The 71,031-nt window shown below is 50.6% G+C and overlaps 2 protein-coding genes across 2 annotated transcripts; one reads left to right on the top strand and one right to left on the bottom strand.

Annotated features, from left to right (window-relative positions):
• Window positions 1–1,826: 1,826 nt before the first annotated feature.
• Window positions 1,827–5,200, bottom strand: LOC134434114 (olfactory receptor 14A16-like; the record flags this gene model as incomplete). The annotated part of the gene is made up of 2 exons (XM_063182807.1): window positions 1,827–1,841; window positions 4,466–5,200. Coding segments are annotated over 2 exons (750 nt in total), but the record flags the coding sequence as incomplete, so codon positions are not given.
• Window positions 5,201–25,013: 19,813 nt separating this feature from the next.
• LOC134434113 (olfactory receptor 14J1-like) lies at window positions 25,014–66,119 on the top strand (the record flags this gene model as incomplete). Its single annotated transcript, XM_063182806.1, has 3 exons — window positions 25,014–25,475; window positions 65,734–65,829; window positions 66,105–66,119. Coding segments are annotated over 3 exons (573 nt in total), but the record flags the coding sequence as incomplete, so codon positions are not given.
• Between the last annotated feature and the right edge of the window lie 4,912 nt (window positions 66,120–71,031).

The raw sequence follows: 71,031 nt of genomic DNA, 5'->3' as shown, positions 1-71,031 counted from the left end.
ATAGAAATGTGGTTCTGTGATAGATATAAACACAATTAAGTTCTTGTATCAGGATGCTCGTTCTGTAGTGGGGACAAAATAGCTCAAACAATTCCTGATTTGCAAAGCTGTCAGTGGTGGATGGAGAAGGGAAGTCAGGCTGCTCTTGGTGGTGAGGAAAAGCTGAAAGCAGCCTGACTCATTTCATCTCCTCCTGTCCTGGCTGATCTCCCCTCTTTCCCCTTCCACCCATTGGCTTTTGTCTCCCCCCAGCCCCCAATGAAGAGCCTGGCTCTGTGTTCTCCATCCCCTCCTGGCTGGCACTGCCAGGCTGGCATGAGGAGCCCCTCAGCCTTCCCTGCTCTGGGCTGGACAAGCCCAGCTGCCTCAGCCTCTGCTCACAGCCCAAGGGCTCCAGCCCCACCTTGGAGGCCCTTCCCAGACCCTGCTCCAGCTGCCAGACATCTTTCCTGCCATGGGGAACCCCACCCAGGCCACTGTAACTGGATAACCCACGTCCTTGGTGTCCTGGTCACACAGCCCTGGCCCCTTGTCCCCATGTCAGGCTCTGGGGTGGATCCTGTGGAACATCCTTTGGTGGAGGCTGTGGCTCCAGGTGGGCCGGGGGGATCCCGGGGGACAGGGACCCTGCTGGGCATGAACAGCATTGGACTTGTTGGGAGAAACTGTGAGGGGGAGCTGGAGCGGAGTGACCAACCCAGTGACCTGACACAGCCCTGCTGGGATGTCACACAGCCCCTCTGGGATGTCACAGCCCATTCTCTAATGCCCCACAGATGGTCTGTGACGGAACAGCCTATCTGTGATGTCACAGCAGGCTGTGTAATGTCACAGAGGCAGTCTATGATGTCCTAGCCTACTCTGTGACCTCATGTTACCAGATGATATATTGTCTCCACCAGGTGAGCTGACACCTGGAGCTTGTTCTCCACAACCCCAGGCCTGTGGAAACCACACAATGCCCATTGTGGTAGAAGGGGAAGTGGAAGTCCAGCAGCCTCAGTGTCCTGCCAGCTCAGCCAGGCCCACTGGAACATTGGGGTCCACGACCACCTGGGACCACCAGAGAGACCCCCAAGGTCTGGAAGAACACATGGATAAAGGGGAGGGGAAATATGTTATTCATTTTGGGGAAATTATTATCATCTGTATGTCTAGTCTAGGACAATCAATGAATATGTGTGCAAAATACAGAATAGAAACAGAAACTTTCCTGTACTCAGCATGTACAGCTTTGGGAGGAGCAATCCCCCATGCATTCAGCTGAATGAAGAATGCTGCTTCTTAATGCTACATTGGTGTTAAGGAGTTTTCTGTTTTACAGAATTTTTGGTAACACTCCCACTGCCAAGGAAAGCTCTGTCTGCTGCTGTTCACAAACAGAGAAGGGCTGGTGGCAGATGTGGGGCTCGGAGGCTGCCTGGGGCACAGTGACCATGAAATAATAAAGTGTTCAATGTTCAGTGAAAGAAGGAGGGGCAGCAGCAAAACTTCTACACTGGAATTAGGAAGGGCAGACTTTGATCTATTTAGGATGCAGATGTGTGGAGTACTAAATCTGGTACTGATCCTTTTAGGGGACACAGGCCTTAAAAACCAAGGGATCCAGGAAGGATGGACACATTTCAAGAAAGTAATCTTAAGGGGGAAGGAGCAGCCTGTCCCAGTGTGGCAAAAGATGAGCTAGTGGGGTAAATGACTGGCCTGGCAGGGCATGGAGTTTTTGTAGGAACTCAGGGAAAAAGGGCCAGCAACTCAGGAAGTGTTTAAGGATATTGTTAGGTTATGCAGGAAGAAAAGTTGAGAGGTGAAAGCTCAATTAGAACTTAACCTGGTGATTTCTGTAAGAACAAAAAATGTTTTTATAAAAAGTTTATAGCAAAAGGAGGGAGAAGGAGAACCACAACCCTTTATTGATTGCAGTTGAGAACAGAGTAACTGAAGATAAGTAAAAGACTAAGCTACTTAATATCTTGTGTTAATTTTCAATATTAGGACAGGCTGTCCTCAGAACAAGTGTTCTCCTGAGCTGGTAGATGGGCACAGGGAGCAGAACAGCCCCCTGTAATCCAGGAGGAAGCAGCTGGTGACCTACTGAGCTACTCAGATGCTCACAGGTGTGTGGGATCAGATGGGATCCATCCCAGGGGGATGAGGGAGCTGGTGGATGAGCTCCCCAAGTTGCTCTCCATCATTTACCATCAGTGCTGGCTCAGCAGGGAGGTCCCAGAGGACTGGAGGTGCCAGTGTGAGCCCATCCCCAAGAAGGGCTGGAAGGAGGATCTGGGGAACTCCAGGCCTGTCAGCCTGACCTGGGTGCCAAGCAAGGTTATGGAACAGATCACCCTGAGTACCATCACAGGGCACCCACAGGATGGCCCAGGGATCAGAGCCAGTCAGTGTGGATTAAGGGGTGGCAGGTCCTGCCTGACCAACCTGATCTCCTTTTATGACCGGGTGACCCACCTATGGATGCAGGAAAGGCTCTGGATGTTGTGTGCCTGGACTTCAAAGCCTTTAAAACCATGTGCCACAGAATTGCCTGGAAAAACTGCAGCCCATGGCTTGGACATGTTCACCCTTCCCAGGGTAAAGAGCTGGCTGGAGGCTGGGCCCAGAGAGTGGTGGGGATGGTGCTGCACCCAGCTGGTGTCCAGGCACTGGTGGTGTCCCCCGGGGATCTGTGCTGGGCCCAGTCCTGTTTAATATCTTCACTGATGATCTGGCTGAGGGGATCGAGTCCACCATTCACAAATTGCAGATGGCACCAAGCTGGGTGTGAGTGCGGATCTGCTGGAGGGCAGGACAAGAAGACACAGCCTTAAGCTGCACCAGGCGAGGCTCAGGCTAGACTATAAGAAGAAGTTCTTCACAGAAAGGGTGAGTGGGCGTTGGAATGGGCTGGCCAGGGGGGAGGTGACCCAGTCACTGTCCCTCTCCAGTGGCACTTAGTGGCATGGTCTGGGTGGCAAGGCAATATTAGGCCAATGGTTGGGCTTGATGATCCCAAAGGTCTTTTCCAGCCTATTTGATTCTGGCATTCTGTGCACTCTGGGGCCATTGTGACACTGCAGGGCCTCATGGAACTGAGAGGACCATGGTGACACTGTGCAGCCCCATAGAACCAGGGGTCCATTGTGGTGCTCTGGAGCCAAATAGAGCCAGGGAGTGCACTGTGACACTCTGCGTCCTCGTGGAACCACAGAGGCCATTGTGACATTGCAGGGCCTTGTCTAACCAAGGGGTTACACCATTTTGGCACTGCAAAACCAAGGATACCTTTGGGAGACTCCAGGGCCCAGTGGAACCAAGGGGCCGTTCTGACACTACGTGGCCTCATGGTACAAAGGGGACATTGTGACACTGCAGGATGCTGTGTAACGAAGGGGCCATGGTGACATGATGGGGCCTCCAGGAATCTGGAAGAACGTTGTGACACTGTGTGGCCTTGTGGAAACAAAGAGTCCATTGTGACACTGAGGGGACTTGTGGAGCCACAGAGACCTTGGTGACAGTGTGGGACCTCATGTAACCATGGGGCCATTGGGACACTCTGGGGCCTCATGGAACCAAGGGCCCACTGTGGAACTGCAGCACCAATGAGAACATTGTGACACTGTGAAGCCCCACGGAACCAAGGAGTCCATTGTCAAATATTGGGGCCCTATGGAACCCAGGAGACCCGTGTGACAGTGCAGGGCCTGGTGTACCAAGGAGGCCATTGTGACAATGAGAGGCCTCATGAACCAAGGACATCTTTGCAGATGACATCAAGGTGGGTGTGAGTGTTCATTCTTTGGGAGCATAGGAGGGCTCTGCACAGGGACCTGGACAGGTGGATCTAGGGGGTGAATCCAACAAGGTGAGGTTTAACAAGACCAAGTGCCGGGTCCTGCACTTTGGCCACAACAACCCCTGCAGCACTACAGGCTGGGGACAGAGTGACTGGACAGCAGCCAGGCAGAAAGGGACCTGCAGGGAGTGACGGACAGCAGGCTGGGCATGAGGCAGAATTATGCCCAGGTGGGCAAGAAGGCCAATGGCTCCTGGGCTGGATCAGGAATGGTGTGGCCAGCAGGAGCAGAGCTGCTGTGCCAGCACTGATCTGCCCCCAGCTCTGCACACAGGCATTGCTGCTGCAGCTCCAGAGAAGGGAACACAAGGGCATCTCTGGAAAAAAACTTGGCTGGGAGATTCTTTAGTTCCTTTAAAGCCAAAAGAATGTGGCCCCTCATTGACACAGTCTCTGGCCACAGGGAAGTTGGAGAGAAACAAAATAAGCAAAGGCAAAAACAATGACATTCCTTTGTGGACAATATGAAAAACTAATACAAAGGGAAAAAACAACAAACCACAACCAAAGCAACAAGAAATATGAAAGATGTCTTTTAGTAGAAGTGATTGGCAGAAACTGGCCAGCAGTTTAATGTTCCAGAAAGCATCCAGTGATCAGTCTCCACACTGCAGCCTTGAGCTCGTTGTTCCTCAGGCTGTAGATGAGGGGGTTCAGGAATGGAGGCACCACCGAGTACAGAACTGTCACTGCCACATCTAGGGATGGGGAGGACATTGAGTGGGGCTTCAGGTAAGCAAATTCTGCAGTGCTGAGGAACAGGGAGACCACAGCCAGGTGAGGGAGGCAGGTGGAAAAGGCTTTGTACCGTCCCTGCTCAGAGGGGATCCTCAGCACAGCCCTGAAGATCTGTACATAGGAGAAAACAATGAACAGGAAACAGCCAAAACATAAACAGACACTAACTGCAATGAGCCCAAATTCCCTGAGATAGGATTTGTAGCAGGAAAGTTTCAGGATCTGTGGGATTTCACAGAAGAACTGGCCCAGGACATTGCCATGGCACAGGGGCAGGGAAAATGTATTGGCTGTGTGCATGAGAGCATTGAGAAAGGCACTGGCCCAGGCAGCTGCTGCCATGTGGGCACAAGCTCTGCTGTCCAGGAGGGTCCCGTAGTGCAGGGGTTTGCAGATGGACACGTAGCGGTCATAGTACATGATGGTCAGGAGGGAAAGCTCTGCTGAAATGAAGAACAGAAAGATAAACACCTGTGCAGCACATCCTGAGTAGGAGATGTCCCTGGTGTGCCAGAGGGAATTGTGCATGGCTTTGGGGACAGTAGTGCAGATCATGCCCAGGTCGCTGAGGGCCAGGTTGAGCAGGAAGAAGAACATGGGTGTGTGCAGGTGGTGGCCGCAGGCTACAGCGCTGATGATGAGGCCGTTGCCCAGGAGGGCAACCAGGGAGATGCCCAGCAAGAGGCAGAAGTGCAGGAGCTGCAGCTGCGGCGTGTCTGCCAATGCCAGCAGGAGGAAGTGCCTGATGGAGCTGCTGTTGGACATTTGCTGTCTCCAGACATTGGAACCTTTTCAAGAAGGAATTACAGTGATAATTGAGGGGAGATTTCTCACAGAAAAGGCAAAGCCCTTTCTCATAGATCCTTTCCTGCCACTAAACAACTACCCCTGTCTATGTCTCAGAGATCTTCCTTCAACTCTGTTGCTGAAGCCCTGATTGCTGCTGGCCAATGTTGTGTGAGGAGCTGGACCTTGGTCTGCAGGACACCTGGGAGTCAGCCCTGACCCCCAGTCAGTGCAGGGGCACATTAAGGGCAGGGGCCAGTCCTGGTTTTGGGATTTGTATAAAGAATGTTGTGTCAAGGCAGTGGAGCTGCCTGCATGAAGGGATGGGGCTTGCAGGAAGCAGAATAAGAGATTCTGCTGCACCTGGGGAGAACAGGGAGTCTAGGGAGTCAGGCAGATTGTCTGAGGCTTAGTGCAGACTGAGGGAAGCTGCTCTGTCCCTCTCTCCTGTTCCAGCTGCCCTGCACTTTCACCTTTCTGAAATCCACTCCTGCATTAGCCTGGGCAGCCAGGAGACACTGCTGAGAGCAGAGGGATCTCTGGCGCACAATGTGGCTCCTGCCTTTCCCAGAGTCAGGAAAGTGGGCTCTTTGCCAGCCTCCCAGGCTGCCCTGCCCAGAGCTCCCCGAGCACAGGGAGCTGGGACACCCCATTGCTGTGCTCAGCCTGCACAGGAGGAGCCCAAGGGCTGGGCCTGGCCCTGCAGCTGGAACTGCCATTGCAGAGAGCCCCTCAGCAATGGCAGCAGCACCTGGCCAAGGCAAGGAGAGAGAGAGAGCCAGGCCTGAGGAAAAGCCTTTCCCTGGCCAGCCCTGCCCAGCCCCTGCCAGGCAGCAGCAGGGCAGGACAGTGGCCCTCAGGCCCTGGTCAGCAGGGAATGGGCACATGGCCGCAGAGATGCCCTTCATCTCTGGGGCTGCTCTGCAGGCCCAGGAGGGACTGAGGGCCCCGCGCCCCCGGGCTGAGGGCGGTGCTGGCTGCGAGGGGACACAAGAGCTGTGCTGCTCAGGGCAGTGTGTGCCCTGCACGGCAGGCCCAGAAGGTGCCACATCTGCCCTGCAGCAGGGCTGCCCTCAGCACTGCCTCCCTCCCTGCCTGCCCACGGCTCTGCTACTGGAGCTGTCCCAGCCCCAGCTGCTCCTGTGGCCCCGGGCTCCTTCCCTGCCAGAGCTTCCAGAGCCCAGCCCAGCCCCTGGGCCAGCCCTGCCCTGCAGCTGCTGGGCCCTGCAGGGATTAAAGATCAGCTCCCCCAGCCTGGGCACCATGGAAAGCTGATGCTGAATCGATCTGGGGGCTGGGCAGGTGCAGGCACTTGCTGAGGTGCCAAGGAATCCTCAGGGTGATGATTTAAGAGTCGCAGCCTCTGCTCCCAGCCCTGTGAACAGCTGAGTTTCCATTGCCCCCAAGCTGAGCCAGGGAAAAGTGGAAGCAGAGATTCAGGAAAGCAGAGACCCAAGTAGGAAACTCCTGCCCTGAATGAGTTCATGACAAGTCCTCTCAGAAATGAGCAGGGCATGAGCTGGAGCTCTGAGCAGCCCTGGCTGCAGCCCCAGCTTCACCCCCTGCAGCCGTCCCTGGCAGCAGGAGCCATCCTACCCTGTCCCTCTGATGGTGCCCAGGGCAGCCCTGCTCTGCAGGACATCCTCCTTCTCCTCCTTCTACTCCTCCTGTGCCACAGAGAAACTCAAAGAGTCCTCCTGACACATCCCCCAGGCTGTGGGGTGTGCTGGCTTCAGGAGATCCCTCCAGGAGCACAGGGGACATTGCCCTGCACCCACACGCTCACCATGCACAGGGCTGTGAAGATCTTTCCCCAAGTGAAATCTCAGCTCAATGTCTTCCCAATCCGATGGCTTTCAGCCTGTCTCTGCCTGGCTCCTGTCCCCTCAGTGCCTGCAGGCAGAGCCCTCAGCCCTGCTGGGCTGGGAGAGGAGCTGGTCCTGGGAAGAGCTGTTCCTTTAAAGCTCAGCAGCACAGACACAGCACAAGGACCTTAATGAGCCTCTTGGGGCTTGGGTGTTTTTTACATCAGGCTCAGTCTCTGAGAGAGCGTTCAAAAAACTTCTCAAGAATTCAAAGTTAAATTGAAACACTGAACTTAAAAAAAGTTTTAATGGGTTCTGTGGAGAGACACGACTGGGAAAGTGTCCCCAGGTTCCACTTAGAGCAGAACACTGGAGGCATTGGCAGTGGTAACAGCTGGGGACAAACAAGGCAAAGGTGTCTCTGGTGCTGAGCACACCTGGATGTGTTTTAGGGATGCAAAGGGTCCAGGCCTGAGCCCCAGCCCCTGGCCAGGCAGATCCTGTCCCTCCCTCCTTGCTCAGGGCTCTTCCCAGAATGGGCACTGGCATGTGGGGCTGTGCAATGGCAAGGGTGAGCATGGGGTGGCCCCTGCCAGGCTGCTGAGCAGGGACAAGGAGGCAATGAGGCCCCAGGCCTGCAAGGATCACTTGTCTCCTGCTCCTGCCTCAGGCCCAGGCCCAGCAGCCACGGCCAAAGTGCTGCCCAAGTTGGCTCTGGCAGGGCTGTCTTGCAGCTGCTGCCCATCCCTGTGCCCTGGGCAGCCCAGGCTGTCCCACGGTGTCCCTGCCCTGCGCCTCTGTCCCTGCAGGCTGTCGGCATCCCCCGGCTGCCCCACTTGGCTGGGCCCTTCCTTTGCTGACAGCTCTGCCTCCTGCCTGCCCACACAAAGCCTGGGGCTGACCCAGGCTCTTTCTGGGGGATGTGTTGCACCACAGCCCTGCCCTGGGAGGGAAATTCTCATCTCCTCATGTCCAGTCTTGGTCTCCCCTTCTTCATTTGTGGTATAATTTCTCTATCTGGCTGTTTCCCATTATAGAGAAAAAGCTCCACCTTTTCCTAATCCACCCTTCCAGCCCTTCCAAGACACTGCTGTTCTCTCCTCAGTCTCTTCACAGGTGAGCCCTGGCACATCAGCCTCCATACATGAGTTATGTTCTTGAGGCCTGTGTTATGGTTTGGGCCTGGCAAAGCCAGAGCCCCCATGAGTACACCTTCTCCCTGGTGTCTGCTGTGAGATGTGACCAGGAATAAGCAAAGCAGGCTCCAACTTAAACATAAAGAAAAGTTTATTAACTAAGCTACACACAAACAATAACTAAACTACACACAAAAGAAGAGAAAAAAAAAAGAAAACACGAGGAAAATGAAAACCTCACAAAAAAACACTCTCCCCCTCCTCCCCCTAAATTCCCAATACAATACATCCTCCAAAATCACCAGTTCTGGGTCCAACACCACCCTTTAGATTGCTCAAACTTTCAGCTCCTCAAGAGGAGAGGGAGTCCTTCCATGTGTCGTGGTGGCCTTTTCCGTCCTTGTTCCGGTGCTCTCACCACTGAACAGGGATCAGGACTGCTTCCAGGGTTGTCTTTTTAAGGATGCTTTGTCCAGTTCCAGAAAAGCACAGTATCTCACCTTCACACCTTTGGGACATCTATCCCCCCCATATTTTATATACACCCTGGGGCCGAGGGGTACCCACACTGAATCTTCTTTGGCACTGGGACATTTCTCCCCCTGGACTCAGTCTCTGTATCACACGGAAACATGGCTCTGTCCATGGCTACACAAAAGAGTCCAGCATAAAATGCCACTCCATCTTTTCCATTCCTTCAACATCTCTCACTCTCTCTCTCTGGTCCAGACCTCCATCACTCGTTCATTTCCTTCGTCCTCCTCCACTCTTATCACTCGTCTAGGAAGGGTTAATGTACTGTAAGGTTTTCATGGTCCAAACAACGTGATTAAAAGTGTGCCGAAATGGAGAAACGCGACCCACCCCAAAGCCTTGACCACAAGGGTCGCTGATATCCCAACCGGCCATGCGGAAGCCTTTCAGATAGGCCATTCAGCTGGGTCGGACTCAGACCCAATCCTTCGTATGTTAGAAGTTACCTTCCTATCCCTGAACAAATCCAACCCTAACCTAACCGAATCCTGTTGGCTTTGTTATGATGTCGAACCTCCCTTTTACGAAGGAGTCGCTCTAAACACTCCCTTCAGTTACTCCACAGCAGACGCACCCAACCAATGTAGGTGGGACACCCCTCGCAAAGGAATCACCCTGAGTCAAGTGACAGGCCAGGGCAGATGCTTTGGCAATGCAACCCTAGCTAGGCGGAAAGGCAACGTCTGCACCGAAGTTGTCAAACCCAATGGGAAAAACAATAAGTGGGTAGTCCTATCCGCATCTGGGATGTGGGTTTGCCAGCGATCTGGAGTGAGTCCATGTGTGTTCCTTGCCAAATTCAATGACTCTAACGACTTTTGTGTCCAAGTTCTGATTGTTCCTATGGTCCTGTACAACGCAGATGAAGAAATGTATCGCCATTTCGAGGAACCCAGTCGGCTCCACAAAATAGAAATAGTAACAGGTATAACTATCTCAATGCTGCTGGGCCTAGGAGCAGCCGGAACGGCCACAGGAGTCTCAGCCTTGGCAACCCAGCACCAAGGACTGTCACAGCTGCAGGCAACAATTGACGAGGACCTGCAGAGGATCGAGAAATCCATCTCCTTTCTAGAGAAGTCAGTCTCCTCGCTCTCAGAAGTGGTCTTGCAGAACAGGCGAGGACTAGACCTCCTGTTCATGCAGCAAGGGGGGCCTGTGGGCCACCTTGAAGGAGGAGTGCTGCTTCTATGCAGACCTCATGGGAGTCGTGAGAGACTCCATGGCAGAACTCCGGAACAGACTGGCTCAGAGACAGAAAGACAGGGAAGCCCAACAGGGTTGGTTCGAGTCCTGGTTCAATCGATCACCATGGCTAACCACCCTAATTTCTACCCTAATAGGTCCATTGGCAGTGCTACTTTTAGCTGTCACCTTCGGACCATGCCTGCTGAACAAGCTAGTCTCATTCATTCAGACCCGCCTAGAACGGGCCAACATCATGTTCATACGCCGGCAACAACTGCTGTGAATTCGACCAGGGAACACTGCCAGTCACAAGATTTTCTACCCAGGTTTACCAAACCCCTTTCTTTGTGAACAACCCCATGCCTCATCTCAGTACCTATGTATATGACTACTTAGTTCATTTGTGAAAAAGGGTGGGGGAGATGTAGTAGATAGGGTCAGGGGCTCGGAAAATCTCGCGATGTCACGGAAAGCAGCAGGATTCCTCTCCCCCTAACGCCTAGTGATAAGGGATCACCCAAGAATGTTGTCCCCCCTAACATTAGTAACTTTCTACTCCTCACTAACCAATTACAGTAAGGTAAGACCCCCTGACGTAGAGAAAAAACTTTCCCAGTATAAAACCCGACGAGGCGGGACAATAAAGGTCTTGAACTGTCCACCATACTGGTGTCTACATGTGTTCTTGGCCCAAGTGACCCTGGAGAGTTTGGGTCGCCGTGCCGTTTCCTCAGAACCAGGTCGCCTCTCCTTGCATCAGAAGGCAACAGGATCCACACCAGGGAATGCCCTACAAGTATGGGGAATGTGAGAAGAGCTTCAGTCGTAGGTCCCAGCTGATCATCAACCAAATAATCCACACTGGGGAGAGGCCCTATGAGTGTCCCAAGTGTCAGAAGAGGTTTCAGACCAGCTCCAATCTCCTCGGCCACCAGTGGATTCACACTGAGGAGAGGCCCTTCTGCTGCCCTGACTGTGGGAAGGGCTTCAAGCACAACTCCATCCCCGTCACCCACCGGCACATCCACACTGGGGAGAGGCCCTACGAGTGTCCCCAGTGTGGGAAGAGTTTCTTTGGCAGCTCTGACTTGACCAGACACCAATGAAGGCACCGGTAAGGGAAGTCCTGCAAGTGCTCCAACTGCTGAAGAGCTTTGTGCACCACTCTAGCTTCATCCCCCATGGGAGGATCCACATTGGTCAGAGCCCTGGTGACCCACATTTCCTGTGATCCATGTTGGGAGGACACCTGGCTGGTTATCCTTTTGGTTTGGCCCTAATTTTCTACTGATATTTCTTTATCACTTAAAAACACCTGAAATATGACAAAAAAGAAAGTAATTGATCAAGGATATCTAAAATCCTACTATTTAACAGGTGTTTGAGGAATATTCTGGAAGATTTGTGTGTTCTTGGGGGATTTCAGGAAGTATTCTCCATATCCTTGCACTCCAGAATTCAAGATAAATTGGTCTGTCACCTCAAAATTATTCAATCCCACTGAAAACACCTCAATTTTACCCCAAAATGGCTCAATTCATGTCAAATTGTTCCCACCTCAGAAAAACTCAGTCCCATGCTATATCTAGTTGATTCCACAATCTCCAGGGTGAGAAGGTGTTGGAAGGAGATTGGGAGAAGTGAGATCGAAATTTGAGGGTGTGGGATTGGGATTGTGTAGGTCTGGGTGTGTGTGATCTATTTTGATAGTAAATGAAACTTTCGGAACTATCGATTTCTGTCCCATTCATTTTCCATCAGTTCCAGTTCTGTTTTCAGAGTGCCATCTTCTCAGCTGATTGTATTGGTGTCCTCCTTTCTCTCCTGCCTCACTTTGCCTGCTCTGTTTCTCTCTCAGTGTCTCCCTTAACCCAGGGCAACTCCCATCAAAGATCCTGCCCTGATTTACTTCCCAATCCATGAGCTACAACAACCATGGGTGAAGTTATGAAGGCTGGCAGTGAAATGTCATTGTAGGATCTTGCTGCACTTGGCCTTTGGCTCCTTCTTAAGAACTTTGCCTTTGAGGGCAGGAACATCTTTTCCTGCCTGGGAACTGGAATTCCAGCCCCTGGGAGTGTGTGCCATGGATCCCAGAGGGGCATTCCCGAGTCTCCCAGGGTGCTGCTCCTGCCATGCCTCCCAAGGAGCTGTGCAGGGCCAGGGGACAAGGTCCAGCAGCTCTGTTGCTTCTGCAGTGCCACAACAGTCCCTGGTTCCATGAGTGTCCATACTGCAAACAGAGGTTCCTTGGTTCCCATGATGCCCTGCTGTGTCACCATGGATATTTAGTGCCATGAAGTTCTTCAGTGTCACAATGGCCTCCCTCTCTCCATGAGCTTCCGCAGTGCCACAATGGCTTCCTTGGATGGGCAGCGTCACCATAGACCATTGGCTCCATGCAGCCCCACTAGGACACCATGGACTCCTTGGTTCCATGAGGTTCTGGGAGTGTCTCCATGGTCTCCTTGGATCCACAGTGTCACAATGGTCCACTGGATCCACATGGCCCTGATGTGTCACCATGGGCCCTTGGTTCCATGGGACCCCAGGGTCACAATTGACTCCTTACTTCCATGTCACCCTCTTAGGGTCAAAATGGTCCCTTCATTCCATGAGGAATACAGAAGTTTTGTAGAAACATTGAGCAAATCCTGCTTAATAAAACTGGGAACATCTGTTTGCATTCAAGAGAGATGTTAATGGTGACGGTGGCACCAGCAGCCTCCATCTGCAACAGAGATCCAGGGAAAGGACAGGGACAGAGAATTCAGCTGCAAGACTCAGAGAATTCTGCTCCCAGAGATCATTTCTGCTCACACTGTCCCTTGGAGAAAGGTGACACCAATCCTGGCAGCCTGGACTGAGCAGGTGGCTCCCGAGTTGGGTTTGTTGTTCAGAAAATCTGCTCAGGCTTTTCCATTTTTTCTGGTTTGAAAGCAAAACCAGTGAGAGACTCCAAGTCAGAATTACAATTTATTAGGAAAAGAAAAAAAAAAAAAACAAACCAAAATGTATTCAATAATACAAAAGAAAAAACATTGACAAAGTCAGAATACAACTTGACACCCTGTTGGTCAGGGTGTTGTTAACAGTCCAGTTGGAATGGTGGCTGCAGTCCTCCTGGAGTGGCAGATGTGGTTATGTTGAAGCAGTGATCCTGTAGTAGGGTGTAGTCTTCCTCTGAAGATCCAATGGAAATGGCAGCTGTTCCCTGGGAAATCCAGTGGAAAGGCAGCTTGTTCGGTCCCAAAGCCCAGATTATATCCTGGTGGGGATGCTTAACTCCTCCCCACTGGGCGGAGCATCTCACAATGAGATAAAATCATTCTATAAGTCATGGGGTGGGTCAAGAAATGGCTCCCAGAGGGAGTTATCTCTGAGTCACATGGCAAGGCATTGATTGGCCCATTTACAGGAGATAAGGAAAAAACAATGCCCTTCCTGCTTTCAAAAGCTCTTGAGGATTGGAATAGAATACATCTTTACATTGTAACCTAGGACGTCTATCACTGATGGAAGGGTGGGATGGAATAACTTCATATTTGAGGTCATTTTGAGCTCTGCTGGGGGTTTCCCGAGGTCTGGTAGTGCTGTTGGCTTCAGGAACAGTTTGGGCAATGGCTCTGGGACTGAGGGCTGGGTGAAAAATGAGAACAGTTGTAAGTCTTGTATTTACAGTCTTTTGCTATATGTCCAGTTTTCTCGCAGTTATAACAGTTTCCACTGCCTTTATTACATTTTGTATTGCGGAGAAGCACATTTGCTGCAACCAGCGCTTCCATTGCACCCTGGCCTGTGGCCTTTGCTAGGCTGGAGTCACGGTCTGAGACCGCTTGGCAAATGCAAGCATCAACCATCTGAGTGATGGTCGGCTCATGGACAAGGCGGAGGTTGTCCAGAACCTTTCTGCACTCAATAATGGCATTACAGAAAGCTAATTTGCTAATAAGATAATCCCAGACCTTTTGATCATCTACATGTTTTTCCAGCACTTTATTTAGGTGATCGACAAACTTGATGTAGCTCTCATCCGGGCCCTGGCAAATGTCAGTGAAGTCAATGTGGTATGTAGAAGTGTCAGGTGGAGGAGGGTAGACCATGCAGCACCTTTGAGATCTTCCAGTATTGACCGGGGGAGGACTTCAGCCTGATATTGCAGTCTAGTATAGTCTCCTTCCCTGGTAACACAGTCTGTTGTGAGGTGTTGTCACCGTTCTTCCTCAACATAACCTTTTGGCAATTCATTAAATTTATTTATCCAAAGTTGTTTCGACAAAATAAACTCAGCAGGTGACAATATAATTTTTATACACTCTATTAAATTTTATGGTACCAACGTGTGGGCAGTAAATGGTGCATCCAGCAAATTCTTAAAATAGGGAGAACTCCTCCCATCGTCCTTTGCAGCATTAACTAAGTCCTTAATTTCCCTATGGAGGTAGAGAATCCAAGATTCAGATGGCACTTGTGCAGTATAAGCAGGGGCCAAAACCTAAATGGGAATCCATAGGGAATAGATTTGGGTTTTGGCCCCCGCTTATACTGCCCAGGTGCCACCTGAATCTTGGATACCACCTCCCAGTCCCCCTCCTTTGCAGCTTTGCTCCGCATCCTCTTCCAAGAATCCTTGGGCTCATCCTCACTCTCAGATAAGCTATCACTCTCTTCCTCTGCAGAGGAAGCAGGTCTGCTGGGAGGGGTGTAGGGCATTCAGCCAACTGGCAACACACTGTGTTGAAGGCCTTTGGTAGCCCAAATGGCTTCCTTCCAGTTGGCCCCATGTCCAGTTCTAGGGTCGGAACTCAACATCAAGGTGGGGCCTGTCACAGGGGAGGTACGTGGAGCAAAGGCAGGAAATGGGGATGAAGGCCAAAGGGAATCTGAAATGGTGGTCTCTCTAACAGGAGCATTGCCATCTTGTGATTTATAGGAAGGGGGATTAGGATCAGGAGATGAAGGAATGTGGGTAAGGGAATATCTCAGGGCAGCATGGCCACTACCACCCTGAGGAGAGGACAGAAAAGGAGGGGAGATGACCGATTGCAGATGGCTTGTCTGTGCCAAAGGGCGGGCTCCATCTCCCATCCTGTTCTCGGGGAACATGGTTCGGGAACGTGGTGGGAGGATTGAATAAGCCAGGACAATGGGTTGGAACCACAAACTCCTTACATGATCCCATAAATTGAATGAAACAACAGATACAATTTCCCAACTTTTAAAACCCTTTGTGTTTGTAAAATATAAAGCTTTTTCCCAACAGCATCCCAAAACAGTAACTGATAGATAGAATCAACAGAGATATCAGGAAACTCCTCAAATAACCATGAACAATACCTTTTAAACTCCCCTCAGAAAATGAACTTCCCTCTAAATTTAAAACTCTCCAATACTTAACAAAAACATCCTTTGCAGCTTGGAACTGATTATTTTCCATAGCTGCACGCAATGAAAGAGGAAATGCCCATCCACAGGAACAGAAAATCAAAAGCCCAAACCCCTGGGAGCTCTCTGCCCCTCAGTCACTCACTCTCAGTCTCACAGGCACAATCTTCAGCCAAAGTGGGGCCTGTGGGGCTGTCAGCAAAGCTGGTCCCACAGATGTTGAGGGGATTGTTGACTTCTTTTTCAGTGAGAATCAATAAAACGCAAGTCTCATTTCAGCGTTGTGGTTGACCTGAAGGGGTACAGCTTCCAGTGACATCTGGCTGGCAGGATCACTGCTGGAGATGCTACCGGGGACCTTAACAAATCATGTCCCTGTTTGGGTGCCATGTGTAGCATCACTGCTCTGCTGAGGCCCTTGTAGCATCCAGCACTCATGAGCCCAAAGCTCACTGCTACCTTAGAAAGCTGACAGAACAGGCAGGATGGGTTTTCATATGATCTCCTGCAAACTGGGTTTATTGGTACAGGAACAGGGTACACAGCTGAACAGGGTCCAGGGATGAAGACAGGGTGTAGGCTGAGGGAACAGGGCCTTATATGGGGTAGTGAGCTGAGAGTCAGAGTCCAATGGATATGGGGGAAAATGGTGCAGAGGAGGGGTCAGAGCTCAGGTCAGCCAATAGGAAACAAGGGTGGAGGAATGCAGCAAACTAGGGCCAGTGGAGGGACAGAGGTAGAACATTCTAGGGCTAAACAAACGTGGGCAATAGGAGTTGAACTAGGATAATTAGGCCAATGGGCCAATGGGGTAACATAACGTGACATGAATCATGTGTCTGCAAAGATCAATGGGAGAAGAAAGCATCTCACCCTAACCTGAAAGCCTATTCCTCTTATCTGGAACCAGTCCTCCATGTCTAGGGGACTGAGACTCTGATGGCAGGGCTCTGGGCCTCCACACATCCTCACAGCTGGCCCAGGGCAGGTCTGGAGTGGTCTTGGTGGCAGCTTGGGCTTGGCACACACTTGAGGAGGGTGTCTGTTTTCAACAGGGAGCTTATTGCTAAAATAAAAGAAGAAAAACCCCACTTTGGCTGAGTGCAGCAAGTTCTCCAAGATGAGCTGACCCCAGGTGAGTGAGGAGAGACAGGATGGAGTTTGGAAATGTGGAGCAAGGCTCTCCACACTGAGTCAGATCTCAAGACACAGCTTCTCAGAGCAGGCCAGACCTCCTTAGGAAAGCCCCTGGGTCTGTCAGTCACAGAATGCTGCTATCATTTCTTCTCTAAAGAGAACCATACACCCTTAAAACAGGAATATGGATTTATTGGAAGCTATTTGAAATATTTCTCTGTAACAATAGAAAAAGAACTTCCTAGTGAGCTGCACTACAGTAGAGGGAAATCAAAGCAAAACCATGGTTTGTCAGCATGTACTTGATCATAATGAGCCCCATGGTGCATTTGGACCTGAGCCCTGAAACCTCAGGGCCTGAGAGGAGATTGCACAAACCTTTCCAGGAGTGAAAGACGGACAAAAAACCCAAAGTGTCTTGAGGCATGAATGTGTCCCTCTGAGGTCCATCCCCAACACAGGCTCCTCATGACTCCTTGGAGGAGAGTATTGGAGGCCAGGATGGCATGAAATTCTCTCAGAGACTCAATGTAGAAAGGAAAATCCAAAGTACCTTAAAAACCTTGAGTATCTCAAAGTATTAATGAGCACTACTGAGTGTCAGTACAAAGCTCTCAAGGGACTCATTAAAGCAGATAATTGGGTCCATGATTGTACAAAGCTCTCACAGAGCCTGTATCAAAAGGGAAACACCAAATACCTTGAAATAACTAAAGCACCCTGAAGTATTAATGAGCCCCAATGAGTGTTGTTACTGACAAAGTCTCTCCAGGGACTAATTACAGCAGTAAGTGGAGGTCATGATTGCAGAAACCTCCCAGAGACTCCAAGTTAAAAGCCAAATCAAAGTCCTTTGAAAAACCTGCACAGAGGCTCCTGGCACAGAGACAGCTCCTGGCAAGGGCAGCGCTGCAGAGAGACAGCACTGCCCAGGAGCAGCTCCTGTGCACAGCCCAGCAGGGCTGGGGCACTGCCTGCAGCCCCCCTGGGCACAGCACAGGGGCACAGAGGGGTTAAACTCAGCCTGGGCTGGGAGCACAGAGCAGAGCTCACTCAGGGCTCACTAGAGCAGAAATCAGCCCAGGTTTGAAACAGTCATTCCCTGGCTGTGGGAAGAGATGTTGCAGTTCCTGCCAGGATCTCCTGGAGCTGGCACATCCCACAGCTTTGAGGACCTGTCCGGAGGACTCTCAGAGCTGCTCCAGGGCAGGGCTGTGGCCCTAGGGCAGGGCTGGCTTTCCCTGCTGCCCCAGCCCAGGCACAGCCCAAGGCAGCTCCTGTTGCCAGGCTCTGCTGCAGGGCTGAGCAGCCGGGGCTGCAGCCAGGGGTGCCCAGGGCTGTCCTGCAGAGCAGGGTCCTGCAGCCCAGGGCGCTGTGCTGGGGCAGGGACTCTGCTGCCTGCCAGGGACAGCTCTCAGCCAGCCCTGGCAGCTGCTCCCGGCACGGTGGGGAAGCTGTGGGGGGAAGGAGCCACCCTGAGCAGGGCAGGGGCTGCTGCTGAGAGGGGCTCGGTGGGGCAGGGCTGCTCCCAGCTCCAGACCAGCCTGGGCACAGCTCCGGAGGACACTTCTCAAAGAAGGTAAGCCAGGGATTGCTGTAAAGGTCAGGAGCTTTCCTGAGAGTGTTTTCAATTTCCTACTTAGAGAAAGATGGGAATGTTGGGGTGGTGACAAAAAGTTTTTTGTATTTTTTACATTTTTATATATTCATAGCTCTCTTAATTACTATTATATAGTTACAATTCTATAATCCTTACTTAACTCTACTAAACTCTTAACTGTATTAAACCACTATTATATTCTTATATAGATTTAATCCTGAATTAAATCTAGTATGTTTCCTTACCTTTCTCTTAATGACCTGACTGTCTAAATATATCCCTAAAATGCTGTATAGTCCTATTCTTTTATATAGTCCGGAAATACTATATAGTCTTCTTGGAACTGGACATATAGGAGCATTTAGGGTTTTGAGAATGAGCAGAATATGAGCAGTCATTATAAAAATTGAAGGCAAAGAAGCCTTTGGACCTACTCCAATGGGTTGACCCAGGGATGTGTAACTAGGGAAACTGAATCTCCTTTTGGATATTCCTGTTAAATATCCTAATTATCAACCTTAATAAATTGTTGAAATCAGGAGGTGGGTGTGCCCTTTCCCACTGGGACACCTGGAAGCTTCCAATAAGTGTCTGGTTTTTACTTTACTTTACTGTTCTAACACTGCTGCAAGGGTTTTGTTTTTTTTTTCTCTTTGGATTATAGACAACAGGGGGATGAGAGAAGCAGAACAGGAATTGTAATCCCAGAATCACAGAACATTCTGAGTTGAAAGGGACACAGAGGATCATCAAAGGAATGTTTGAACATTTACACAGACTCCAGAACTGTGACTTAAGCTGGTCAGTATCTCTGCTGGGAGCCTCCCAAAGGCCCTCAGCCACTCCTCAGCCCTGGACAGCAGCAGCATCACCTCTGCAGGGCCCAGCAGGGCTCTCCTGAGCTGCCCTTGCCCAGCTACGCACAGAGCCTGCCCCAGCCAGGGCCCTGCACACAGGCAGGTTTCTGTAGGGCCCCGGCCAGGGCACACAGGCTGGGATGGGCTCTGTGAGCACTGGCAGGGACAAGGCTCCTCTCAGGAGGGAATGTCCAGGCCCAGGGAGAGATTCAGGGAAGGAGAGGGGGCTGAAGAGAGCAGAGCTGGGGGCAGGATGAGGGCACTGTTGGTGAGTGGGAGGTGCCGGGCACAGCTGGTCAGGGGAACACTGTCCTGAGTGCCCGGCTGTCTCTGCCCTGCCCTCTCAGGCACAGCACCACAACATCTTCTCTTGGTTCTGCCCTGCCCTGATATTGTCACTGTTATCTGCTGCTCTCAGGGAGGCTCTGGCACTTGTAGCAGCTGAGTCAGGCACTGCCCTTGGCTGTCGGAGTTTCATTTTTCTCTTTGTTACTGTTTTATGGTTGATTTATGTTTGCTGGTTGTCGGTTTCTCTTCCCGGCTGATTTATGTCCGGAGATAGCTCAGGGATGCCACTTGCTCGGTTTCTCGGCTGTTTCAAAGACTTGGAAAGGCCCAGGGTGGCCTTGGACAGCCCGGCGCTTCAAAGGACGAGGAGAGACTTCTGATCTTGTTTCGGTCTTGGTGTTTATTAATTGTTTATCTAAAAGATTTTCTTTCAGCCCGACAGAGGTCTGCACAGCAGTCAGCCATGGGCACACTCCCGAGCCTCCGGGGCGGTCACTTATCTTTATACCTAAAGTTACGTGTACAATATTTATGATTTTTCTCCAATACCTTCTACTCTTATTAACCAGTGCACCTTTAGTAAAGACCAATCCCAAAGTGCCACCATCACCACAGAAGATGGAGGCCAAGAAGAAGAAGAAGAAGGACAGGACACGCCCCAATTCCTCCATCTTACTTCTCTAGACCCCCCTGTACAGAAATCCTAAACCCTGTGTATTATACTCTAACTAACTTATCCCTTCACCATTCACCCCAGTGAAATCCTCCCAGTCCTCATACAGGTGTCATCTCCTGTGTAGGATCAAAGTCCTGTCACCAGACACTTCTGGCAACATTCCAGGACTCCTGAGCCCCCCAAGGGTGGTCTTGGTTGCTCTGCACCCTCATCCTGAGGTGCTGAGATCCCACATCTCCCCCTTCTGTTTGCACCAGGAAAGCTTCTTTTGCTATCCGATTCATAGCGTGTTTTAAACATGCAAATATGCATGGGATAACAAGTATGAGGACTAGTAGAATTATTAAAACATAGAATCCCACTCTTAAAATTCCTCTCCAAATGGGAGAGATGTCAAAGAATTCTACCCTTAAAATTCCTCTCCAAATGGGAGAGATGTCAAAGAATTCTACCATACATTTTGCTTTTGCTGACTAATAGGTATATTACCCCCATTGCTTACTGCAATGAATGAAAGAATGATGCAGATAAGCATCATAAAAGTCATGGCTTCGCTTCTATGTGAAATCATTGTTTCGCTTTTCTTTTCAGGACCTTAACAGAGAATTCCCCCAAAGTCCTTAGTTTCTTTTTATTTCTCTTCCGAGTCGTCTTGTGCAGTCTGAGTCTCGACTCCTGTCTGAGTACTCGTCTCTTTGTTACTTGAATCATTGTTTCTCGGATCCGCGTTTTCATGTTCTCGCACTCGCAATGGTTTCACGTGTCGTACCGACACCCACGTCAGATCTCGCTCTGTGGAGACACAAGCGAAAGCCTTGCCCCCCTCTAGGTGGCGCTGTTACCGGCCTCCCCAGGTCGGACAACAGCATGAGCTGGACTGCCCCTCGTCCTGTCAGCTGCCGTGTTCGTGATCTCGTTTGAGACCGTGTCTGTCTGGCTTTTAATTCAGCTGGAAATGGAGCTTGAACACCAGAACGTCTCCCTTGAAGGGAAGGGACTGGGACTCCGAGGGTTATAACCAGAGGTACCAAGTCTGAAGAGGGTGTGGAGCCGCTGGGACATAGGATCCCGAGCACGACCCCTCCTCGCCCGAGACGTCACGGGCCCGCCCCCGCCCGCGCTCTACTCTGCGCATGCGTGCTTTCCGAGCCTCTCCCCGTCTCTCCTGGGCTGACGTCACTCTCTCCCTTGTTCCACCTCCCAGGTCTCCTCCCTCGGTCTGCCCCTGACTCTGTCTCTGTGTCCATTCCTCCCGCCGGTGTGTACGGCCCGCCCCCCGCCGGCACCCGGGCCCGCCCCGCCCCGCAATTCGAGCCGAATTTGTCCGCGGGTTTTTGCGAGTTCTGCCCGCCGCGCGCATCTCCGGAGCGGCCGCCACCCCCCGGCGCCGTGCTGACAAAAGCCGCACCGGGACATGTGTCTCCCGGTATCTCTTCACCCACGCTCCCCGTCTGCTCCGCCGCTACCGCGCCGTGCCCCCGCGAGGAAGCGCCCCCCCGATCCCTTCTCTGTCCCCCTTCACCCCCCCCTCCGATCCTGACTCCCCTGTACTCTCCGGAGTTTCAGGACGCTTTAGGAGTTTCCTGGGGTTTCTGGGTTTTGGGACCGGGGCTTTAATATTTTTCCTGCTCTCTTTCTTCGAGAGCCCTTTCCCCCTGGCTTCTTAAGGCCAGAAATAATTTTTTTTTTCCGGAGCTTTGCTCCCCCACCCTTCTGCTGAGGATGCAGAGCAACTTTTCTTTGCTCTCCCAGTCTTTTCGACTGAACCGGTATGCTTTTCTTTTTTTTTTCTTTTTCCGGGAGCCTTGCTCCCCCACCCTTCTGTTGAGGATGCTCTCCCAGTCTTTTCGACTGAACCGGTATGCTTTTCCAGCAATACCCTTGCCGACGAGAGCAGCTTTAACGCTGTCTCGTCTTTTTTGTCGTTAAGAAATATCAGTGCCTATTGATTTCCTGCCAAAACCCCACTTCGAATAGCAGGCATGTTTCGGCCAGTGGGTAATTAAGCCTTGCCCACAACAATAACTGTTTTAATTCTTTCTTTGGGATCGCTTCTGTGTGTGCTTGAGCCACGCCTTGTAAGGCGGACAAAATTTCCCGTTGTTGTTGGGAGAGTGTGCAATTATGTTCTTATATTTTGACCTTCTCACCGAATCTGTCGTCAGAGCTGTCCGAAGCCTCCCGTCTCTGTCCAGCAGGTCACAGGAGAAGAATCCAGAGGCGCCTTCCGGTTCCGATCCGGGCTGCTCTGCTACGAACTGTCTTCGGTAGAAGCTGAGAGATGTAATTCTCAGTGACTGCTGTTTTTTGCAGACTCCTCTGGCTGTTTTTCTTTCTCTTCTTCTTTTTCTTTTTTCTTCAGGCTTCTCTCCTCAGGAGCTATCAGTGCTCTCCTGGGAATTCGTCCTAGATTGGAGCTGCCCTCTTTGCTTTTCAGTTCTTGAGCTTCAGCTCTTCAGGGCTGATCCCCCCCCGAAAGGGTTTGGTGGGGAGTAGCCCAAGCAGGGAACGCCAGATGTCGGAGTTTCATTTTTCTCTTTGTTACTGTTTTATGGTTGATTTATGTTTGCTGGTTGTCGGTTTCTCTTCCCGGCTGATTTATGTCCGGAGATAGCTCAGGGATGCCACTTGCTCGGTTTCTCGGCTGTTTCAAAGACTTGGAAAGGCCCAGGGTGGCCTTGGACAGCCCGGCGCTTCAAAGGACGAGGAGAGACTTCTGATCTTGTTTCGGTCTTGGTGTTTATTAATTGTTTATCTAAAAGATTTTCTTTCAGCCCGACAGAGGTCTGCACAGCAGTCAGCCATGGGCACACTCCCGAGCCTCCGGGGCGGTCACTTATCTTTATACCTAAAGTTACGTGTACAATATTTATGATTTTTCTCCAATACCTTCTACTCTTATTAACCAGTGCACCTTTAGTAAAGACCAATCCCAAAGTGCCACCATCACCACAGAAGATGGAGGCCAAGAAGAAGAAGAAGAAGGACAGGACACGCCCCAATTCCTCCATCTTACTTCTCTAGACCCCCCTGTACAGAAATCCTAAACCCTGTGTATTATACTCTAACTAACTTATCCCTTCACCATTCACCCCAGTGAAATCCTCCCAGTCCTCATACAGGTGTCATCTCCTGTGTAGGATCAAAGTCCTGTCACCAGACACTTCTGGCAACATTCCAGGACTCCTGAGCCCCCCAAGGGTGGTCTTGGTTGCTCTGCACCCTCATCCTGAGGTGCTGAGATCCCACACTTGGCATTCCTGCCAGGCAGGGCTATCCATGGAAATGGGGTGTCCAAGCTTCCCTGGCACCTGTGGGGCTGTGGGCAAAGCAGTCCATGGGAAAGGGGAATGAGCTGAGCCCCCTCCCTGAGATCCCATCATGGGCACAGCCGGGGATCTCCTTGCTGTGCCCTTCCAAGCTCTGAGCTGCCCTCCTGGGTGCAAATCTGTGCCAGAGCCTCTGGAAGTTCCCTGAATGTCCCACGGGGAAGGGCAGAGCTGCCACAGCTGAGGAAATGCTGTTGGGTTTGCCAAGGGAGCCGTGAGTGTCCTTGGCACAAAGAGGTGCTGAGACCTTGCCTAGAGACCTTTAGGGAGGGTGAGACATTCAGGGATCCCTCTGCTCTGGGCAGTATCTGGTTTATCCCAGGCTGACCCCGGAGTGTGACTGTGCTCTGATTGCAGCCTAAGGTGCAAAGCCAGAGTAGCTGGGAACAAGCCCATCCAGCCCCTCACCTTCCCTGAGCCACAGGGAATCCTTTGCCTCTCTCATCTCTAAGTGGCAAACTCTGAGTGCAGCAGGAATGCTTGGGATTTCTGACCTCAGAGAGCTAGGAATGATGTGTGGGTAGGAAAAAAATTCCTTAAACCAGCTCCTGCTATCCATGCCCTAAAAAACTTGGAATGCAGATGCTATTGAGCCTGTCTGCATTAGAAGCAATTCCTCTGTCAAATCCTGAATATCCAGCCTTGTCCCTCTGCCACATGGCCACAAACTCAGGGCAGTAGGGCAGGGATGGCTCCTTGAGGGCCCCCATGCACAAGCCTGGCGTCTCCTGGCACACTCAGCCAGCAAAACTGGAGCTCAGGCAGGGACCTGGGTGAAGGTTTTCCAGAGCAGGAACAAGGGTGGGTGAGTCCCAGTGGGACAGGCTATAGGGAATGGCCCAGGTTTGGCTCAGAGCAGCTTCTCCTGACTATTACAGGGTCCTGAGTGGGTCGCTGGGGGTGAGAGAAAGACGAAAATGTTGTTTCTTGATCAGAAGGCTGGACTTATTGATATATGATATATAATACATTATGACTATACTAAATAGAATAAAGAGAGAAGTTGCAGAGGCTCCTAGCTAAGAATAGAAAGAAAGAATCTATAACAAAGTTGTGTCCAGGGACTCAGTCCCTAGCTTGCACTTGTGATTGGCCCTTAATTAAGAACATGGGAACAACAACCAATCACCAATCAAAATAGGTGCATCCTATTGCATGCCACAGCAGCTGATAACAATTGTTTACATTCTCTTCTGACGCCTCTGCCTTCCAGAAGACGCAGAAATCTGAAAGAAAGGATTTCTGTGAAAAAAATGTCTGCGACACCTGACTTGTCACTGTCCTTTCTCCATGAACAGGTCCCCTGTTCAGCCCCAGCAAATGTCCAACAGCAGCTCCATCAGGCATTTCCTCCTGCTGGCATTGGCAGACACGCGGCAGCTGCAGCTCCTGCAATTCTGCCTCTTGCTCAGCATCTCCCTGGCTGCCCTCCTGGCCAACGGCCTCATCATCAGCGCCGTAGCCTGCGGCCACCACCTGCACACACCCATGTTCTTCTTCCTGCTCAACCTGGCCCTCAGCGACCTGGGCTCCATCTGCACCACTGTCCCCAAAGCCATGCACAATTCCCTCTGGGACACCAGGAACATCTCCTACTCAGGATGTGCTGCTCAGCTCTTTTTCTTTATGTTCTTCATGTCAGCAGAGTATTTCCTCCTGACCATCATGTGCTACGACCACTACGTGTCCATCTGCAAACCCCTGCACTACGGGACCCTCCTGGGCAGCAGAGCTTGTGCCCACATGGCAGCAGCTGCCTGGGTCAGTGCCTTTCTCAATGCTCTCATGCACACAGCCAATACATTTTCCCTACCCCTATGCCATGGCAATGCCGTGGGCCAGTTCTTCTGTGAAATCCCCCCGATCCTCAAGCTCTCCTGCTCCAAATCCTACCTCAGGGAACTTGAGATCATTGCAGTTAGTGTCTGTTTGGTATTTGGCTGTTTTGTGTTTATTGTTGTTACCTATGTACAGATTTTCAGGGCTGTGCTAAGGATCCCCTCTGAGCAGGGAAGACACAAAGCCTTTTCCACCTGCCTCCCTCACTTGGCTGTGGTTTCCTTGTTTGTCAGCACTTCAGCATTTGCTTACCTGAAGCCCCCCTCCATGTCCTCCCCATCCCTGGATCTGGCCCTGTCAGTTCTGTACTCGGTGGTGCCTCCAGCCCTGAACCCCCTCATCTACAGCCTGAGGAACAAGGAGCTCAAGACTGACATGTCGAGACTGATGACTGATGACAGAAACATTAAACTGTGGGTCAATTTCTGCAAATCACTTGTAATAAAACGCATTTTTGATACTTCTTGTTGGTTTCATTTTGGAGATCTGTTTTCTTTGTTTTAATTTTTTCATATTGTCAACAAAGTAAAGCCATTCCTTGTGCCATTTCTCATTTTGTTTCTCTCCACTTTCCCTGTAGCCACAGACTCTGTCAATGAGGGGCTGCGCTCTTGGTAGCTTTAAATGAACTAAAAAATCTCCCAGCAAAGATTTCTGCAGAGATGCCCTTTTGTTGCCTTCTCTGGAGCTGCTGTGTGCAGAGCTGGGGGCAGATCAGTGCTGGCACAGCAGCTGTGCCCAGCAGCAGCAGCACTTGGTGTTGCCAGTGCTGCTGCCGTGGCCCTGCCCCACTGCCTGGTAGCCCTGGTGTTGCTGCAGGGCCTGAGTGCTCTCGGGGCCGGGCACAGCCCTGGGGGTGGCAGTGCCGGGGCTGCAGCAGGGACAGGCCAAGTAATATAATTAATTCGTAATATAAATAATTTGTAATATAAATAATCTTTGATAGTTCTTTTGGCTTTGCTCTTTTTTCCCCCTGTGTTTTAGTTTTTCAATATTGTCCATAATATAAAACCATTGTTTCTGCCATTTCTCATTTTGTTTTTCTCCACCTTCCCTGGAGCCACTGACTGTGTCAATGGGAGCTGTGCTGTGGGTGGCTTTAATAGAACTAAAGGATGTCCCAGCAGAGTTTTCTGTAGAGATGCCCTTTTGTTGCCTTCTCTGGAGCTGCAGCAGCAATGTCTGTGTGCAGAGCTGGGGACAGATCAGCACTGAGTACAGCAGCCCTGCTCCTGCATGCCACACCATTCCTGATCCAGGCCAGGAGCCATTGGCCTTCTTGCCCACCTGGGCACACTGCTGGCTCATGTCCAGCCTGCTGTCTATCAGTCCCTGCAGGTCCCTTTCTGCCTGGCTGCTCTCCAGCCACTCTGTCTCCAGCCTGTAGCACTGCAGGGGTTGTGGCCAAATTGCAGGACCCGGCACTGGGACTTGTTTAACCTCACCTTGTTGGATCCAGCCTCTCCAGGGCCCTGTGCAGAGCCTTCCTGCCCTCCAGCAGATCAACACTCACATCCAGTTTGGTGTCATCTGAAAAGTCATCTGTCCTTGGTTCCATGGGGCCCCTCAGTGTCACAATGGCCTCTTGGTTACACATGGCCCTGCACTGTCACACTGGTCTCCTTGGTTCCAAAAGGCCCCAAAGTTTGGCAGTTGACCCCTTGGTTCTGTGGGACTTCACAGTGTCATAATGTGCTCGTTGGTGCTGCAGTTCCACCTCATTGGTGCTGCAGTGGGCCCTTGTTTCCACAAGGCCACATAGTGTCACAACATTCTTCCAGATTCCTTGAGGCCCCATCGTGTCACAGTGGCCCATTGGTTACACAGGATCTGGCAGTGTCACAATGTCCCCTTGTTCTACTGGGCCCTGGAGTCTCCCAATGGTCTCCTTCGTTTTGCAGTGCCAAAATGGTGAAACCCCTTGGTTACACAAGGCCCTGCAGTGTCACAATGGTCTCTGTGGTTCCATGAGGACCCAGAGTGTCACGATGCACTCCCTGGGTCCATTTGGCTCCAAAGCATCACAGTGTACCCCTGGGGCTGCACGGTGTCACCATGGTCTTCTTAGTTCCATGAGGCCCTGCAGTGTCACAATGGCCCCAGAGTGTCCCAATCATCACAGAATGACAGAATAAAATAGGCTGGAAAAGACCTTTGAGATGATCAAGCCCAACCAATACCCTAATACTGCCTTGTCACCCAGACCATGGCACTAAGTGCGACTGGAGAGGGACAGTGACTCTGCCACCTCCCCCCTGGCCAGCCCATTCCAATGCCCACTCACCCTTTCTGTGAAGAACTTCTTTTTACTGCCCAGCCTGGGCCTCCCCTGGTGCAGCTTAAGGCTGTGTCTTCTTGTCCTGCACTCCAGCAGATCCACACTCACACCCAACTTGGTGCCATCTGCAATTTGTGAATGGTGGACTCAATCCCCTCAGCCAGATCATCAGTGAAGATATTAAACAGGACGGGGCCCAACACAGATCCCTGGGGGACACCACCAGTGCCTGGAACACCAGCTGGGTGCAGCACCATCCCCACCACTCTCTGGGCCCAGCCTCCAGCCAGCTCTTAAATCTCTCAGCAAGGAGAGAACCTGCCCAAGCAGTGGGCTGCAGCTTTTCCAGGCAATTCGGTGGCTCATGGTTTTAAAGGCTTTGAAGTCCAGTATCCACAGACTGTCCTGCATCCACAGGTGAGTCACCAGGTCATAAAAGGAGACCAGGTTGGTCAGGCAGGACCTGCCACCCCTAAATCCACGCTGGCTGGCTCTGACCCCTCGGCCATCCTGTGGGCGCCCTGTGATGGCACTCAAGGTGATCTGTTCCATAACCTTGCCAGGCACCCAGGTCAGGCTGACAGGCCTGGAGTTCCCCAGCTCCTCCTTCCAGCCCTTCTTGGGGATGGGCTCACATTGGCACCTCCAGTCCTCTGGGCCCTCCCTGCTGAGCCAGTACTGATGGTAAATGATGGAGAGCAGCTTGGGGAGCTCATCCACAGCTCCCTCATCCCCCTGGGATGGATCCCATCTGATCCCACACACCTGTGAGCATCTGAGTGGCTCAACAGGTCACCAGCTTCTTCCTTCTGGATTAGAGAACAGGAGGCTGTTCTTCTCCCTGTGCACATCTACCAGCTCAGGAGAACACTTGTCCTGAGGACAGCCTGTCCTAATATCGAAAATTGAGACAAACAAGCTGTTAAGTATCTCCGCCTTTTCTTTATCTCTAGTTACTATATTCCCACTGCATCCAATAAAAAGGAGAGGTTCTCCTTATCCCGTGTTTTGCTATTAAGTTGTTTTATAGAAACATTTTCTATTATTTTTTGCAGAAGTGACCAGGTTAATCTCTAAGTGATCTTTCACCTCTCAACTTTTCTTTCTGCATAACCAAACAACATCCTTAAACACTTCCTAAGTTGCTTGGCCTTCTGTCAAAAATTTATGCACTGTCTTTTTTCCCCCTGAGTTCCCACAAAAGCTCCATGGGCAGCCAGGCCAGTCATTTTCCTCTCTAGCTCATCTTTTCCCATACTGGGACAGGCTGCTCTTTCCCCCTTAGGATTACTTTCTTGAAATGTGTCCATCCTTCCTGGACCCCTTGTTTTTAAGGCTGTTTCCCTTAAAATAATCAGGACCTGATTTGGTACTCCCCAAATCTGCATCCTAAATAGGCCAAAGTCTGCCCTTCCTAATTCCAGTGTAGAAGTTTTGCTGCTGCCCCTCCTTCTTTCACAGAACATTGAAAACTTGATTATTTCATGGTCACTGTACTCCAGGCAACCTCTGAGCCCCACACCTGCCACCAGCCCTTCTCTGTTTGTGAACAGCAGCAGACAGAGCTTTCCTTGGCATGGGAGTGTTACCAAAAATTTGGTAAAAAAGAAAACTCCTTAACCCCAATGGAGCATTAAGAAGCAGCATTCTTTATTCAGCTGGATGCATGGGAAATAGCTCCTCCCAAAGCCCTGCAGGCTGAGTACAGGAAAGTTTCTGTTTGTATTCCATATTTTGCACATATATTCATTGATTTTCCCAGATTAAACATACCTATGATAAATTTTCCCCAAAATCATTAACATATTTCCCCTCCCCTTTTGCATGCATTCTTCTGTCCTTGGGGGTCTCTCTGGTGGTCTCTGGTGGTTGTGGACCCCAATGTTCCCGTGGGCCTGGCAGACCTGGCAGGACACTGAGGCTGGTGAACTTGCTGTTCCCCTTCTCACACAATGAGCATTACATGGCTTCCATAGGCCTGGGGTTTTGGAGAACAAGCTCCAGGTGTTAGCTCACCTGGTGTAGACAATTTATTCTCTGGTAGCATGAGGTCACAGAGTGGGCTATGACGTCACAGAGTGCAGTATGTAAGGTTATTGAGCAGGTTTGACATCATAGACATCATCACAGAGCAGACTGTGAGACCACAGGGCAGAGATCTGACATCACAGAGCAGAATATTACATCACAGATTTGGCTGTGAGAGACCAGTTGTGTGACATTAGAGAATGGGCTGTGACATCACAGAGCAGGCTGTGACATCCCAGTGGGACTGTGTGACATCCCAGCAGGACTGTGTCAGGTCACTGGGTTGGTCACTCCGCCCCAGCTCCCCCTCACCCCAGCAGGGTCCCTGTCCCCCGGGATCCTCCCCAGCCCACCTGGAGCCACAGCCTCCACCAAAGGATGTTCCACAGGATCCACCCCAGAGCCTGACATGGGGACAAGGGGCCAGGGCTGTGTGACCAGGACATCAAGGACGTGGGTTAGCCAGGTCACTGTGGCCTGGTTTTGGTTCCCCAGGGCAGGAAAGATGTCTGGCAGCTGGAGCAGGGTCTGGGAAGGGCCTCCAAGGTGGGGCTGGAGCCCTTGGGCTGTGAGCAGAGGCTGAGGGAGCTGGGCTGGTCCAGCCTGGAGCAGGGAAGGCTGAGGGGCTCCTCATGCCAGCCTGGCAGTGCCAGCAAGGAGGGGATGGAGAACACAGAGCCAGGCTCTTCACAGGGGGGCCTGGTGGGAGACAAAAGCCAATGGGTAGAAGGGGAACGAGGGGAGATCAGCCAGGACAGGAGGAGATGAAATGAGTCAGGCTGGTTTCAGCATTTCCTCAACACCAAGAGCAGCCTGACCTCCCTTCTCCATCCACCACTGGCAGCTTTCCAAATCACGAATTGTTTGAGCTATTTTGCCCCCACTCCAGGCTGAGCATCCTGATACAAGAACTTAATTATATTTATATCTATCACAGAACCACATTGTGATCCCAGGGCAGGACCTGGCCCTTGGCCTTGGTGAACCTCATCCCATTGTCGTGGGCCCATGGCTCCAGCCTGGCAGATCCCTCTCTAGAGCTTCCTGCCCTCCAGCACAGCCACACTCCCTCCCAGCTTGGGCTCACCTGGGAACTGACTGAGGGTGCCCTCGATGGCCTCATCCAGATCAGCAATAAATAGATTTCACTGACCGGGCCACAGTTCTGAGCCCTGGGGACACCTCTGGATGTGACTCCATTCATCAGCTTCTCTAAATTCCGGGGGATGGATGAGGGAACTGGTGGGGATGGGGTAGGGACAAAGTCTGATTGATTGTCAGCCATGAAGGGTCTTGATTTTCATATTTATTCAGTCTGCATTAGAAGGTTCAGAGGATCAACATCAATTTGACATTGCTGGTATCAATCTATAAACCAGAAAAGAAAACAGGACAAAAAAATTCTTTCTTCATTTTTTTTGATGTAGTATATTCACTTTCAATAAACTTCAGAAATCTCTCTAAATAGGCACAGAAGAATTTAAAACTTAGAATTATTCTCAGGCGCTTTTCTTTTTTGGGTGTTTTTGCACTAATGTTTGTGAGCTTTTCTCACTGAATTCCTGAACTGAATGAAGAGGTCCAGAAAGAAGAAACCTCTGGAGTAAGTAAATTCATCAGCAACCTGCATGTGGCTGAGGATCCATCCCCATCAGAGCAGCAATGAACAGAAATGAGCACAGCTTTGTGTCAGTCCCAGCTTTGGCATGGGCCCTGGGCCTGCGGCAGGAGCAGCTCTTGAGGGCCCCAAGGCCAGGGCTCTTGTGCTGCTCTGGGCAGATGGGATGGCAGCAGGGGCTGCAGAGCTCTCAGCACCTCAGCCCGAGGGGAGCAGGGCAGCCAGGGAGCCTCCTTTGGCCTTGGCCAAGATTCTTCCCCCATTGCTGGGGCTGAGTCCTGTGGCAGCTGCAGCTGCTGCTGTGCCCTTGCCAGGGGCTGAGGCCGTGGGCCAGTGCCCAGAGCAGCCTGGCCTGAGCAGAGCTGTGGGGCCAGAGCTGGCTGGACTGGGCTGGGGAGAGGCCCTTGGTGCTGCCCAGAGCTCAGGGCAGCTGGCAGAGCTTGCAGGGAGCTGGGCTGGGCTCAGAGAGCTTGGCCCAGAAACCGTCAGTGTCCATCTCAGCCTGGCTGAGTGTGCAGGGGCAGGACTCAGGCCAGGCCTTGTGGGGCAGGGCCAGCACCTGTGCAAGGCATTGCAAACAGGCAAGTGGCCCAGAGAGAAGGCTTCTCTGTGTCCTTGGTGGCATGGACAGAGCAGGGAGGGGGCCCAGGACATTTGTCAGTGCCAGCCTCTGTGCCCAGCCCTTGGCAGCCCTGGCTGCTGAGCCCAGCTTTGGCCTGGGCTGAGTTTGGCCCAGCTCCATCCTCCTGCGGGACTCAGGGCCTGTTCCCAGCCATGGCCAGCCCTGGCTGCCTCTCTGCTGGCCCAGAGAGTGGCAGAGCCCAGGGCAGGGCTGTCTTTGCAGCCCCAGAGGTGCCACAGGCTCTGTAGGAGCTGGCAGAGGCTGCCCAGCAGGGAGGCCATGGGGCACAGAACCCCAAGGCTGCTGTGGGCACCACGGCACAGGGGCTGTTCCCAGCCGCAATGCTCCTGGCCTGGGCTGGGCCTGCACAGGGGCTGGGCCACCATGGCTGGGCCAGCAAAGGGCCACAAAGGGGCCACGCAGCCGCTGCCAGGGCTGACAGCAAGGCCAGACACACACAGGGAATTGCTGAGCATGGCCTGTGCTGGCCAGGCCTCACTGTGCCAAACGCAGAGCTCAGCTGCCCTTGGGGGCTGCAGGAACAGTCCAGAGCCCAAAGAGCCTCCATGGCTGTGCTGGAGACCAAGGCTGCAGGAGGGAAATGCAGGGCTGCTGCGGGATGGGGAGGGCATTGAATTCCAGCACACACCTCAGCTCTCTGATGATCCCGGCACCGTGCTGGGCCCTGTTTCAGTAGGAGCAGAGCAGATGTTGATGGGACAGGAGCCCTGCAGGGCTGTCAGGGACCTGCAGCTTGCAAGGTGCTCTGCTCTCCCTCAGGTGCTCTTGGAGAGATGTAATCCCAGCTGGGCACCTCAGGGCACAAGTGGCCCTGCCTTTTCATGGGCACACAGCTGATGTCTGCCTGGAAAGGGGCACAGGTGTTAATACCTGTTAGTTTCATCATATACAGGCACAACTTTATCATCTGGGTCATTTGAGTACTGTTAAGAAATGGCAAAGTTTTCCCACCAGGAACAGGGTTTTCCTGGAGGTGTACAGATGGCAGGAGAAGAAATACTGATCTTGCTTTCTACTGGTGTCACCAGTATCCATTCTATTATATAAATCTCTCTTTTCCATTTGGGGTTTCAAGCTCTCCTTTTGAAATGGCCATGTCTGAGGACATCTCTTCACTAGACGAGCTGGATATTTATGCTTCCCATTGCTCCCAGATTTCCTCATCCAGATGCTCTCTGGTCATGCCTCTCAACTGACTGGCTTCATGCTTTGAGCTGCAGGAAGTTGCCCAGTCATTCCAAAGTGCAAATAAATATATCAATAATCAACATCTTTATGGTGTTTATATCTATCACAGAAGTGCCTTTTCTTATGTCTTTGTCTAAAACTGTTCCCGTACAGAAATCCCTTGGGGATGGTGGACATGTCAGATGCGGCTGGGACATCATGGAGAACTCTCTTTGCTGCAATGTTAAACTGTATCCTCTTCAAATTGTGTTTTTTTGGCAAGAAACTTTTCTGTGCCCCTGAATGTCACCAGTTCCTGAGCCCAAAGGACACAAACCTGATAAGTTGTGGTTCCCACTGCAGGGGCTCTGCACAGGAGAGCTCTTCATCCCCTTTCATTTTTTTCCTCCCTCTGGGCATGGAGGGAGCTCCTGACTTCAGCGTGGGACTCGTGTGTGCAAAAGAGCAAATCTGGGCAGAATTGGGGCAGGAAGGGTTTGGGGGGACCTTGGGATCTGTGCTGGGCACAGAAGGTGTTTTCCACTGCTCTGAGACTGTCTGCTGTGGAAAGTGGATTTAATATACAGCAGAGGAATGACTTTTACATTTGATAGAGCCATGCCTTCCCTTGGCTTTGTTGGCTGACAAGAAATGAACATTCCTCTGTGTCTCGGGCAGCTCCTTCTCCAAGGAAAGCAGGTGGGAGTTGGAGCCAAGGCGCTGAAAGCTGCAGGTGCAGCCTGGGCTGGAGGGAGCTCAGATTTGCACAAGGCTGCTCTGAGTGCCAGGGCTTGAATGGGGGAAATGGTGGGGTGGGGGTAGGGACAGAGTCTGATTGCTTGTCAGCCATGAAGGTTCTTGACTTTCATATCTATTCCAACTGCATGAGGAGGTACTTGGATTCAGTGTCAGCTGGAGATTGCACGTATCAATAAATTGACAGGGGAAAAACCCCTAAATTTGGCCTAAGTAATCTTTTCTCACTGTCTTTTTAGATAGAATCTATTCACCTTGAAAAGGCTCCTGGAATTCATCTAATTAACCACAAAAATTTGAAAATTAAAATCAAATTATTCCCAGAGGCTTGGCTTGTTAAGGTGTTCTTAATGTTTATGAACCCTGGGACACTGAATTCCTGCACTCAAGAGTTGAAGGCTGAACAAGCCTCTGGAGCAGTGAAATTCAGCAGCAGCCTCCAAGTTGCTGAGGATGTCAGCAGCCCCCACTGAGGCCATCCCTGCCCAGAGACCGTGGGGGAATGGGCAGACAAGGAGAGCGTCCCTGGGGCTGGGGCAGCACAACTCAGAGGCAGCAGCGGCTCCAGCTGGGCAATGGAGCGTGGAATGTGGCTGGGAAAGCCCTGCCTGGGCTGGGCCAAGCAGGACACACAAGCCCTGACTCCCATCCAGTAAAAAACTTTCTCAATGAGAGAATCAAAAGGAATTGCAATTGTTTGTTTCCTCTGAGTTGGATGCAGTGCAGAAATTCTGACAAGAGATCATCAAGAGCTCAAAAGAACAAGACAGCTTTTACTAATTATATTAGAAAATTATGGAAACTTGGCAAATGGTTTAATATGACTTTCTTTAAAAAAAAAAAAACCCACTTATCAAAGCTTTAAATTGGGCCATTCACCTTCACAAACTCTAAGCCTGTGCAGTTTTAAGTTACTCAAGATTTGCAAGAGAACAGAAATAGCAGAAATATACACAGAAAGAGAAAAACAAAAAACATATACAGAAGCACCCACACTGCTCCCAAGTCCTGGATTCCAGCAGTGTTCAGATGGAAATTCCAAGAGGAGGTAGGGTCAAGATGTGTGCTTGCCTTGTGGTCAGCCTTCAATACCCCTTGGTTTCCCTGGGCCCTTCCCTCATTGGGCTCATTTGGTCCCTCAGGAGCTGGGCTGGGGCTGCAGAGGTTGCTGTGGAGCATTGCCTGTGCTGTGCCAGGGACTGGCAGACACTGCTGGGCTGGGATGGAGGCTCTGGGGGGATTGGGGCTCCAGGGCACAGCAGCATTGGAGTTCCAGGGAGTGCAAGGCTGGACCTGCCCCTTCCTCCTTTGTGCAAAAACGTTTTGAGCCAACAATCTCCTCCAATCTCTCACAACAGGGAATGTTGGAGGTGAAATCCCAATTCTGTCCTTGGGTGCCTGGAGGAGAAGGACAGTTCTATTCCACAGGAAGGAAAACACAGGGCTCCAGTGTTCGGAAGGCAGCTGAGAGCCTCACAAGGCCAAGGCCTGGCAGACTTGTCAATAAGGGCAGATTTTGTCTGGGACCAGTCTTTGAATTGAAGGAATTTTGGAGGTGGAAGGCCGGTCTTGGCCATGGGCACCTGGAGAAGCAGGACAGTTCTTTCCACAGGAAGGAAAGCATGGAGCCTTCCCCAGTATTTTGGGGACAGATGGGAAGTGACCCTCATGAAACCACTGGCAGCCAGTCTTGTCCTGGCAATATTCCTATTGGAACAATATCTGGATATAGGGAAATTTGGAGGTGAAATCCCAATTCTGGCCATGGGTGCCTGGCGGAAAAGAACAGTTCTTTTCCATTGGGAAGGAAAGCACAGAGTACCAGTGTTTCAGAAGCAGATGACAAGAGAGTCTTAATGTTCCAAGGTCAGCTGGACCAGTCAGGCGGCCCCTGGGAGGCCAAACCAGCAAGACCTGTTCCATCTTCCCTTGGTTTTATGGGGCCCCATAGTGTCACAATGGTGCCTTGGATCCGTGAGGCCCCACAGTGCCACAATGGTGTTACATGGCTTTGCAAGGGTTCCTCAGGGGTGAAGAGATGGACGAGAATCTTGGCTTCATGATCAGAAGGCTGGATTTATTAATTCATGATATATAATACATTATGACTATACTAAAAGGAATAGAGAGAAAAGTTCAGAAGCTGCTAAGCTAAGAAAAGAATAGGAATAGCAATAAACAAGAGGGCTCTCTGTGAATCTGTCCGAGAGAGCTTGGTCCTGATTGGCCCTTAATTGTAAACATGGACCATGGGCCAATCATAGGTGCACCTGCTACATTCCACAGCAGCAGATAACAATTGTTTACATTTTTGTTCTCAGGCCTCAGCTTCCCAGAAGAGGAAAAATCCCAAAGAAAGGATTTTTATGAAAAAATATCAGTGACATACTGCTGTCTTGTTTCCATGGGGTCCAGCAGTGTCACAATGTCCCCTCGGCTCCACAAGGCCCTGAAGTCTCAGAATGGTCCCACTGATTCCATGAGGCCTTGCATTGTCACAATGGCCCCACTGATTCCATGAGGCCTTGCAGTGTCACTGTTGTCTCCATGGTTCCCCAGGCCCCAAAATGTCACGTGACTCCTCTGTTCCACGAGGCCAGCAATGTCACAATGGACCATAGGACCCTGGGGATTTGCAGTGTCACAATGGTCTCCTTTGGCTCCACAGTGTCACAATGGACCATTGATGACATGAGGGCCTGCAATGTCACACTGGACCTTTGGTACCAGGCAGCCCTGCAGTGTCACAAAGGCCTCTTGTTTTCACGAGGCCCCACAGTATCACAATGGTCCTCTTGGTTCTGTGGCGACCTCCAGGGTCACAATGGTCTCACTGGTTCCATGAGGCCTCACAGTGACACAATGCTTTGGTTATTCCATGGGGCCTCAAAGTGTCACAATGGTCTCCATGATTCCATGGTGCCCCTCGGTGTCACAATGGTTTCCTGCATTCCATGAGGCTGTAAAGTGTCCTAATGATCTCTCCACGGTTCCATGAGGCCCTGCAATGTCACAGTTTGGACCCTTGGCTCTGTGGAGTCTTGCAGTGTCACAATGGCCCCTTGGTTCCATGACACCCCAAAGTGTCATAATGGTCTCCACAGTTTGAGGACTCCCGGCAGTGTCACAATGGACCCTTGTTTTGATGGCGCCTCTCAGTGTCACAATGAACCCTACATTTCATGGAGCCAAACAGTGTCAGGACAGTCCCCTTGGTTCCATGAGGCTCAGCAATGTCACAGTGGTCTCCATGATTCCATGAGGTTCCACAGTGTCACAATGGTCCCGTGGTCTCACAGGGCACCACCGTGTCACAATGGTCCCTTTATCTCACAGGGCCCCACAGTGTCACAATCGACCCTTTGTCTCACAGGGCCCCACAGGGTCACAGTGGTCCCTTGGTCTCACAGGGCCCCACAGTGTCACAATGGTCCCTTGGTTCCATGGCCCTGTGCTGCTGCATTCCCCCCTCCCCTTCTCAGGCCACGCTGCCAGCTGAGAAATGCTCCTTTGGGCTCAGCCTTGGCCAGCAGCCCCTGGGCTCAGCTCCTCTGCAGCTCATCACAAACACTGTCTGCTCCAGCCACTCCTGCTGCCCAACCAGCTCCTGGTTTCTCTAGGAGCAGCCCTGGGAACTGTTTGTGTTCCCTCAGTGGCACAACATCCCTGTTATCACCCTGCCAAAGAAAGCTGTTGGTGCCAAGTGCAGCCAGGATGAACCATTGCTGGGACTGAAGCCCCTCTCTTGGGGCCCTGCACTCAGCGCGCCAAAAGGAGCCCTTGGAGCTCTCCTGGGCCAGCGACTCCCTCTGAGTGGGGCCTCTCCCAGCCGGGAACTCTCCCGTTTGCTGCACTTGGGGATCCCGAACAACGACGGAGCCTGGGCCGGTCCCCCCACTCCTCCAGGCTCAACCCTTTGCCCTTTGCTGGGGAGATGGCAAAGCATCCACAGGGAGCAGTTCCTGCCCTCAGGGGAATTTCTCACAGGTGCCTTGCACTGACTCTTTGTGTCTGTGTGCACACAGGAGTGCCTGTGCTGGGGAAATGTGGCAGAAATGCTGCTCTGTGAGGGGCTTGAGTGCCTTGGATAGCTGAGTCAGTCAGGCCTGTAAGTGAGGTTAAGTCATGAGGTCTAAGCTAAGTCAAATGCTTCTAAGAGTTGTTCCTTTGCTACGTATGTTAAATATAACTTATAAGCTAAGTTGAATATTGTTAAGTTTTATTCCTCTGTTAAATTTCTAACATAGGTTTTAAGTTAGGTTAAATACTGTTAAGTGCTGTTCTTTTGCTAAATTGTGCAGTTGACTGTATCAGTTAAAATTAAGGTATGAGATAAGTCCTGTTAAGTTTGAGCTCTGTTAAGCTTTTAGGCCGCATTCCTTTTATCCTTGCCCTCACTGTCCTTGTGTCTCGCACACACACAGGGACTGTTCTCAGTTCATTTCTGGTTTGATTGCCTGGATCTGGTTTGGTTTTGTTGTTGCTTTGTTTCCTTGGTGTGCCTGAAGTGTCCAGTCAGGAGCAGAGTGACTCTTGCCAAGGAACTTTGTGCTGCTTGAAATAAACAGGGCCAGGAGACTTCTTCTCCTTTTAACGCCTTTATTAAAAGTGATCAGCTCAGAATTGGGCAGCTCGGCAGGGCTGCAGTCCCCGTCATCTCTCCCACGGCGACTCAGAGGAGGACGACATGCGCAGCTTTGTCCACCAGAGACAGAGCTGGGGGTCCGGTCCTCATGGGAGCCTTTAGGGCATCAGCATCCTCCGATGTTGGATTGGTCTCAGTCTCACTTCCTCCCAGACCCGGCCCGGGGGCTCTCGATCACAGGGTGAGGAACAAGGAAGGTTTTCAGCATCTCTGCAGGCCCAGCACTCCGCTCCTCTCGTCCAGACATCACTCCAGTCTCTCAACTCTTAGCTGGCTCGTTGTTTTTGGGGTTTTCTGAGTGCATTCGGAGCAGGGGTCCCACACAGCATGCTGGTCCTTGGAGTATTTTGCACATCCCTCCCCTCCAAAGTCTCTTCTCCTCACTGTTAGGGAGGTCCCCACCCTTCACTGTCTCAGAGCAGGGCCATTACCTCGCCCCAGCCAGGGCTTTCACTGATACAAAAACAACCATTAACAACAGCGACCCGTAACTACCATAACACAGGCAGAACCCCAGCAGCAACAGTGGTAACCTTTTTCTCACAGAAAAAATCAACAGAATTTTTGTTCATAACAGTCCCCCCTCTTTCTCTTTGATTGAGCTTAAATTTTAAGCTCGCATCAACTCACAATTTTTGATTCATGGGTCTCCTATTTAATTTCTTGAATCGACTGTAAATTTCTTGTGCACTTTGGTAATCACGGTTACTTAACTTTGTCACTTTCCTAGGTTTTTTTAGGTTGGTCTGCGCGGCAAATGCTGTTTTAGTGAAACAGACAAATAAGCACAGTAAAAAGAGCAATCCTCCAAGTATACACACAGTGAGGAAAATTACTCTTCCCCACACATCCTTTTTGAAAATCTCCGGGTTCTCCCACCAACTGGAATCAAGTGGTTTGGGTGCAAAAATGAGAAATTTGTAACACAAAAAAAAAGGGGGGGGGGGGGGATTTGGGTCCGAAAAAGGGAAATTTGGGACTAAAAAGGGAAATTTGGAATCAAATGGAGAATTTGGGGCCAAGAATGGAGAATTTGTACTGAAAATGGGAGAATTTGGGTCCAAAAAAGGGAAATTTGTACCAAAAAAGGAGAATTTGGGTCTAAAAGGAGAATCTGGGTGCTCAGGTGGGAAGATTGGGATCCAAAAGGGAAATTTGGGCTGAAAAAAGGGAAATTTTGGGCTCAAAAAGGAGAATTTGGGTCTAAAAGGGGAATTTGGGTGCTCAGGTGAGAAGTCTGGATCTAAAAGGGGGAATTTTAGTCTAAAAAAGGGAAAAATTGGACCAAAGAAGGAGAATTTGGGGCCAAAAAGGGAAATTGGGGACTGAAAAAGGAGAATTTGTGTCCAGGAAGGGAAAGTTTGGGATTAAAAATGGGAATTTGGGTGCTCAGGTGGGAAGTTTGGTGTCAAAAATGGGAATTTGGGCAATTTTGGGTGTCCCAAGGGGGAAATTTGGGGGATTTGGGGGGGATTTGGGGTGTCCTGAGGGATAATTCAGGGGATTTGGGGGAATTTGAGGGAATTTGGGAGGGTTTTGGAGGATTTTGAGGGGTTTTTGGGTGTCCTGAGGGGGAATTTGAGCGGGATTTTGGATGTCTTGAGGGGGGAATTTGGGGAAGAATTTGGGGCATTTTGGGAGAACTTGGGGGATTTGGGGCATCCTGAGGGGGAATTTTGGGGGGAATTTGAGGGAATTTGGGTGTCCTAAGGGGTTTTTTAATGGGATTCAGGTTTCCTGAGGAGAGAATTTGGGAAATTTTGGGGAAATTGGGGGAATTTTAGGGAAATTTGGTGGAGTTTATGGGAATTTGGGGGATTTGGGGGGGAATTTGGGCATCCTGAGTGGGAAATTTCGGGCATTTTTGGGGAGTTTGGGTGTTCTGAGGGAGAATTTGGGTGATTTTGGATGTTCTGAGGGGGAGTTTGGGGGGAATTTGGGGACTTTGGGGATTTTGAGGGATTTTAGGTGTCCTGAGGGGAGGATTTGGGAGAATTTGGGGGTTCTGAGAGGGAATTTTGGGGGATTTGAGAGGAATTTGGGGGATTTTTGTTGTCCTGATGGGGGAATTTGGGTTATTTTGGGAGGAATTTGGGGGATTTTGAGAAAATTTGGGGGATCTTGTGGAGATATTTTTTTGGATTTTGGGTATCCTGAGAGGCGAATTTGAGGGGATTTGGGAGAATTTGAGTATTCTGAGAGGGAATTTTGGGGGAATTTGGGGCATTTTGGAGGATTTGGGGGGAATTTGGGTGTCCTGAGGGGGAATTGGGGGAATTTGAGAGGAAATTGTGGCACTTTTGTTCTCCTGAGGGGGAATTTGGGAAAATTTGGAGATTTTGGGTGGAATTTGGGGGATTTTAGGTGTCCGGAGGGGGAATTTTGGGCATTTTTGGGGAATTTGGGTGTCCTGAGGGGGGAATTTGGGAGATTTGGGGGAAATTGGGGGATTTGGGGAAATTTGGGGGATTTTGGGGGAATTTGGAGGATTTTGGGCATCCTGAGTGGAAATTTTGGTGCATTTTTGTGGATTTTGGGTGTCCTGAGGGGAAATTTGGGGGATTTTGGAGGAATTTGGGGGAGAATCTGGGGAATTTTGGAGGATTTTTGATGTCTTGAGGGGGAATTTGAGGGAATTTAGAGAATTTTGGGGGAGTTTGAGGGATTTGGGGCAATTTGGAAAATTTGGGGCATCCTGAGGGGGAATTTGGGGCGTTTTGGGGGATTTTTGGTTTCCTGAGGGAGGAATTTGTGGATTTTGGGGGAATTTGGGAGATTTTTCTTGTCCTGAGGGGGAATTTGGGTTATTTTGGAGAATTTTGGGGGAATTTGGGAGTCCTGAGGGGATAATTGGGGAAATTTGGAGAATTTGGGGGAAAATTTGGAGGATTTTGGGGCATTCTGGGTGTCCTGAGGGGGAATTTGTGGATTTTGGGGCAATTTGGGGGATCATGAGGGGGAAATTTGGGAGATTTTGAGGAAATTGGGGGATTTGGGGGAAATCTGGGGCATTTTGGGAGGTTTTGGGTGTCCTGAGGGGAAATTTGGGGATTCTGGGGGGAATTTGATGGGGGGATTTCGGGGGGGACTCTGATGGCGGAATCTGGGCTTTGGGGGAATTTGGAGGATTTTGGGGGGGATTTGGGGGATTTTGGGGATCCTGAGGGGGAATTTGGGGAATTTTGGGGGGAATTTGTGGGATTTTGAGTGTCCTGAGGTGGCAATTTTGGGATTTTAGAGGAATTTTGGGGTGTCCTGAGGGGGGAATTTGGCAGGAAATTTCGGGTGCCCTGAGGAGAGGAATTTGGGGGGGGGGGAATTTTAAGGATTTTGGGGGGATTTTGGGGGAGTTTGCTTGTCCTGAGGGGGGATTTGGGATAATTTGTGGGATTTTGTGGGATTTTATAGGATTCTGTGTAATTTTCCCCTCAGAAAGTGTCCCCGGCCGGGCTCCCCACACGCTCGGCCCACCCCGCCCGCTTCTCCCCCGGTGACAAATTCTCGCGGCACCGCCTGGTCCTGAAACGGAGATTCGGGGTCCTGCCCACCCAGCGGGGCCGGGCCCTGCTCTGAGGGACCCCAAAAACCCCCCAAAACCCCCAAAATCCTCCCAAAAACCCCCGGTGGAGGAGATGGAGTTCAGTCAAACGCGCTGAGCTGAACTCGACGGGAGGGAGGGGTTAAACAGGGGGAAATTGCGAATATTAAAGGATTTGGGAGCTCGGAGGTGTCTGAGTGTTGGTGGTCAAAGAAATTTGGGGTTTTTTCGTTGTTTTGGGGGGTTTTTGTGGTGTGGGAGGGAATTAACGGCGATCTGTGGGGCGCGGGGGGTGATGGGAGTTGGAGGCGCGGATATAATGGAGATTTAGGCACGGGTATAATAGGGCTCAATGGGGCGTGGGGGATGATGGGAGATGTAGACGCGGGTATTATAGGGATCTATAGGGCGTGAGGGATGATGGGAGTTGGAGGCGCGGATATAATGAGCTCTATGGAGCGCGGGGCATGACGGGACCTGTAGGCCCGGCTGCATTAGGGTCTATTGGGCCGCCGGGCATGACGGGAGCTGTAGGCTCGGCTCCATTAGCGTCTATAAGGCCGCGGTGCTTGATGGGAGTTGAAGGCTAAAAGTTTCTAAAATGGCACCGCCTCCAGGCCCCGCCCCAGTGTCGTGTTCCCAGGCACTGATTAGTCTCAGCAAGTGACGGGCGGGAGAGTCAGCCAATGGCAGGCGGCGGAGGCGGGAACAGGCCCTTTAACCCTCCAGTGCCTCCCAGTCCCTCCCAGTTCATCTCAGTCCATCCCAGTATCGCTCCCAGTACATCCCAGTTTGCCCCAGTGCCTCCCAGTATCTCCCAGTCTGTCCCAGTTCATCCCAATCTGTCCCAGTTCATCCCAATCTGTCCCAGTACAGCCCCCATGCCCTTCCAGGCCCTCCCAGTCCATTCTTTGATCACTCCCAGTACATCCCAGTACAGACCAGTCCATCCCAGTATCACTCCCAGTCGCTCCCAGTCCCTCCCAGTTCATCCCAGTATCACTTCCAGTATGTCCGAGTTTGCCCCAGTCCCCTCCCAGTATGTCCCAGTCCCTCCCAGTCTGTCCCAGTATGCCCCAGTTTGTCCCAGTCCCTCCCCTGCCCCTCCTCAGCTCTGCCCCTGCCCCTTCTATGACCACGCCCCTTCTTTCCTTGGCCACGCCCTTTCTTTCCTTGGCACCGCCCCTCCATTGGCCCCGCCCCCTCCCGGTTCCCCCTCCCCCATTTCCAGTTCCAGCGGCTGCTCTGGGAAGGTGTGTGGGGCCCCAGTTTATCCCAGTAACTCCCAGTAACTCTCAGTAACTCCCAGTTACTCCCCAGTAACTCCTAGTAACCCCCCAGTAACTTCCCAGTAACTCCCAGTAACTCCCAGTTCATCCCAGTAATTCCCAGTAACCCCCCCAGTGCTCCCCAGTCCCTCCCAGCAACTCCCAGTCTATCCCAGTCCCCCCCAGTTTGTCCCAGTTTGTTCCAGTCCCGCCCTGCTCAGGAATCCCAGTGACTCACCTGGCCCCAGTCCCCTCCCAGTATAACCCAGTTCCCTCCCAGTCCCTCCCAGTCCCCTCCTGTCCCCCCCAGTTTGTCCCAATCCCTTCCCAGTTCCCCGGTTTGTTCCAGTTCCCTCCCAGTATCCCCCAGTTTGTCCCAGTCTGTCCCATTCCCTCCTCTCAGTATCCCTCAATTGCCTCCCAGTGCACCCCCAATCCCTCCCAGTATAAACCAGTATCTGCCAGTCCCCTCCCAGTCCCTCCCAGTATAAACCAGTCCCTCCCAGTCCCTCCCAGTTTGTCATAATCTCCTCCCAGTATCCCTCAATCCCCTCCCAGTCCCTCCCAGTCTGTCCCAGTCCCTCCCAGTTTGTCCCTCCAGTTCTCCCTTCATCCATTCCCAGTTCCCCCCAGTCCCTTCCAGTGTCCCTCCAGTTTGTCCCAGTTCCCTCCCAGTATATCCCAGTCCATCCCAATTCTCCCCCAGTTGCCCCAATTCCCTCCCAGTTCCCTTCCAGTTTGTCCCAGTAACCCCAAAACCATCCCAGTTCCCTCCCAGTATGACCCAGTGCTGTCCGAGTCCACTCCAGTCCCTCCCAGTCCATCCCAGTCCATCCCAGTTCCCTCCCAGTATGACCCAGTCCCTCCCAGTGCCCTCCCAGTATAAACCAGTCCCCTTCCAGTTTGTCCCAATACCCTCCCAGTATAACCCAGTCACTCCCAGTCCATCCCAGTCCCTCCCAGTTTATCCCAGTCCCTCCCAGTATAACACAATCACTCCCAATTCTCCCTCAGTCCCTCCCAGTTCCCCTCAGTGCCTCCCAGTTTGTCCCAGTTCCCCTTCCCAGTATCCCCCAGTTTGTCCCAGTCTGTCCCATTCCCTCCTCCCAGTATCCCTCAATTCCCTCCCAGTCCCTTCCAGTATAAATCAGTGTCTGCCAGTCTGTCCCAGTTCCCTCCCAGTCCCTCCCAGTCCATCCCAGTTCATCCCAGTCCATCCCAGTCTCTCCCAGTCCCTCCCAGTTTGTCCCAGTTCCTCCCAGTTCCTCCCAGTCCCTCCCAGTCCCTCCCAGTTCCCTCCCAGTCCATCCCAGTCTGTCCCAGTTCCCTCAAAGGTCACGGAATGGAGCGAGAGCGTCTGCGGGCACTGGTGATACTGGGAGGTACTGGGACAAACTGGGAGGGCACTAGGACAGACTGGGAGGGAACTGGGATGAACTGGGAGGGAACTCGGATGAACTGGGAGGGACTGGGATGGACTGGGAGGGACTGGGAGGGAACTGAGGGAGAATTGGGAGGGACTGGGAGATACTGGTTTATACTGGGAGGGGGCTGGGACAAACTGGGAGGGACTGGTTTATACTGGGAGGGAACTGGGGGGAACTGCGTCATACTGGGAGGGACTGGGACAAACTGGGGATACTGGTTTATATTGGGAGGGAGGGTCTGTACTGTCCATACTGGTCTATACTGGTCCATACTGGTCCATACTGGCGAGTAAGAAGCCAGTGTATATGTATTGTATAAGTGGCCTTGCCCTGATCCTAGTTGTTCTAAATGTGCTGCAGATGTGATGTCCTTAATTGGGCGGCAGCTGTGGCTAATGAAGATAATTGGGATAAAAGGGGGTGGGTTGGCTGGTCAGGGAAAGCCTTGGAGGAGCTGTGTTGAAGAAGCAGGAACAACACTGCTGTGAAGAGCTGCTTGTGTGTAAAACCACCCAGACGTTATGGGACTCTAGAACTATGATAACAATAATATGAATACAACAAGTGGTGACCCCGAAACGATAGAAGATAGGACAGCCGAGAGCTGTGGCAGCCTGAGAGCTGGGACTCTAGAAATGTAATAACAACACCTTCTGCTGTGAAAACTGACAATGATCCTGCTTACGCATTGCAAAAGGTGCGGCAGTTCCTGCAGTTGTGGGTTGTCTCGCACAAGTTTGGTATCCCTCATTCTCCGACTGGTCAAGCTATTGTAGAATGCGCTCATGGTACTCTGAAGAGGGTTCTTCAAAAACAAAAATGGGGAATGCAGGGTGAAACCCCGCGCAGTCAGTTGGCAAAAGCTTTGTGCACAATCAAATCATCTCACCATGCCGCAGAACTCAAATAATCCTGTCGTTTTGATCACCATCACTTGTTGCAGGCAGCGGACGAGGCACAGCAGCCTCAAGCAAAGTTTCAGGTTTGGAATTTAGTCACCAAACAGTGGGAAGGTCCTTATGATCTTATTGCTTTGGGGCGCGGGTATGCTTGTGTATCCACACATACTGGGGTACAGTGGTTACCTTCGAAATGTGTTTGCCCTGACCTGCGACCGCAGAGACAGAATCCAGCTGATGAGCAAGATGGAAACCGTGACCAACCTGAAAGGCATCAAGCAGGTGAATCATTGAGTGATGACTCGGATGCAGATGATGAGAGTGATCGCTCTGATGATTCCTCTGCAAATGGACACTAAACATTGTTCATGTTTTCTTTTTCATATTGTTCATTTTCTTTTCTCTTTTTCTTTATTAAATGGAAAAGGGTGAGATGTCACCCTGTTTTTTTAAGATTTTCTAAGCCGTCTGATGTTGACATTCTTGTAGTGATCTTTCTCACACACTTTCTATAAATAACTCATTGTTTTGCACTCTTTTATGGAGGAGGACAAAGTTGATGGACTGTTGGTTTTACCAGTGTCATTGGAGAGGTGTCACTGCCACCCTCCAATCCGCTGTCACTTTTGGAAAACTATAAATGTTGGAGTCAGAAAATGAACTTCCCCTTTTTTCTTCACCATGAGAACAATGGTGTGAGCTTGTGTTCTTTCGTGTCCTATAGTGACACTCCTGGGCCAGCGACTCCCTCTGAGTGGGGCCTCTCCCAGCCGGGAACTCTCCCGTTTGCTGCACTTGGGGATCCCCAACAACGACGGAGCCTGGGCCGATCCCCCCACTCCTCAAGGGTAACCCTTCACCTGCTGGAGAGATGACAAAGGATCAACAGTGAGCACTGCCTGCCCTCAAGGGAATTTCTCACAGGTGCCTTGCACTGACTCTTTGTTTCTGTGTGCACACAGGAGTGCATGTGCTGGGGAAATGCAGAAGAAATTCTGCTCTCTGAGGGGCTTGAGTGCCTTGGATAGCTGAGTCAGTCAGGCCTGTATGTAAGGTTAAGTCACAAGGCCTAAGTAAAGTAAAATGCTGCTATAAGTTGTTATTTTGCTAAGTTGTTAAGTTTAAGTTATTAGCTAAGTTAAATATTTTTAAGTGTTATTCCTCTGTTAAATTTCTAAGTCATAGGTTTTAAGTAAGGTCAAGTAATGTTAAGTGCTGTTCTTTTGCTAAATTGTGAAGTTGAAGGTATCATTTATGGTTAAGTCCTATTAAGTTTGATCTCTGTAAGCTTTTGGCCCATATTCCTTGTATCCTTGCTCTCACTGTCCTTGTGTCACACACACACAGAGACAGTTCTCAGTTCATTTCTGGTTTGATTGCCTGGATTTGGTTTGGTTTTGTTGTTGCTTTGTTTCCTTGGTGTGCCTGAAGTGTCCAGTCAGGAGCAGAGTGACTCTTGCCACTAAAATTTATGCTGCTGTCCCTTAATATTAAATCTGGTTTTTGCTGATCCCTTGCTGGGGACTTTTTCAGCACTCTCAAGCCCTTTTTTGTACCATGGTGAAGGAGCCCTGGCCCAGACTCTTGCCCTGGGGGACACGGGGATGCTGCCGGGGGGTCCCTGTCCCCCTGTCCCACCCCCAGGGCCCCGTCCCCCTGGCCCCGTGTGAGGCCCTGCGGTCGATCTCGTGGAACATCCTCTGGGGGAGGCTGCGGGACTGGGGGCGGGGGGACCCGGGGGGACAGGGGACCCCGCTGTGCACGAGCAGGGTTGGACTGCTCTGGGGGGGAGCTGTGAGGGGGGCTTGGGCAGAGTGACCTCCCAGGGGACCTCACACTGCCCCTGTGATGTGACATTGCCCCTGTGATGTCACACTGCCAGCTCTGTGACCTCACACAGCCCCTGTAATATGACACAGCTCCTGTGATTTCACACAGCTGTCTCTTTGATATCATACTACCCTTGTGACATCACAACACCCCCTTTGATGTCACATGGACTTCTCTGTAATGTCACACTGCCCCTGTGATGTCACAAAGCCTCCAAAGATGACACAAAGCCCATGTGATGTCACAGAGCCAACTCTATGATGTCACCCTGTGATGTCATACAGTGCTGCAATGTCACAGAAGACTGCAATGTCACAAAGTCACCATGTGATGTCACTCTCTATTCTCTGATGTCGCAGTCTTCTCTATGATGTTACACAACCACCTTGTGATGTCACAACCTACTCTCTGATGCCACAGAGCCACCCTCTATGATGGCAGATTCTGCTCTATGGCCTCACACCCTACTTTTTGCCATCACAGCCAGCTCTGTGATCTCACAAACCCCTCAAGAACTCAGGTACATGGAAACACTGAAGTTTCTTGTATTTTGAAGAGATCCTTGTCAGGACACAACAAACAAAATGTCCCCATGTTCCAGTCAGAGCAGAACACTGGAGGCAGTGATGACAGCTGGGGACAAACAAGGCAAAGGTCCCTCTGGTGCTAGCAAACCTGGATGTGTTTGAGGAATGCAAAGGCCAAGGCCTGAGCCCCAGCCCCTGGCCAGGCAGATCCTCCCTCCTTGCTCAGGGGTCTTCCCAGGATGGGCACTGGCATGTGGGGATGTGCAATGGCAAGGGCAGGAGCATGGGGCGGCCCCTGCCAGGCTGCTGAGCAGGGACAAGGAGGCACTGAGGCCCCAGGCCTGCAAGGGTCACTTGTCTCCTGCTCCTGCCTCAGGCCCAGGGCCAGCAGCCATGGCCAAAGTGCTGCCCAAGTTGGCTCTGTCAGGGCTGTCTTGCAGCTGCTGCCCATCCCTGTGCCCTGTGCAGCCCAGGCTGTGCTACGTTGTCGCTGCCCTGCGCCTCTGTCCCTGCAGGCTGTCGGCATCCCCCAGCTGCCCCACCCAGCTGGGCCCTTCCTGTGCTGACATCTCTGCCTCCTGCCTGCCTCTGCCTGCCCACACAAAGCCTTGGGCTTATTTTCAAAAGGGTTAATTCAATTTTTACTGTGCCTGTGAGCTTTCAGCTGAGAAACAAGGCATTCAGGGCCTGCTTTCCCAACAGGAATGGTTGGAAGAGAAGATGAAGACATCTGGCTGAAGAATGTAGTGATAGAAAAATCAAGGACTGAATCTGGGAATTTGGGGTTGGTTTTATGGAAATGGGTAAATTTTAATATACACATAGTGATTGTATATAAGCAATACACTGGTAGAATCACATGTCCACATAAGTAGTTATCACCCGCTGGACCTTAGGCCTGAATAAATGATGCTCTCTTAAACACCAAATTAGTGTTAAGGTGTCTTATTCTGATATTGTGGACATTTGGTGACAGCAGAGGCTGACAGAACCAAGGACTCAGCTGTGACACTTGGAACCCCATGGAACAAAGGGTCCATTGTGATGCAGTGGAACCCCATGGAACAAAAAGCGCATTGTATCAGAGCAAGGCCTCGTACAACCCAGAAGACCATTGCTGACCGTATGGAAGTTCATGGAGCCATGGGATCATTGTGAGAGTTTGGGGCTGCATGGAACCAATGGTCCATTGTGCCACTGCAGAATCTTCTGGAATCAAGGTGGTCATGTTATGCTATAGAACCTCATGGAACAAAGGACCCATGGTGACAGTATGGAACTCAGATCATTGTTGACAGTGCGAAAGCTCATGGAACCAAGGGTCCATTGTGACTCTGTAGGGTTTCACAGAACCAAGGAGACCATTTGGACAGTGTGGGGCCATGTAGAGCCAAGGGGCCACTGAGGCACTGAGGAACCTCATGGAACCAATGTCTATTGTGATGCAGTGGAACCTCATGGAACCAAAGGTCCATTGTTACACTACGGGGCCCTGTGGATCAAATGGGACGATGGTGACACTGTGGTGCTCCATGGAACCAAGGGGCCATTCTGATTCTGCTTTGCCTCATGGAACCAGGGGGCCACTACAGCACTGCAGTGCCTTGTGGAACTAAGGCAGCCTTGTGACACTGCGGGTCCTTTGGAACCAAGGGTCTGTTGGGATATTGCAGGGCCTCGTGGAACCACGGAGACCACTATGAGCCTTCGGAACCCATTGTAATGAAGAGGCCATTGTTGCATGGTATGGCCTCATCGAGCCAAGTAACCACAGCAACACTGTGGGGCTCCACGGGACAAAGGAGCCATTCTGACTCCGTGGAACCAAGGAGGCCATTGCTGTGCTACGAGACATCATGGAACCAAGGAGGCCACTGTAACACATGGGCCCTCGTGGAACCAAAGGACCATTCTGGCATTGCAGGGCCTCATGGAAACAAGGGCACAATAGTGACATTGTGGGGCTCCAAGGGACCAAGGGGGCATTCTTAAAGTGCAGAACCCAGGAGGCTGTTGTGACACTCTGGGGCATCAAGGAATCGAGGGTCCATTGTGACGTAGCACAGCCTTGTGAAACCATGGAGGCCATTTATACACTTTGAAGCCTTGGGTAAACCAAAGGGCCATCGTGGCACTTTGCATCCCCATGGAACCAAGGAGTCCCCTGGGACACTATAAGGCACTGTTGGGACAAAGGGCAATTGTAGCACTGTGTGGCACCCTGGAACCAATGAGAAAATTGTGACACTACAGAGCCCCATGGAACTAAGGATTCATGGAACAGTGTGGAACTCGTGGAACCAAGGGTCCATTGGACATTGCAGGGCCTCATGAAATACTGGAGACCATTGTGACACTTCAAGGCCTCATTGAACCAAGGGGCTCTGTAGAACCAAGGAGACCATTTTGACACTGCAATATACCCCACTGAAAACAATGCAGAGAGAATTATTTTGCCCTGCTTTCTTTTCCAGTTTATAGATTGATATCATCAATGTCCAATTGATATTGATCCCCAGAAACTTCTAATGAAGTCAGAAAAGATATGAAAGTCAAGACGCTTCATGGATGACAATCAATAACACTTTGTCCCCACCCCGTCCCCACCATTTCCCTCATCCAACCACTGGTACTCCTATGGATCAGGAATGGAGTGGCCAGCAGGCACAGGGGAGGGATTCTTCCCCTGCACTCGGCACTGCTTGGGCAGCACCTCAAGTGCTGTGTCCACTTCTGGGCCCCCAATATAGGAAGGACATGGAGGGGCTAGAGCATGTCCAGAGAAGGGGAACAAGGCTGGGGAGGAGTCTGGAACAAAAGTCTTGTGAGGAGTGGCTGAGGGAGCAGCTGGGGTTGTTTATCCTGGAGAAGAGGAGGCTCAGGGGATACAGGGCAGTGTCAGGGCACAGGTTGGACCTGATGATCTCGAAGGTTTTTTCCACTCTTGCTGATTCTGTGATTCTCTGAAACCACCCGTGCAGCAGTTGCAGGATGAGCCCTGGGCCTCCTCTTCAGGAGCTCCAGCAGCCCAGGTCCCTCAGCTTCTCCTGCCAGCCCCAAAGCCCATCCTGTCAGTCCTGCAGAGCCTCTGCAGCTCCTCCTCACTGCCCCAAACAGGGAGCCCCAGAGCCAGACACAGCAGCCCAGATGTGCCCCCCTAGCCTGGGGTGCCTCTGGCAAGGGAGCAGCAGGAGGCACTGCAGGAGCCTGCAGACAATTCCTGCAGCACTTGTAGGATGATCCTGCTGCCCAAGGGACGTTCCCATGGTGCCAAGTCAGGAACTGCAATGGGGAGTGGAGCCAGATAGGAAAGGGTAAACAAGGATGGGCTCTTTGCAGGGCAGGGAACAGGGATGGGCAACTGGCAGAAATTTACACCAGGGAAAGAGTACAGAAAGCAAAGGTGAAGTGAAGGAAATGCTCAGGGCAGTTTGGGGGTGGCTGCCAGGCAGCCCTGGCTCTGAGCAACAGCGTCTGCAGTAGGACAGGAAACTCCCAGCTGATGGGAAAAAGCATTCTGGCTGACTGCAGAGGCCAGGACAAAGCTGAGTGGTTTCCCTGGTGTCCTCCAGCCCTTGCTGGCCCCAGGGGCTGATGGCATTTGTGCTCCCTCAGGTTCATGTCCCCACACCAACAGCATGGGGGTGCTCCCCCTGCTCTGTGCAGTGCAAACAGAGGCTCCTAAACTAGTGCTGCCATGTCTGTGCTTGCAAGGAGGAGGCACCTGGGTGGGCTGGGGGAGAGGCCAGGGCTGCAGAGGGGGGATGTTGCTGGCAGCTCCATGAGGACGCTCTGGGACGCTGCCCTGGGCTGTCCAGCACACTGTAGATGGATCAGGCCCTGCTCTGCTGCTCCTTCCCATCTGCCCCAGGGCCCTTGCAGAGCCCCAGCCATGCTGTTTGCCCCCAGCCTGCCCACGGCCAGCCTGGGGCTGCTCACGGCGGTTTTCTGTGCTGAGCATTGGCCTGGGTGTGTTCTTGAGAGAGCCTGGGCAAGGAGCCTGGAGCCTCCAGGCCCTGGCCTGAAGCGTCAGCGCTGCCCCAGCAGTGCCCATGGCCGGTCCCTGCTGCAGCCCCAGCACTGCCACCTCCAGGGCTGTGCCCGGCCCTGAGAGCAGTCAGGCCCTGCAGCAACACCAGGGCCACCAGGGCAGCGAGGCAGGGCCATGGCAGCAGCACTGGCAACACCAAGTGCTGCTGCTGCTGGGTACAGCTGCTGGGGAAGCCCTGATCAGCCCCCAGCTCTGCACACAGACATTGCTGCTGCAGCTCCAGAGAAGGCAACAAAAGGGGATCTCTGGTGAAAACTCTGCTGGGAGATCCTTTAGTTCATTTAAAGCAACCGAGAGCACAGCTCCTCATTGACACAGTCTGTGAGCTACAGCAAATTTGGAGGTAAACAAAATGAAATGAAGCACAAATAATTTCTTTTCTCTGTAGACAGTATTAAAAAACTGAAACAAAGGAAAGAAAAGAACAAAGAAACCACCAAATCAAGCAACAACTGTCGAAGATAAGTTTTATTACAAGTGATATGCAGAAACTGGCCAGCAATTTAATGTTTCTGAAACCATCTACTAATCAGTCTCCACACTGCAGCCTTGAGCTCCTGGTTCCTCAGGCTGTAGATGAGGGGGTTCAGCGCTGGAGGCACCACCGAGTACAGAACAGACAGGGTCAGATCAAGGGATGGGGAGGAGATAGAAGGGGGCTTCAGGTAGGCAAAAAAGCCACTGCTGAAAAAGAGAGAGACCACAGCCATGTGAGGGAGGCAGGTGGAAAATGCTTTGTGCCGTCCCTGCTCAGAGGGGATCCTCAGCACAGCCTTGAAGATCTGCACATAGGAGAAAACCATGTACACAAAACAACCAAAACCTAAGGACGCACCAACCACAAGGAGCCCACGTTCCCTGAGGTTGGAGTGTGAGCAGGAGAGCTTGAGGATCTGGGGAATTTCACAGAAGAACCGGTCCAGGGCATTGCCATGGCATAGGGGCAGGGAAAATGTATTGGCTGTGTGCAGCAGAGCATTGAGAAAGGCACTGGCCCAGGCAGCTGCTGCCATGTGGGCACAAGCTCTGCTGCCCAGGAGGGTCCCGTAGTGCAGGGGTTTGCAGATGGACATGTAGCGGTCGTAGCACATGACGGTCAGGAGGGAAAATTCTGTTGCAATGAAGAAGATAAAGAAAAAGACCTGTGCAGCACATCCTGAGTAGGAGATGTCCCTGGTGTCCCAGAGGGAATTGTGCATGGCTTTGGGGACAGTGGTGCAGATGGAGCCCAGGTTGCTGAGGGCCAGGTTGAGCAGGAAGAAGAACATGGGCGTGTGCAGGTGGTGGCTGCAGGCTACAGCACTGATGATGAGGCCGTTGGCCAGGAGGGCAGCCAGGGAGATGCCCAGCAAGAGGCAGAAGTGCAGGAACTGCATCTGCCGCGTGTCTGCCAATGCCAGCAGGAGGAAGTGCCTGATGGAGCTGCTGTTGAACATTACTTCACTCTGTCTGTAGTGGACTGTTGAAAGAAGACATTGACAAGCTCTTTGACTCAATCTAATAGAGTTATTTTAGGAATTCCCTCAAAACTACTTCGCTACCTGTGGGGATACTTCACTGAACAATTTCATTTTTGAGCTTGGGTTTGTGCTGCTGAGTTCCTGCCTCATCTCAGCATTGCTCTCCGCTTGAACCCTGGGGAAGCCCAGAGGGAAAACATGGCTCCCTGTGCCCCAGGGCAGTCAGGCCTGCTGGTCCCCACACAGGTGCCCTTTGCCCATTACGCCTCCCTCTATTTCAGGGTGATCGAACATAAAACGTGCTTGATAAATAAAGTGGAGTTTTTAAAGACTCCAGTTACAAGGTTAGTTTCTTTAGGCCCTTCTCTCTCTCCCTGGGCAGCTAGACAGGGAGGGATACCAAGGGTTGGTCTGGCTCTCTGCTGCCTCGAGTTGTGCCTATTGGGAGTTGTTTCTCTCTATCCAAGCCTTGTCCCTGCCAGTGCTGCCAGAGCCCAGCCTAGCCCTGGGGACTCAGCTCTGCCCTGCAGACCCCTCCAAGCACAGGGCACTGCCCAGGGGCATCTCCCTGGCAGCAGGGCCTTAAGGGCAGGCCAGGCAAACAGAGATGTGGCAAGCCAAGGTTCTGCTGCTGCGGTCTGTAGGGAGACGAGGCTGAGGAGGCACTTTCTAAGGGAGATCTGAGGCCCATCTGCAAATGCCCAGGGTGACCGTACAGGAGTCTAAGTGACACAGCCAAAGATGACAGCCCCTTTCCCTTCCCTTTAGGAGGAAGCTGAGAGCAGCCCTGGCCATGCAGCACCATCTCCACAGCAGGAGGAATCTGCCCTGATGGGGGTGGCTCCTTCCACCTCCAACTTCTCCCCTGCAGCGTCCATGGGGAGCTGCCAGGCAGGCTGAGAGCTGCCCCTGGCAGGTGGCACATGCCCTGGGCTGGCCAAGAGCCCTGAGGGCTGCAGGAGCTGCTCTGCAGGACAGCCCTGGGCAGCCCTGGCTGCAGCCTCAGCTTCAGCCCCTGCAGCCGTGCCTGGCAGGAGGAGCCGTCCTGCCCTGTCCCTCTGATGGTGCCCAGGGCAGCCCTACTCTGCAGCACATCCTCCTCCTCCTGCTCCTGTGCCACAGAGAAACTGGGAGATTCCTCCTGACACATCCCCCAGGCTGTGGGGTGTGCTGGCTTCAGGAGATCCCTCCAGGAGCACAGGGGACATTGCGCTGCACCCACACACTCACCATGCACAGGGCTGTGAAGATCTTTCCCCAAGTGAAGTCTCAGCTCAATGTCTTCCCAATCCTGATTGCCTTCAGCCTGTCTCTGCCTGGCTCCTGTCCCCTCAGTGCCTGCAGGCAGAGCCCTCAGCCCTGCTGGGCTGGGAGAGGAGCTGGCCCTGGCAAGAGCTGTTCCTTTAAAGCTCAGCAGCACAGACACAGCACAAGGACCTTAATGAGCCTCTAGGGGATTTGGTGGTGTTTGCATCAGACTCAGTCCCTGAGTCTCAAGAACTCAAAATTAAATTGAAATTCTAAACTTTCTTAAAGTTTTAATGGGTTCCACTGAGGAACAAAACTGGGAAAGTTTCCCCAGGTTCCAGTTAAAGCAGAACACTGGAGGCAGTGGTGACAGACGGGGTCAAACAAGGCAAAGGTCTCTCTGGTGCTAAGCAAAGCTGGATGTGTTTGAGGAATGCAAAGGTCCAAGGCCTGAGCCCCGGCCCCTGGCCAGGCAGATTCTGTCCCTCCCTCCTTGCTCAGGGTTCTTCCCGGGATGGGCACTTGCATGTGGGATGTGCAATGGCAAGGGCAGGAGCATGGGGCGGCCCCGGCCAGGCTGCTGAGCAGGGACAAGGAGGCAATGAGGCCCCAGCCCTGCAAGGGTCACTTGTCTCCTGCTCTGGCCTCGGTGCTTTTCTTTTATGGAAAAGAACCATCCCTCTTTCCCAGGCACCCATTGTGGGAAACAGGACTCCCATACAACTAACCAGTATGATTAAGCAGAAGCCATTTATTGCTTACATTATGCACTTATTTATACATTTTTATATATATACATCTGTATAAATATACTTATTTATACATTCTAAGTCTACTGCATACACTGATCAGACATCTCTTCATTGATGCCTCTCTCTTGTCCTTGTTTTCTGCATGCACTTCTTGGAGTATGTGACTGGTTACAGTTCAGGTGGTTCTCAGCCCTCTGTTGTCGAGTTCTTGTGGTCTTGGTATTCTGTTTCTCAGCCTTTTCTTTCTTCATGCAGCACAGTTTATGTCTTAGTAACCTTGATGAATTCTAGAGGGCTCTGATAGGAACAACTACAAGCAATATGGCTGGTGCACAGTGTGGCCCAAGTTGTTCATATACATTGCTACAATTCCCCCTTCTTCTTCTTGCACCAGACAAACCTTTATCACTGTATTTTCTGCCAAGTGGGTCACCAATTTCACTATGCATGGAATAGCGCAAAGCAATACAATAATAACTACTAGTAATAACAAAGCTCCCTTTAAGATATCTTTCAATCATCCAAGTACTCCCCATCCCTCAAACCATTCGTACAAGCCCAAATCATTCACAGTCAATTTCTTCATGTTGTCTTGTAGTTGTTTCAGTTTCCTGTGAATGAAAGAGAGGTTCATAAAACACATTCCTTCAGAACTCTCACACTTGGCCCATGTGCTAACAGCAAAAAATCAATAGCATCTCCATTTTGCAGTGTGCCATGTCTAATACTATCTACATCAGTGAGAATTTGATTTAAAATAGCTGAACTTGTGTTCAGTGAGGGAATCCACAAAATAAGAGGGTTTTGGGGAAGCTGCAAAAGGCAGGCCTCAGAGACAGCAGAACTGTGATTAGAGCTAAGCAGTAGTCATGAGATAGGTCAGCAGAAAAATTATTTAAAAAGTAGAAAAGCGAGGACAAATAGAAAAATCGTCTGTGTATTAACGCTTGCCTAGAATAACCCCCAAAGATACAGAAAAGTTTTTCTAGCAAGATATTAGGAAGTTTGAAGCTTAAAATTGGAGCTCTGTGCATTGTGTTTTAAGGCTTACAAGCAAGTATTGTATAAGAAATAAGCAAGCATTGTTTTTACCAAAGGTACTTGTTCTTATAGTGGTTGGACAGAACTGCTGTCAATGTGCTTTTGCTTTGTGTGATTGGTCAAAAAACTTATAAAGTAAGTTGTAACATTAAGTTCTTGGTCTGCCGCTCGGGATATGAGCTGCTGGCATCTTCCCATTATCACAACCATGTAATGAGACTGATGCTGAAAAACAAAACCGCTCAAGGCACATTCCACCGCAGTTCCTTTCTGTTTGTGATTTGTACATAGCCCCCGGCTTTCTCTATACAAGAGAGACTGTGCAAAGTACTTTACATTATTCAAATTTTGTGAATTCTAATATCATATATATTTCAAGAATTGCTCTCAAAAATGAATCAAACTCCTCTGTCTTAAGGCACTTTCAGAACATGTACACACACCTCAAAAAAGACCTCCAGTACTTGACCAGAATCATGAATCTAAAATTGTTGAAGGGCCATAGCCTCTCATTATGTGGGGGACAGAATATGCTTGTGTTTCTACAGATACAGGACCCCGGTGGATTCCCAGAAGATTTATCAGTCCCTACATAGACCACAGATCTGAAGACAACCCCTCGAATGAACACAAAGTCAGCTCCCTCTCCCACCATGCCACAGAAGCAGCTTTCTCTTGGAGATGAAGAAAAAAGAAATTCACATATCCAAACATTGTGGCAAGGATACTCATCACACGTAGATATATCCCACTGATAATGTCCATGTCAATCTGAAATGCAGACATACTCCTGCCTTTTCCACCATCTCTCTACCAGTGACCTTTTATCCTTACTCCCTCTCTCCTTCCCTTCTAGAAACTACTCCTTTTTCCCTGCCTCAAACTTCCCTCAAAAAAGAGAATGGAATAATTGGGAGGAGTTGGTAAGAACTATAGAGAGAACTTAAGAATATTTAGGAAGGACTTAAAATAAGTCAACTAATGTGTGTTTTTACCATTCATAAGTGAAAACTACCCAGTGGGAAAGAAGTATGATTCTTTCTGCGATGCCTTCCAGGGCACCCCGCAGCAGTGCCACCATTGCCATTGTCTTTATCAGCGCCCTCATCCGTATCTAAATGACCACCAGCTGGATCGTCCCTCAGCCAAAACAAAACATCTGGGTCACTTTGGTGAAGTCATTAAAGCCAGACAATCTCTGTATGGCCATGGGAAGCCTAGATGATCTGCTCTCAACGTGCCTGGTGGGAGTCCCCCTGTTACCAAATGACTGCCCATACCTAGGTAAGAAACCCAACCCTGTGGACACCTGGGACAAACAGACGACGATCCTCCCACACAATGTCTCCACAGGATTTGCTTTTCCAGGCCCAGGATCGTGTTAGGGGCAGTAGTGTGAGGCATAGGGTAGGTCTCCAGACATCCAGTGGTGGCTTCCACCATGGTCAGCACGTAGCGCTTGCCTTGGCGTGTCTGGGGCAGTGTGATGGAGTCAACCTGCCAGGCCTTCCCATACTTGTACTTGGACCATCGCCCACCATACCACAGGGGCTTCACTCGCTTGGCCTGCTTGATGGCAGCACACATCTCACAGTCATGGATAACCTGAGAAATACTGTCCATGGTTAAAACCGCCCCTTGTCTCATGCCCACTTATAGGTGGCATCTCTGCCTTGATGACCTGAGGCATGATGGACCCATTGAGCTAGGAACAACTCCCCCTTATGTTCCCAATCTAGGTCTATATTTGGCACCTCTATCTTTGCAGCCTGACCTACCTGCTCATTGTTTTGGGGCTCCTCATTGGCTCTATTCTTGGGGACATGGGCATCTACATGGCGGACATTCACAGCTAGATTTTCTACCCAAGAGGCAATGTCTTTTCACTCATCAGCAGCCCAGATTGGTCTTCCTCTACTCTGCCAGCTGGCCTTTTTCCACCTTTCCAGCCAACCTGACAGAGCATTGGCTACCATCCACAAATCAGTATAAAGGTAGAGCTTTGGCCACTTCTCTCTCTCAGCAATGTCCAGGGGCAGCTGAACGGCCTTGAGTTCAGTAAGTTGACTTGATCCACCTTCTCCTTCAGTAGCTTGTGCAAATGTTGTGTGGTGCTCCATACGGCTGCTTTTCACTCCTGGCTCATCCCTACAATACGACAGGAAGCGTCAGTGAAAAGAGCATGGTGCACTTCCTCTGCTGGTAGCTAATTGTAGGGTGGAGCTTCTTTAGCCTTGTCACTTGTTTCTCTTCATCAGTGAGACCAAAGTTCTCACCTTCTGGCCAGTTTGTAATTATCTCTAAAACCCCAGGGTGGTTCAGGTTCCCAATACAGGCGTGCTGTGTGATGAGGGCAATCCATTTGCTCCATGTGGGGTCAGTGGCGTGGTTGGTAGTGGGAACCTTTCCTTTAAACATCCACCCCAGCACTGGTATTCAGGGTGCCAGGGAGGAGTTGTGCTTCTGTACTAGTCAACTCTAAGCCCCCTTGAACTCCTTCATAGGTGGCCAAGATTTCCTTCTCTGTGGGAGTGTAGTTGGCTTCAGAACCTCTGTAGCTTTGGCTACAGAATCCCAGTGGTCGACCCCGAGTCTCCCCAGGCACCTTCTGCCAAAGTCTCCAGGACAAGCCGTGGTTCCCAGCTGCAGAGTAGAGCATGTTCTTCACCTCTGGTCCTGTCCTGACTGGGCCAAGGGCTACTGCATGAGTGATCTCCTGCTTGATCTGGGCAAAGGCTTCTTGATGTTCATGGCCCCAGTGGAAATCGTTCTTCTTGCGGGTGACCAGGTATAGAGGGTTCACAATCTGGCTGTACTCAGGAATGTGCATTCTCCAAAAGCCTATGACACCTAAGAAAGCTTGTGTTTTCTTTTTGCTGGTTGATGGAGACATCGTGGTGATCTTATTGATGACCTCAGTGGGAATCTGACACCATCCATCTTGCCACTTCACTCCCAGGAACTGGATCTCTCGGGCAGGTCCTTTCATTTTGCTCTTCTTGATGGTGAGGTGGGTTTCCAGCAGAATCTGGATGATCCTCTCTCCTTTCTCAAACACTTCGATTGCAATGTTCCCCCACACAATTATGTCCTCGATGTACTGCAGATGTTCTGGAGCTTCACCCTTTTCCAGTGCAGTCTGGATCAGTCCATGGCAGATGGTGGGGCTGTGTTCCACCCCTGGGGCAGTCGGTTCCAGGTGTACTGCACGCCTCTCCAGGTGAAAGCAAACTGAGGCCTGCATTCTGCAGCCAGAGGAATGGAGAAAAATGCATTGGCAATGTCTATAGTGGCGTGCCTCTTTGCTGCCTTGGAATCCAGCTCGTACTGGAGTTCCAGCATGTCCGGCACGGCAGCGCTCAGCGGTGGAGTCACTTCATTCAAGCCACAATAGTCCACAGTCAATCTCCATTCTCTGTCAGACTTCTGCACAGGCCAGATGGGGATGTTGAAGGGTGAGTGGGTTTTGCTGACCATCCCTTGGCTCTCCAGCTCACGGATCATTTTGTGGATGGGGATCACGGGGATCACGGCACCTCAATTTGTTCAATATCGCCAGCGGTGCACAGTCGAGGTGACAATTGGCACTTCCTGCTGTTCCACCCTCAGGAGTCGTACTGCAGATGGGCTTTCTGATAATCCAGGCAAGGTGTTCAACTGCCTAATATTCTCTCCCTCTACAGCAGCTATTCCAAAAGCTCACCTGAGTCCCTCTGGGTCTTTGTAAAGCTGTTCCAGAGAATGTCTATGCCCAGAATCCATGGGGCCTCTGCGCCAGTCACAATAGGATGTTTCTGCCACTCCTTCCCAGTCAGGCTCACCTGGGCTCCCAACAGGGTCAATTGCTGTGATCCCCCCAACACCCCAGCAATAGAAACAGGTTCTGCCCCCACATGTCCTGATGTTTACACCCTGTAAACTGCGCACCAGTATCAACTAAGGCTTCATATTTCTGTGGTTCTGATGTGCCAGGCCATCGGATCCACACTGTCCCTTGCCTCTTCCTGACTAGAGGCAAGTCTCCTCTAGCCCTGGCTATTATTTCTTTCCTGGACATACATGGTAGAGTTTCCTTCAAGGTAATCCAACAGATCGTCCTCTCTTCTCTAGTGTCCACAAGCTCAATCGTGGGAGGCTGAGGCTACTTTCATTTGGGTGGAACTCCCTCAGTTAGTGTTTCCCTCCTTGAGTTGATGCACCCGTGCTGCTAGGACAGAAGTGGGTTTCTCAACCCACCTTCCCATGTCTTCCCTATGGTCATGCAGGAAGAACCACAGGTCAGCCCATGGGGTGTACCCTCTCTCTCTGGCTGGGGGATGTTGGTCTCTGACTTTGGGGCCTGTGACTCGCCCAGGTGCCACATGGATCCTCCTCACCTCCTCCTTCATCTCCCTTATCTCCTCTTTGAGGTCCTTGATCACAGCAGAGACATGATCCTACATGGGGCCATTGATCATACTCTCACAATATCTAAGCTTGTTGGTGACAGAACACACTGTCTCTTGGTTGTTATCAGCACTAATTGTTGCAATAAAGGTGGTGTACTTGGATGGCCCCAGATTTGCCAGACTCCCTAACATTTGCCCTGTGCACCTGACCTTGTCGGGGTCATTATCATGCTGTCCATCCCTCCCAAAGAGTACCTCCAATATTGCCACTTCTCTCAGCTCTTTGATCCCTTCCTTGAGGGTCTTCCAGCACATTCTATGGTGGTGCTCCTGCATTCTCTCCCTGTGGACAAACCTCTCTCTGACATTCATTAAAAGCTGCTCCCAGAGGGAAAGGGACCCTTACTCCCTTACAAAAATCTGATTCTCACCTGAATCCTGGGTCAAGGGCCCCAAATTCCTTGCCTCACCACCATCCAGTTGCAGGCCTGTACCCATGAGGTCCCAGACCCAGAGTAACCAGGTTGTATTAGCCTCATGTCCCTGTCGTACAATGTCTTTGTGCAGATTACAGGGACTTTTGTACATCAGGGACTTGGTGATGATCTCAACCATTGGCTCCCCTGTGGGTTGTGAAGGCCCTCCTTTCTTATCGTTGCCTGGGTGCTCTGATTTCATTTTAGATCTCCTTGTTTCCATAGGAGCGACTGCTGCTGGCTGTGTCTGCCTTTGCAGTTCAGCTGGAACCTGGACAGTTGTAACAACTGTGGGTTCCACTGCTGCACCCGCAGACTCTCTCTCTTTGAGGCAGGGGGAGGGTGTGGGATCTCAGCACCTCAGGATGAGGGTGCAGAGCGACCAAGACCACCCTTGGGGGGCTCGGGAGTCCTGGAATGTTGCCAGAAGTGTCTGGTGACAGGACTTTGATCCTACACAGGAGATGACACCTGTATGAGGACTGGGAGGATTTCACTGGGTGAATGGTGAAGGGATAAGTTAATTAAGGTGTAGAACACAGGGTTTAGGATTTCTGTACAGGGGGGTCTAAAGAAGTAAGATGGAGGAATTGGGGCGTGTCCTGTCCTTCTTCTTCTTCTTCTTGGCCTCCATCTTCTGTGGTGATGGTGGCACTTTGGGATTGGTCTTTACTAAAAGTGCACCGGTTAATAAGAGTAGAAAGTATTGGAGAAAAATCATAAATATTGTACACGTAACTTCGAGTATAAAGATAGGTGACCGCCCAGGAGGCTGGGGAGTGTGCCCATGGCTGACTGCTGTGCAGACCTCTGTCGGGCTGAAAGAAAATCTTTTAGATAAACAATTAATAAACACTGAGACCGAAACAAGATCAGAAGTCTCTCCTCGTCCTTTGAAGCGCGGGCTGTCCAAGGCCACTCTGGGCCTTTCCAGGTCTTTGAAACAACCGAGAAACCGAGCAAGTGGCATCCCTGAGCTATCTCCGAACATAAAACAGCCGGGAAGAGAAACCGACAACCAGCAAACATAAATCAACCATAAAACAAAAGGAAAAGAGAAAAATGAAACTCCAACATCTGGCGTCCCTGGAATCCGACAAGTGGCGTTCACTGGGTGGGCTACTCCCCACCAACCCTTTCGGGGGGGGGATCAGCCCTGAAGAGCTGAAGCTCAAGAACTGAAAAGCAAAGAGGGCAGCTCCAATCTAGGACGAATTCCCAGGAGAGCACTGATAGCTCCTGAGGAGAGAAGCCTGAAGAAAAAAGAAAAAGAAGAAGAGAAAGAAAAACAGCCAGAAGAGTCCGCAAAAAAAACAGCAGTCACTGAGAATTACACCTCTCAGCTTCTACCGAAGACAGTTCGTAGCAGAGCAGCCCGGATCGGAACCGGAAGGCGCCTCCGGATCCTTCTCCTGTGACCTGCTGGACAGAGACGGGAGGCTTCGGACAGCTCTGACGACAGATTCGGTGAGAAGGTCAAAATATAAGAACATAATTGCACACTCTCCCAAGAACAACGGGAAATTTTGTCCGCCTTACAAGGCGTGGCTCAAGCACACACAGAAGAGATCCCAAAGAAAGTATTAAAACAGCTATTGTTGTGGGCAAGGCTTAATTACCCACTTGCCGAAACATGCCTGCTATTGGAAGTGGGGTTTTGGCAGGAAATCAATAGGCACTGATATTTCTTAATGACAAAAAAAAGACGAGACAGCGTTAAAGCTGCTCTCGCCGGCAAGGGTAATGCTAGAGAAAAGCATACCGGTTCAGTCGAAAAGACTGGGAGAGCAACGAAAAGTTGCTCTGCATCCTCAGCAGAAGGGTGGGGGAGCAAAGCTCCGGAAAAAAAAAATTATTTCTGGCCTTAAGAAGCCAGGGGGAAAGGGCTCTCGAAGAAAGAGAGCAGGAAAAATATTAAAGCCCCGGTCCCAAAACCCAGAAACCCCAGGAAGCTCCTAAAGCATCCTGAAACTCCGGAGAGTACAGGGGAGTCAGGATCGGAAGGGGGGGTGAAGGGGGACAGAGAAGGGATCGGGGGGGGACGCTTCCTCGCGGGGGCACGGCGCGCCAGCAGCGGAGCCGGCGGGGAGCGTGGGTGAAGAGATACCGGGAGACACATGTCCCGGTGCGGCTTTTGTCAGCACGGCGCCGGGGGGTGGCGGCCGCCCCGGAGACGCGCGCGGCGGGCAGAACTCGCAAAAACCCACGGACAAATTCGGCTCGAATTGCGGGGCGGGGCGGGCCCGGGTGCCGGCGAGGGACGGGCCGTACACACCGGCGGGAGGAATGGACACAGAGACAGAGTCAGGGGCAGACCGAGGGAGGAGACCTGGGAGGTGGAACAAGGGGGGGAGAGTGACGTCAGCCCAGGAGAGACGGGGAGAGGCTCGGAAAGCACGCATGCGCAGAGTAGAGCGCGGGCGGGGGCGGGCCCGTGACGTCTCGGGCGAGGAGGGGCCGTGCTCGGGTTCCTATGTCCCAGCGGCTCCACACCCTCTTCAGACTTGGTACCTCTGGATGAAAACCCTCGGAGTCCCAGTCCCTTCCCTTCAAGGGAGATGTTCTGGTGTTCAAGCTCCATTTCCAGCTGAATTAAAAGCCAGGCAGACACGGTCTCAAACGAGATCACGAACACGGCAGTTGACAGGACGAGGGGCAGTCCAGCTCATGCTGTTGTCCGACCTGGGGAGGCCGGTGACAGCGCCACCTAGAGGGGGGCAAGGCTTTCGCTTGTGTCTCCACAGAGCGAGATCTGACGTGGGTGTCGGTACGACACGTGAAACTATTTCGAGTGCGAGAACATGAAAACGCGGATCCGAGAAACAAGATCCAAGAAACAAAAAGACGAGTACTCAGACAGGAGTCGAGACTCAGATGGCACAAGACGACTTGGAAGAGAAATAAAAAGAAACTAAGGACTTTGGGGGGAATTCTCTGTTAAGGTCCTGAAAAGAAAAGCGAAACAATAATTTCAAGCAGAAGCGAAGTAATGAGTTTAATGATGCTTGTGTGCATCATTCTTTCATTCATTGCAGTAAGCAATGGGGGTAATATACCTATTAGTCAGCAAAAGCAGAATGTATGGTAGAGTTCTTTGACATCTCTCCCATTTGGAGAGGAATTTTAAGGGTAGAGTTCTATGTTTTAATAATTCTACTAGTCCTCATACTTGTTATCCCATGCATATTTGCATGTTTAAAACACGCTATGAATCGGACAGCAAAAGAAGTTTTCCTAGTGCAAACAGAAGGGGGAGATGTGGGATCTCAGCACCTCAGGATGAGGGTGCAGAGCGACCAAGACCACCCTTGGGGGGCTCGGGAGTCCTGGAATGTTGCCAGAAGTGTCTGGTGACAGGACTTTGATCCTACACAGGAGATGACACCTGTATGAGGACTGGGAGGATTTCACTGGGTGAATGGTGAAGGGATAAGTTAATTAAGGTGTAGAACACAGGGTTTAGGATTTCTGTACAGGGGGGTCTAAAGAAGTAAGATGGAGGAATTGGGGCATGTCCTGTCCTTCTTCTTCTTCTTCTTGGCCTCCATCTTCTGTGGTGATGGTGGCACTTTGGGATTGGTCTTTACTAAAAGTGCACCGGTTAATAAGAGTAGAAAGTATTGGAGAAAAATCATAAATATTGTACACGTAACTTCGAGTATAAAGATAGGTGACCGCCCAGGAGGCTGGGGAGTGTGCCCATGGCTGACTGCTGTGCAGACCTCTGTCGGGCTGAAAGAAAATCTTTTAGATAAACAATTAATAAACACTGAGACCGAAACAAGATCAGAAGTCTCTCCTCGTCCTTTGAAGCGCGGGCTGTCCAAGGCCACTCTGGGCCTTTCCAGGTCTTTGAAACAACCGAGAAACCGAGCAAGTGGCATCCCTGAGCTGTCTCCGAACATAAAACAGCCGGGAAGAGAAACCGACAACCAGCAAACATAAATCAACCATAAAACAAAAGGAAAAGAGAAAAATGAAACTCCAACATCTGGCGTCCCTGGAATCCGACAGGAGGGTTTCTCACCAGCTGGGGAAATGTGCTCCTTCAGCATCCTTCAGCTCCTTCACCAGAACCACCACCCAGTCTGGGTGGTTCATTTCTGAGGTGGGCTGTGGGACAGGGTCAGGCTATGGGGCAACAGCATCCCTTGTCTCTGGGGTTGGTGTCAGTGTGGTTTTATCCAGGTTAATTTTCCCTTATCTCTGAATGCTAAATAGAACAGGCCTATCAGCAACACCAACCACTGTATGATATCATTAGCATTTAGAGTGGATCTGAACCCTCTGAAAACTGATGGGGCAGGCCCAAAGAGCTGGGTGAAGGGTTGGGAGAAAATGTCCACCGGTGTCATTTCCTCAAAGTAAGTACCATTATTAAAGTAAGCTCAAAACCACACAGGTAGTGTGTGATAGCTCTGAATCCATGTGCCTGCCATCCAGTGGAAGTTAAAAATCCATGAATCCCTCACCTCATTAAGCCATAAAGTAAACTGGATAATAGCCACAGCAGCCTTAGTTATGGTTAGCCTGTGTTCCCAGGGATCGCTGGGGTGCTCCTGGATGGAGCAGAAGGAAGAGATCCAGGCCCTCTGTGAAGGTGATGAGGGCAGCGGGCTGTCAGTGGGGGCTGGCCGGGTGAGCTGCAATGCCTGAGCAGGGAGTTGCAATCCCTGCCCCAGCTGCGGTGGGCTTTGATCCTTGTGTGGACGAGGGATGGCGTGGGCAGAGCACACAGAGATTTCAGGGACACGGGTGAGGGGATTCATGGCCAGCACCTTGCAGCTGATCCCCTTGGCCCCTCCTCTCTTGTGGCCACGGAAAGAACTGGGTGGGATGGCCCTGGCAGAAAGGTCTCCTTGGATTCCTGCAGATCCAGGTTCTGACCATGGCTCTGTTCCTCTCTCTTCCAGCCCTTCAAGCCCTGAGTGAAGACAACAGCCCTTCCCACATAAGTACATTTGTTCAGGTGATGCTTGAGGGAAGAACTGCAGAATTACTTTCATCTGCTGGCTCACAAGAACCAGTGTCTCTTTAAGACCTCCAGACCCCTTGGAAGGTGAGACCTCCTGGAGATCAGAGGAGACCCGCTGGAGCTCCAGGCACAGCTGATGATTGGCACAGCTGAGCCCGTGGGAAGCTCCCATAGCTCCTGCCTTCTCCCTCCCTGTTGACAGCTCCCTCCCTCCAGCCCTCAGACCCTACCTGTGGTAGTTGGTGTTTTACAGGTGTTTTAACATAAGAGTTAGATTTCCAATGTTAGTCAGTTATAATGGTTTCTCCCATGTACCCTAATGATTTCTCCCATGTACCCCTTTCTGTTCTCCCTGATGGCTCTTCCTATGTTGTTTACCACAAAGTTTTCCTAACACTTGTCTGCCCGTCAGTGTGTCAGCCTCCCTGCTCCTCCCCTCATTCCCTTATAAGCCTTGTCCATCTCAGTTGTACTACCCCTTACTCTTGTCAGTCTCTGTAGTCACTCCCCTTGTATTCTTGAATGTTCTGTGTCAGTTAGATATGTCTCGATGGTTGATTGGTTTGTGGGGCTTCTTCCCTCCCCTGAATGATCCTTATTGGAGTTGCTAAGTGATGTGTTCCTCACCTAAGATCCCCTCATTGGGGGAGAGTTGTATCCACCCCTTGGACCATCCCCTCTTGAAAAATACTAGTCGGACCCACTTTCTTTGTGACTTGCACCTGACCCCTTTCAGGAATAAAGCCTCCTTGGAAATTCAGACAAAGCCTCCTAGGAAACTCAGACAAGTGATCCTTCCTTGTTTCCTTTGCCTCTGATTTCTCGTGCCGTGCTCCTGCTGTGTGTTATGAATAAGAAGCTTGACTAGCCAATATTCAAGCAGCAATCAATTTAATATTTAATATGGTAAAGTATGAGCAATACAGCTCTGGGTACAGTGGGGGAAGTTTTCCCTCCAACTGCTGATGGTATTTATAGGGGTCCCCATCAGCTTTTTTCAGCAGTTTCTATTTCCAATTTTTTACTGATCAGCAATTTTTATTCCAAATTATTACATCACAATTCTCTACACTGCTTTGATTTTAATTTCTCAGGATGTATCTCAAAGGAGTATCCCCAGATGGTGACGGTCCGGTTTCCGAAAGAATAAAGACGAATCCCATCTGGCGGAGTCCAGCTCCCCAGATGTGTCCACCTTTTAATTGCAGAGACTATAAATTTCATAATAGTGATGTCCAGCTTCCCTTGGTCGAAACCCTAAATCCTTGAGGTGATGTTCATCTTCCTTTCTCAAGCTGTTTTTCTTTGCTTCAACAAGGCGTGAGATAAGCATATTTCCTTTATATATATTCCAAAGCTATAGTTTCAAGGATACAGGTAATGTTCTAAAATTACACTTCAAAAGGTTATTATTGCAGAGCTTTTTATGGATTAAATGCAAACAAAAAGCAACATCTTTAACACCTTAATTCCAATGTTCCTAAATGAATCAGGGTTAAGTGCAAACAAAAGATAGTTCCAAAGGCCTTTTCCTATGCTTTATTTTTCTCAGTTATTATTAGAATTCGCAACTATCCCGTTGTCAGTCTCTACACATATCACAATCACAAATACACACGTCGCCTGTTTGTACCTGATAAGAAATGCAGCTTTGCATTTCACAGTCCCTATTCTGCTTGTATAAATTTTCATTTATTTTACTCATTCTTGTCTGGGCTTCAAATCTGGCCAAAACTTTTGAAGCTTTCTCTTCTGATCTCTTTTCTTTAATTTCATTATTTTGGTTATCTTAGCTGTTTTCTCAAGTTGACTATCTTCTCCGGTAGCCAATTCTGAGTCAGTTACTGCAATCTGCATGCTTTGAATGACTGAGTGGATTAGTCAGATAAAACATGGAATAAGGCAAGGTAGAAACAATAATCCAGCTAATGAGCACAATATCAGGAACCCTATTTTCTTCCACCAAGTTCCCCCTTCAAGCATCTGGTCCCACCATGGGGCTTGAAGAATGGAATTTCATTTTTGGACCGGGACATGAGCTACCCTTTTGATCTCTGCTGCCAAACCCTGGGTGATTTCTCCGTAATCATGAATTTCAACACAGCATTCTGACTCATTGAATTTCCCGCACACTCTCCCTTCTTCGGCCAGCAGATAGTCCAAGGCTATTAAATTCTGATGCCCGCACCTGAATGTGCTGCCGGCTTAACAAGTCCAGGGCCTCTGAGGAGTGGTTCGAGACTACCTCTACCACTGCTTGCAGTCTAATCAACCTATTCAACAGGTAAATTGGGGTCCTATATCCCCAGCTTCCATCTTGAGCCCAAGTGGCTGGCCCATAATTATTATTTCTGCTGGCCACTCTTCTTCTCCCCATTTTTGGTCCCCTCCTGCCCTTGGAAACTCAAGTTTCAATTCTCTTTTTTCCCTGTTCAGGTTTTCATATAAGGGTGCTCCTAACTGGTTACTCTTGGACTTTGGTAGTACCAAGAAGGAGGGTTGTGTAATCCCCAAAGTACAGGATCCTTTCCATCTACAGGGCAGTTCACTGAAAGCTTTTTGCCCACAAATGCAATATATACCATTTGGGGCTTTCCATGGATCAATTACAGCCTCAGGTTATTCTCAGTATACTCTTAGGGTCTCCAGGGATTGGTTAGCTCCAGGGTTAGCTCCAGGGTTAGCTCCAGGACTTTTATGCCAGCACAACTTCATTTTGTTGTTCCATTTGCAATTTTTCTCTTTATTTAAGCTCCAGTATACAGCAGGAGGTGTTGGCTGCCAAGTTCTAGCGTTATTGTTTGAATTTACAGCTAAAGTAGATGTGCAGGGAGCATACCCTACCACTTCAGCATATTTTCTCCCCTCCCTGCTGATGCAAACTGTCCCAATTATTCGATGAATTAAAATCCATCCTCAGGCTGGTTCAATGTTTTGGAAATTTCAGTATGGTTGTATTTTAGAAATTGCTCTGAAGCTAGACCCTCACCTCTCCATGACCATTTTTCGGCTGATTTTAATCTCCCACAAATCTAGCAGTTGGATAACTCTAATTCTGTTGCAATTTTTTGCATTAGATCTACAAAAAGATTCTTATTTGAAGTCAGAAGACCCCCGTCACCATACTGCTGTTCTAACTGTTTGTATTGTTCACTTAATTGCTTCTGATATTTTACTTTCTGGGTCTCTTCCTTCTCTGTCCTTTGCTAAACAAAAAAATATGGCATATCGCAGACAACTTCGTTCATCATCATCTTTTAGAAGGTTGGTTAAAATGGGTCTATCTATGGAAGAAACTTTCAGTCCATGTTTTCAAATTCCTCCAAACCATTATAATTTGCCACCTGTAGTGCACATCTTTAATTGGTTATGGTCATAGCACACTTCACTAACATGGGAATGTGCCATGAACATTGATTCTATTTTTCCCCCAATCCAGACAGTGTGATTGCATTTGTCACAGACAGTTGGAGCAACAGGCTCTGATCCTGCAGCTCGCTCATGGATTATGTGGAGTTCAGGAGTGAGGCTACTAAGGCCCATTGCCTGGGATGCAATGATCAATACAGTGAAAATAATCCTCAAGGGTTTAACTCTCTATCTCTCTCAAGGCCCCTTGGGTTGCATCCAAGGGCCGAAATGTACATCTTCTTGGTATCAGAGTTTATACCTTGGGAATTAGTCACTGATATCTTTTGTTTCATTTTTGCCTTTCACCTCATGAGCCTTCAGATCTCTATTTATCGTGGTTGTGGTCCGATTCTTTTTAATTCAGGCCAATTGGCCCCTGAGTTTGGGGAATGTGCGACTACAATAGGGCTAATGTATGTGCCTCCCCCTCTTCCAGCGATACTTGGCTTCCTGCCACTCTTTTGCTTTAATTTGGTATTCATCCAGTATCCAATTGCCCTTGTCACACTCTACTTTTTCTAATTTGGCCTTTGGTACTTCCTGCAAATCAATTCCTGCTCTTGTTCTGTGTACGCAAGTTCTCTACCAATCTTTATCACCTGTTTTAATATATATCCTTTCCTTACTGTAGCCCACAAAGTTTTGTCAGTTTCCTTCTCTATTTCTTTCATACAATTACAGCAGAGAGCATTAGGGATCTGTCCCTTTGGTAGGTTTGTATACCAAAATTCTTCACACTCTATACACTTAAAACAACCCCATGGATAACACTTACAGTCTGGAGTAGTACATTCTACCTGTGGTGAGTACAGCATTTTCGTGACATACATCAGTCTTTTTTTAACTTGGTTTTCAGTTCTCCAGGGGTAGATGCAATTCTCCACTGGGACTCAGCAGGCGTCTCTGTCGGTGGTTCCGTCTCTGTCGGTGGTTCCGCTGGTCCTTTGACCCGCGATGCGTGCGTCCAGCCTTTTACCGCAGTTGGACAGCAGTATCGGTGGTCAGCAGAGTTAAATATGGACCTTCCTACCTAGGAGACAAACTTTCTTCTTTCCAGCTTTTATTCAGCACCCAGTAACCCGGTTTTATTTAATGTATGCTAAATCCGAGAGGGGCTATTTGGGCAATTACTTCTTTCTCCCTTAGTTCTAGGACATGTTGTCCCATCTTCTGTATGTATTTTTGAATAGTCATATCGGCTACAACTACTGATGTTTGGGGTACCTCCTGCGAATAGGGCATTCCATAAAGCATCTCATACGCAGAAAGTCCCGTATCTGCATTTGGAAGTGTTCTTAAATTAAGTAACGCTAAAGGTAAACATTTTACCCATGACATTTGGGTCTCAATTATCAATTTTGTTAATTTCTGTTTTATACTTCGGTTCATTCTTTCCACCCTCCCAGAGCTCTGGGGGTGCTAAGGGGTGTGATATTCCCAGGAAATCCCCATGG

Source organism: Melospiza melodia, unplaced genomic scaffold (genome assembly GCF_035770615.1).
Source record: "Melospiza melodia melodia isolate bMelMel2 unplaced genomic scaffold, bMelMel2.pri scaffold_32, whole genome shotgun sequence".
Classification (NCBI taxonomy): domain Eukaryota; kingdom Metazoa; phylum Chordata; class Aves; order Passeriformes; family Passerellidae; genus Melospiza; species Melospiza melodia.
This window is presented reverse-complemented; position numbering and strand designations above follow the sequence as displayed.